This window comes from Gigantopelta aegis, chromosome 3 (assembly GCF_016097555.1).
Source record: "Gigantopelta aegis isolate Gae_Host chromosome 3, Gae_host_genome, whole genome shotgun sequence".
Lineage (NCBI taxonomy): Eukaryota > Metazoa > Mollusca > Gastropoda > Neomphalida > Peltospiridae > Gigantopelta > Gigantopelta aegis.
In genome coordinates, this window is record NC_054701.1 from 41,585,888 (window position 1) to 41,646,835 (window position 60,948).

The 60,948-nt window shown below is 39.7% G+C and overlaps 1 protein-coding gene across 1 annotated transcript; it reads right to left on the reverse strand.

Annotated features, from left to right (window-relative positions):
• Window positions 1–2,314: 2,314 nt before the first annotated feature.
• LOC121368650 (guanylate cyclase soluble subunit beta-2-like) lies at window positions 2,315–60,436 on the reverse strand. Its single transcript, XM_041493389.1, has 12 exons — window positions 60,213–60,436; window positions 30,934–31,007; window positions 29,167–29,267; window positions 27,154–27,373; window positions 16,498–16,574; window positions 12,525–12,983; window positions 11,716–11,890; window positions 10,385–10,530; window positions 8,993–9,141; window positions 8,244–8,390; window positions 5,176–5,330; window positions 2,315–3,089 (listed from the first exon to the last, which is right to left on the reverse strand). The coding sequence occupies exons 1-12, from the start codon at window positions 60,213–60,215 to the stop codon at window positions 2,837–2,839; spliced, it is 1,959 nt and encodes a 652-aa protein (XP_041349323.1). The 5' UTR covers window positions 60,216–60,436; the 3' UTR covers window positions 2,315–2,836.
• Window positions 60,437–60,948: the final 512 nt, after the last annotated feature.

Consider the following 60,948-nt stretch of genomic DNA (forward strand, 5'->3'; position numbering starts at 1 on the left):
GGCTGTTTTTATTAAATAATTATACATTTCATCAATGTGTGAGAAAATAAATTTTAAAAAGGTTATTTGCCGATAAGAATTTACAGTTTTGCTTTTAAAACATTAACAAAGCAGGGAAAACGTACGAGTCATGAGATAAAAAAGATAAAGATTAAAAACTGGAACAATGGAAAAGACATAATGGGCCAAATTTACAAAACCAGTTTGTCTTGCACGCATGTAACTACATACATTTACAATGCTTAAAGGAACAGACCCTAGTTTTTAAACACTACAGCATATTTTGGTTTATGATCACTGAAATAAAACTTTTATTATAGTTTATTCTTTATGTTATCCATTTCCGTAGAACCGAAGTGTTTCTGGTCATCCTGGTGTCTGTAGTACCAAAACATGCATTTTTCATATTTTAAAAAACGCACCTGCGTCTGAGAAGTAGCGGTTTATTCATTCGAGTTCTAGTCTATTTTTAAGGATATTTCCCGTTTTAACGTCACAGTCTCTTCTTTCACTCTGTTGTAACTTTATCCAAATGAGTTACAGGTTTGTAAATTAACTAAACTTAGTGTCCATTAGGGTCTGTCCCTTTAACAAAGAAGGGAAAACGCATGAGTCATGAGATAAAAAAAGAAAGAGATAAAAACTGGAACAATGGAAAAGACATAATGGGCCGAATTTACAAAACCGGTTTATGTCTTGCACGCGTTTAACTACATACATTTACAATGCTTAAAGGGACAGACCCCAGTTTTTAAACACTGTTAAAGCAGTTTATGATCACTGAAATCAAACATTACTTATATTTTATTGTTTAGATAATCCATTTCCGTTCAGCTGAAGTGTTTCTGGTCATCCTGGTGTTTCATAGTTTTAAAAACGCACGTGCGTCTGAGAAATAACAGTTATGGAGTCGAGGTTTAGTCTATTTTAAACGACATTTCACAGTTACAACGTCACAGACTCTTGTTTCACTCTCTTGTAACGTTATCCAAATGTGTTACAGGTTTGCAACTTAACCAAACTTAGTGTCCATTTTTACGGGTTAAAACTAGGGTCTACGCCTTTAAACACCTGCGTTTAATATAGACAGGCGACGTAAATTCGGTCCAATGTCTGTATTGTAAGTACCTTTGTGTATTTATTAGTTTGATTCGTATTCCGAGGCCGGCGCTGATGCCATAATTTGTCAGGTATATTTTAGAATAGCTGTTGATGGAAATAGCGGTTTTGTAACACTGCTGTTTTTTTATAGAATTTTGTTTGTCAAGTATATTGCACTTCTCCGATCGAAAATATGTGACGCAAGGTTTATAATTATATAATGTTTCAGTGCAACGATAGAAGGGAACACTTGCAGAAAATATATTTGACCATGGACTTTATTAAAAAAAAAAACCAATTAAATTAATAATGATTTAATACTACTGCTATAAAAACGCACCTGACAAAGCGGTCTTCCAAATATACAACAACACTAAAACATGAATCGAAGTTAAAATCAATGACAGGACATTGGTGTCACCATTATTTGGCTTCACACACAATGAGTTTAAGTTTTGTTTATTTTTATTAGTATTTGTTTTTTTTACCATCATTACACTTCATATCGAATCCAGGTACAATTGTTTAAATTACAATTAAAAAAAAAAAAAAAAAATGATCAAATAACTTGGTAGTCATTGAAATAAACAAATGATGACCCACATTGACCTTTCTGTATGTGTGTATGCAAGTGTGAGGAGATCATTGTTTTTATTTCATTTCATTTCAAATTGAGTAGCCCATGAAGTGGCGGCAGCGGGTTTCCTCCCTCAATATCTGTGTGGTCCTTAACCATATGTCCGACGCCATATAACCGTAAATAAAATATGTTGAGTGCGTCGTTAAATAAACCATTTCCTTCCTTCATTTCAACTTATTTTCGTGCTTATATCCAATGACGGTTCAAGCACGCTGTCCTAGGCACACACCTCGGCTATCTGGTCTGTCTGTCCAGTGGGTTAGTTGTTAGTGGTTAGTGAGAGAGAAGAGGGTGTAGTGGTCGTAGACCTACCCATTGAGTCATTAAAACTCGCTCTGGGTGGGAGCCGGTATCGGGTACTGCGAACCCTGTACCTTCCAGCCTTATGTCCGATGGCTTAACCACGACGCCACCGAGGCCGGTTGTTTTTATCATTTCTCATGCACGGGATAGCACGCCACATCACTGAAAACACCAGTCATGGAGGTTTGTCTGGAATGGGAAAACCCCGTGTTTTGTAGTGGATCTAAATTAAATTATAAATCAAAGTACAGACATGTGGACAAACAGAAATAGAAGTCAGTTAGGCTTTATTCAGTATTGTGACCCAAAACAAATACAGAAAGTAAGTACATTTTTGCATTTGTTTTCGAAACTTATATAAGGCATCAGTACTATTGTTACATTATACACGTTCATTTGTCCGTCCGTCTGTTCATACATTCAGTCATACGTACATGCATATCATATTCACACACAGACACACGTATAGTATATATATACATACATACATATTTATATATTTACATATAACCTATCATGGTGGCTGAGTGGTTACGGTGGTGATCTGGGAACTGCGGGCTATTAGATACCATAGGTTCGAGTCCCAGCAACTGCATGAGAGGCAATTTGTAAGGCCAAAAAGGATTTTTATCCTCTTTGCACGTGCGTTTATATCTCTGTATGTACAAGCTAGTCATACAGAAAGATATGCACACGCATGGAATACCTCATATATATTTTAGTCATACCTACTTCGTATTTAACATTTCCTTATTAATAAATGACACATATCCAGATCTAGAAAGAAAATCTTTAGCTAATGATACACGATTTGCTTTTCAACTGGTCAGATTTTAATTTGATGAGGATGGGCGTGTCTGTAACTGTGGCGAATTTGTCCTCGCAGCTTAAGTCGGTTATCACCGGCAGCGTCTGAAACTCGTCGTCCGGTTCCGTCACACGTCTGCCTTTTCCCGCCACGATGAAATAAGTCTTCATAATTCCCTTTCCTTTAACCATCACATTTCCACGTCTCTTCGCTTGGAATGGAGCCGTCTTGAGGTACCTTAATGACAACAGTATACAGTATAGTTTGTTTTGGTTAACGACACCACTAGAACACATTGATTGATTTATTAAATCATTAGCTATTGGATGTCAAACATTTGGTAATTTTGACTCGTAGTCTTCAGAGGAAACCATTTTTTTTACAGACAGGACAGCACATACCATAGCCTTTGTTAAACCAGTCGTGGGGCACTGGTTGGGATGGGAAAAACCCAGTCAGAGAATAGATCAACCAAAGGAAATATTGAACTCTTTCCAGCCTATTACATCAATTTATTTTTTCAAACAGTTAAAATACTTATTTCTTGCTTACATTATTAATTATGGCAAACTGAGTGAGTTTCTGATCATCCAGAAGGTTTTTTTAATAGTTCCAAGTGCATTTTATGCGAACAGAGAAGGTACGTACATCAGAAACTAAGGTATAAGATATTAAAAGCGATATCATAGTTATTAGGCAGTGTAAAATATTTTCTATTTCAATTCTTCTACTTCTTGTTTACATAATGTAATTTTTTGAAAATCCAATGCATATCCAATGCATATGTCGTCATACTGTTTGTTTTTTTAGTAGCTCAAAATTCATTTTATGCGACAAGTAAAGTAGGTACTTTGGGAACCGTGATCAATTAACTTTGACAGGTGTATTCTAATTCTAAAACAAACGTCTTAACTATACACTAATTGTAGAGCAAGGTCCAGGATAGACGTTTGATCTGGGTCTCAAGCTTGAAGGGACGTCATTAAATTAATATATTCATTTAACTGTTTTACAGCTAATGGTCGTGTTAAAGGGACATACCCTAGTTTTTAAACACTAAGGCATATGTTTGACTATTATAGCCGTTTTTGATAACTGAAATACTTTACTTATATTTTATGGTTTAGATTATCCATTTCCGTGCATTCGAAGTGTTTTTGGCCATCCTGGTGTTTTTAATAGCACAAAATGCATTTCTCATATTTTTAAAAAGGCACGTGCGTCTGAGAAGTAACAGTTATGGAGTCGAGTTTTTAGTCTATTTTTAGACATTTCACAATTTCCAAGTCACAGACTCATTTTCACTCACTTGTAACAAAGTAAAGTAAAGTTTGTTTTATTTAACGACGCCACTAGAGCACATTGATTTTTAATCTTATCATCGGCTATTGGACGTCAAACATATGGTCATTCTGACACTGTTTTTAGAGGAAACCCGCTGTCGCCACATAGGCTACTCTTCTTTACGACAGGCAGCAAGGGATCTTTTATTTGCGCTTCCCACAGGCAGGATAGCACAAACCATGGCCTTTGTTGAACCAGTTATGGATCACTGGTCGGTGCAAGTGGTTTTACACCTACCCATTGAGCCTTGCGGAGCACTCACTCAGGGTTTGGAGTCGGTATCTGGATTAAAAATCCCATGCCTCGACTGGGATCCGAACCCAGTACCTACCAGCCTGTAGACCGATGGCCTGCCACGACGCCACCGAGGCCGGTCACTTGTAACAGGTTTGTAGATTAACTAAACTTAGTGTGCTGAAACTAGGGTCTGTCCCTTTAATTTCTATTATAGGGTATTTTTAAACTAAAAGGGTACTTTTTCGATTTAGCCAACTGTCCTCCGTTAGTTACTGCCAGGATTGCGTGACTATATTTTGTGTGTGTGTGTGTGTGTGTGTGTGTGTGTGTGTGTGTGTGTGTGTGTGTGTGTACACACACACTTCATAGTTCAAATAATAGTTTATTACTGATCTGAATGTTATACATTTTATATATGTATTACTAGTATATATTCCTCCCATACCATTTAATTGTTCAACGGGCCCGAGTGTAATACATTCTTGTCTTGTCTTGTCTTATATCAGGCGCAGACCCGGGGGCTGGGATGCGAGGGCCCATAGGATCTGGACGCTATCGTCGAAGACACCCCCCACCCCCACTCATTCATCGCTTATAATATACAACCTCCATTTAAATAGTTGTATGTAGACCCTCCTGCAAAAAGCCTGGATCCGCGCTTGATAGCATTTTGTTAATTTGGCCATCTGACTGGTTCGAAATATGAAGGTACCGTATATACAAAGTTAAACGAGCCTCTTACTCCATGGTGAATGAGCTGATGTGTATGCGACAAGGCACGCCGTGACTCTCCATACGTGAGGCAGTGTTGACGGTGTCTCCGAACAGACAGAACCGCGGCATCTTCATCCCGACCACGCCAGCCACCACGGGACCACTGTGAACGCCAATACGAATCTGGAAAGTATTCATTAAAAAATGTAGTTTACTAGTTATAAATACAAAGATTTGGTAAATGTTTCTGACTTACCAAGGTCTGACTACACAGATCACTTCCGGGTGAGAGTTCATTCATCACGACGGTCCACTATAGTTCCTAATTGTGACATGTGCTGTGGTTCAAATATTCACTTCTAGGAACTGGGGAAAAATTAAAATAATATGTATGTTTAATGGTAAGCCTTATGGCTGTATTTTGCCTATGTTATTTTGTAATATTGTGCATTGACCTTTTGGGACATGGGTGTATAGCGCAAGAGACAGCCGGAGTGAATCGGTTAATGAACCACTTGTTCGGACCAGTACTACAGCCAGATGCGGTTATATAGCAAAAAATCTGAGACGGAAATATTCTCAATTTTGGAGTGAAAATAAATGCTTACATAATGTATGTTCGCAATGGTGTATGTTGTTAGTGCCAACGAGAACCCGTTCTATTGGCAATCTTCATTTGAAGTTGGGCAATTTAACATGGGTTTCAGTAGCAGATGACATCTGTGTAGTGAGACCCAAGTCCTCTTCTGACTTCGCGATGTCTAGCCATAGAGAATAATACACGGGTACCGGTTGGACACTACTTATCTTACAAGAAGTGTTTGCTAAATGTATTTAACCTTTTAGATACTTTTAGAAACTGCAAGTTATAAGATAAATCGTCTCCAACGGGCACGCACTTATAAAGTCATTAATAACTTAATGACGTCATAGACATAAATGCCATACAACATGACGTCATCCGTTTATGGTTACTAGAGACACTTAGGTCATGACCTCGGAACACGGACCATATTTTACACGGGTGTGTAAGAAAAATTAATAATGGACAATCGCTAATTAGTGGCCTTCATACAGAGTTCAAGTCACTGACTCTGACTCCGGGTTTTCTGGGTAAGTACTTTTTGTGTTTGGCATATAAAATACATTTTAAGATACAAGGTGTACAACAAATACTATGACAATGAGAAACACACCGAATTTACGAACAATTGATAATTTAAGAATATTGTTTTTTGCAAATAATCTATAATTTAAGAATGAAAAAAAATCTGCCATACTGAGTCTGTCAGTGCAGTTAAATAAAGTGATTTAGCCTACTTCCTAAGCAACATTTGGAGACATATAATGTGTCCTTTAAAAGCTGGCCAGACTGTATAGTAATTTACAAATTGCAAACGAGTCTCCCATGGGTTGCCCTATCACGATCTGAACAGATCAGGCCCTTTTAAGGGCCACTACTGGAAAAACAACCACAGCCACCAGTAGGCTGGGTTCCAGTAACGAGCTACTCTCGATATACTAAGTTCAAAATTATACGTAGCTCCACTTTATTTTTCGGCGGACCGTTAAAAAAAGCGCCCAAATTCCTTCATTAAAACTGCGCAATGTTTTTTTTTTGCTTAATACTACGGGACTTTCAAAATTCCATAGTCGGGCTGCCGGTGCTCTCTTGCGCCTGCCAGTGCGGGCGGTCCCCTCTCCCACTCACCCCAACCCCTTTCCTGTCCTGGACAGCTTGCTCTGAATGCGCACGTAAAACCCTCTTACCTGACCTGATAGGTAGTTACTTATAAGTCGATTCGCCATATTGTAAAGAACCGGCCTCGGTGGTTTCGTCGTTAAGCCATCGAACATAAAGCTGCAAGGTACTGTGTTCGCAGCCCGGTACCGGCTCCTACCGAGACCGAATTTTAACGACTCAATGGGTAGGTGTAAGACCACTACACCGACTTCTCTCTCTCTCAATAACAACTAACAAATAACCCACTGGCCTGGACAGACAGCCCAGATAGCTACGTGTGTGCTCTGAATAGCATGCTTGTAGGGCTTCTACGAATCCAAAATAGTGGACTCGAGAACTCGAGGGTCAAACTCGACCCGGTACCCGAGTACCCGACACTAGATGATACTGAGACTAAGGAATAAGATAAAATAGCATTATGCATCTTAATTCCAGCGCTGAAAATTAATGCCAAAACTGATTGATTACGTTAAAAAGAAAAAACTAGCACATGTAACTTGTATTGCTGGGGCCTAATTCACAAAGGTCTCTTAGGCTCTGCTAGACAACAAAGCATCCTCTTTGTAAATCTTTTTGCATTGCACTGTGAGATCGCAAACTTGCGAGGGTTTAGCGAATTTGGCCCCTGATTAGTTACTGCTGAACAGACTCGAGTCTTGCTAGACGGCCCGTGCCCGAATACTCCAGTACTCACGGAGGCCCTGCGTGCTTGAACCTTAATTGGATATATAAGCATGAAAATAAGTTGGAATGAATAATTGATGCGAAGTATCGAATGGAGAAAATAATTTTACCGTATCATATGGTAGGTCATACATATTGTACCGGTGTTCCGTTTAATTCGTACTGAGATTGACGTCATTTTATTGACGTGTTTCTCTATCCACACATGGTCCAGGCACGTAATTCCTATTGAAACGGCTGATCTGAGTTTGCTGCAACAGGCGCCGGAGCACGGGAGAGTAGGGGGTGGGGGGTGGCGAGAGAGAGAGAGAGAGAGAGAGAGAGAGAGAGAGAGAGAGAGAGAGCGAGCGATATATACATATATATATATATATATATATATATATATATATATATATATATAGAGAGAGAGAGAGAGAGAGAGAGAGAGAGAGAGAGAAAGAGAGAAAGAGAGTATTACCATAGTCAGCCCCCTCCCAATGTCTACATGCGTCCGCCGTACCTGTACAATTGTAACATATTTCTGACTAACAACCGATCATTCACGGTCTTGTTAAAACATCCTTTAGGCTCTCTCTCGTGTGGTGAACACTTTTGTTGTTCAGATTAACTTACTGTCAACATTACTGATTTAGCAAGGTATGACCAATGCCTAGCTTGCAACTAACCTGGATAGGTTTTCCAGAATCAGGCGACACCACTGAGGTCGCCTCCTGGATGAGATCAATGGCGAAACTGACCACCTGTTCGGCGTGTGACGTCGTCTTCTCCGGTACACCGCCCACCACCATGTATGCATCGCCGATAGTCTCAACCTACAAGCAACAGAATCGCTCTGAAATCACCAGAAACAGTTTGACAAACACATAATTAACCTTTTTACTCCTCTATCACGTTCGTCCATCGTCCGTTCGTCCATCCTTCAACTTTTCTTTGACGTCTGTTTTTTTTAATTTTGACTAGATAGTTCTGAAACTTAGTTTAAGGAGGGGTGGGGCGTAGCCCAGTGTTAAAGTGATCGCTTAATGCGCAGTCGGTCTAAGATCGATCCCCGTTAGTGGACTCATTGGGTTATTTCTCTTTCCAGCTAGTGCACCACGGCTGGTATATCAAAGGTCGTGGTATGTGCTATCCTGTCTGTGGGGTGGCGCATATAAAATATCCCTTGCTACTAAATTAAATGTAAAATGTAGGGGTTTCTTCTCTAAGATCATGTCAGAATTACGAAATATTTGATATGCAATAGCTGATGATTAATATATCAATGTGCTCTAATGGTGTTGTTAAAGAAAACAAACTTAAAGTTTAGGGGGGTCAGCCTCCACAAAATAATAGTGGGGTTTTAAACAGCCTTCACAAACTAATAGAGGGGTTTTTTTAAACACATACTACTACTATATAATACTGTATTATATACCTTATACACATCATGTTCGTTGGTTTTCTCGTCGAATTTCTGGTACAACTTGTTGAGCATGTTTACAATTTGTAGAGGGGAACAGGCAGCAGCCATGTTGGTGAATTGTACGATGTCGCTAAACATAATCGTCACAGCATCAAACTTTTCTGAAAACAATTTCAATGTTAACTGTTTTAGGTAGCAATACACAGTTAGCTCCCTTGGGTACCATGTTGCGAAACTATATACTAATAGTTCACTTGCTGATTTTGCATAGATCCATGATCGAAGGAAGGAAATGGTTTTTAACGACTAACTTAACACATTTTATTTACGGTTATATGGCGTCGGACATATGGTTAAAGATCACACCGATATTGAGAGAGGAAACCTGCTGTCGGCACTTCATGTACTACTCTTTTTTTTTTTTTTTTACAATTACATTTGACTTTTCGCAAGGAGGGAAAACTGTACTCATGCACCGGTTTTTACTAGCTCGAGTCACCTCTGTCCGCCCTCCCCTCTTTGTTTATATGTTGTAGGGGAGAGCTAGAGATAACTATGTAATACTTCGGCAATCGTCGACGACCAAATGGTAGCCAGCTACTGTGTCTATAATACACACAAGGCTTCCAGAATGTTTACAAAAGTCACTAGCCATGAGATAAGTGATTTTAAAAATATACTAGCCACAATTAAATATTCACTAGCCCTACTTTAAGTAAATATATTTTTACTAATAGTAATAATCTGATATGTCACCTACAGAGGGAGATAGAGCTTAAAAACCCTTAGATATTTTAATTTGATGATGATTATTATTATTATTAAAAGAAAACATTGGGAGGGGGGGGGGGGGGGGGGGGAAGAGGATATGCATATTTACTTTTTTTCTCTAGCCGTCGGACATGGCGATAGTTGTTATTTAGTAGCCCAACATTGAATATTACTAGCCAAGGGAGTGGGGCTACCATAATCTAGAAGACCTGACACATTTTGAGACAAAAGTAGGACACAACCAGTTTTGGTAATTTTCAAACAGCTGATTTCACGAAATACTGAATAGATAAATTTTTATATTCAAATGAGGATTTTTGAAACGTTATAAACGAAGTTTCCATGAATATGTATGTGATGTTAGCCAACTCTCGCATGGTTGTGGTTTGTATGGGTAAAAAAATCATACATATTTGGAACACATTTTGGAATTTTGGGCATATTATCATAGGGCGATTCAAATATTACGTAACGCCCGAGTTTGGGTGGGTGGGTGGGTAGGTGGGTGTATGTCCAAACGTTATATATAACGTTACAGGGAGTGGGTGCGTATAATGAACGTAACGTACTGTTTATTCTACATAAAAAAAAACCCATTCATTACTTTTGAATTATTTCGTTACGAATACTAACCGGCCTCCACTTGTTTTCCGTTCTTCAACTGGTTTGCTACTTTTGGCGGTAACAGCTGATACAAGAGTAAATCGGTTTTCTTCTTCTCTTTCTCGAGTTCTTCTGAGGTTTTCTTCAAAGCATTCGTTGTCTCCTCAAGTTGCTTACTGGAAATGAATTATTTTTTTAATACCACCACCATCACCACCGCCATAACGGCGACCACTCCCACCACCACCACCACCAACAACAATAACAACAACAGCAGAAGCAGCAACAACAAACAACAATTTAACAACTACAAAATATCAGGCTTTCATTATTTGAACCATGTAGTTCTACACTGTTTAAAGCTGACCGTTGACTATGGGCAGTTTTGTCACCCATGCAACGTAAATGTTGTGTTGTTCAATTCAAGGCCTGGCCGATTTCGCGACTGACTGACGCTCACTATAAACAAATCTTGAATAACATACTGAGGCCAGACGACCAAGATGACCAACTCTTAAACGACGCAGTGAATGCACCATCGAACTGACAAATGGTAAGTGGTGAGTTCGTATCCTATTTAAAATGCAATATATCTGAACATTGACAGGAACAACCAACCAACCAACCAGCCAACCAATCAATCAACCAATCAATCAACCAACCATTAACAACCAACCATCAACAACCACCCAGATAACCAACCAGACAACCAACCAACCAATCATAGAACCAACCAGCCTACTCATGGTACGAAATAGCAGCAAGTTTAATATCCTATTTATTACCCATAATCGATCTTAATTTATATCACTCACCTCATTTAGATGACTTTCCTGTAATAGGCTGTAGTGCGCCAATCGATGACCTCATCGTGTGACGTCGAAGTATTACACCGGCCTCGGTGGCATCGTGGTAGGCCATCAGTCTACGGGCTGGTAGGTACTGGGTTTGTATCCCAGTCGAGGCATGGGATTTTTAATCCAGATACCGACTCCAAACCCTGAGTGAGTGCTCCGCAAGGCTCAATGGGTAGGTGTAAACCACTTGCACCGACCAGTGATCCATAACTGGTTCAACAAAGGCCATGGTTTGTGCTATCCTACCTGTGGGAAGCGCAAATAAAAGATCCCTTGCTACTAATCGGAAGAGTAGCCCATGTAGTGGCGACAGCGGGTTTCCTCTCAAAATCTGTGTGGTCCTTAACCATATGTCTGACGCCATATAACCGTAAATAAAATGTGTTGAGTGCGTCGTTAAATAAAACATTTCTTTTTTTCGAAGTATTACGTTCTAGTGGGACGTATCACTGATATGTACTATGATATATTTAACCATATGGCCAAAAATAAGTAATTACTCACGCTACGTCTATTTCTGCTATTCGTTGTTGATTAAGAAGCACCAGTTCTCGTGTGACGTCATACAATGGGATGTCCGCGAGAAAGACGTTCATTTCCATGAGTTCGTCAAGGCTAGTAAGTCTGGGTGACCCGATGAAGATCATGTGACGTGTATCCTCCAACCACATCATTTGACCTGCAATATTAATGGAGGTTTTTTTTGTTTTGCTATATAGCTTAATATGCCACACTGAACCACAGGTGTTAGTCCTTCGTGGGTTTTTTTCTGGTCCTCAGAGCGCGGGCTATGTGTGCTCCCTTGCGCTTGCCGGTTTCAGTGTGGGAGACCCTTGTTTTTCCTTCCCAACTCTCCTTCTGTCTTGGGTGAAAGATCTGGCCCATGCCAGAACTTGCGCCCAAAACAGGCGTGCGCTACACCACCTTGCTCTGAACGTTAAATTGTTTCCAATCCAATCCAATGTTTAGATGTACCCTCCATCTTCGACACAGGATCTGAACCAAACCAGAACTTGTGCCCAAGACAGGCGTACGCTACAACAGCTTGGTCTGTGGTCTGAGCATGCACGTTAAATTATTTCCAATCCAATCCAATATGCGTCGGAGGGGCATTGCCACCACACCAACAAATTAATATACAAGTGGTTCCTCCCGTTGCTGGCAGTTAAATGTACTTGCACGCCGTCGATAAAATACTGATCAAAAGCACGATCTATATCAAAGATATACATTGTACGCCAGATTGAAAGCCAAATCTATCTAAATAACTAAAGGTAGGGGGCACCCAGTTTGTCATTGTGATTTTGCCTTACCTTTTAAAACTAGAGGTCTTTTCTCGCCAGCCCTATCCAGTTGTAAAAGAAACACGGCATTGATAAATGTTTTTATGTTTGCAATGGAGAACAACATTTGTGGGTGTATGACAGTGAAAACATCCTTCATTCGTACTCCTTCCTGAATTTCGACAGAGCTCATTTTCTCGACCATCAGTCCACACTGACGAATTATAAGGTCTTCGTTGAAAATGATATGATAGGGAAAGGCTGCACAGAACTGTTCGGCATCAATATGGAAATCGTTCTTTGGACTTCGCGACTTGGCAGCAGATTTCGTAGACACTTCACACATACTTCTATCGTTTCTTTGGATTATACATTTGAACACGGTATGTTCTTGAGTTTTCCCGCCTTCTATCCGCTGCTCAGATCTGTTTTCCACTTGAATGTCAATTGTCTGTTGATAAAGCTCTCGGCTAACTGCTTTGACCAAACCTGTAAATGTAAAGAAGAAGTTTGTTTTGTTTAACGACACCACTGGAGCACATTGATTAATGAAACATCGGCTATTGGATGTCAAACATTTAATAATTTTGACTCGTAGTCATCAGAGGAAATCTGCTGCATTTTTCCTAATGCAGCAAGGGATCTTTTATATGCACTTTCCCACAGACAGGAAAACACATACCACGGCATATGTCCAGTTGTGGTGCACTGGTTGGAACGAGAAAAAATCCAATCAGCCAAATGGATCTACCGAGATGGTTCGATCCTGCGACGCAAGCACCTCAAGCGAGCACTCAACCGACTGAGCTAAATCCTGCCGCGTAAATGTAAAGAAAGACTGAAGAAATACCTGGTTATTTTTGTTTTATAGAAAGAAAGAAAGAAATGTTTTATTTAACGACGCACTCAACACATTTTATTTACGGTTATATGGCGTCAGATATATGGTTAAGGACTACACAGATTTTGAGAGGAAACCCGCTATCGCCACTACATGGGCTGCTCTTTCCGATTATCAGCAAGGGATCTTTTATTTGCGCTTCCCACAGGCAGGATAGCACAAACCATGACCTTTGTTGAACCAGTTATGGATCACTGGTCGGTGCAAATGGTTTACACTTACCCACTGAGCCTTGCGGAGCACTCACTCAGGGTTTGGAGTCGGTATCTGGATTAAAAATCCCATGCCTCGACTGGGATCCGAACCCAGTACCTACCAGCCTGTAGACCGATGGCCTAACCACGACGCCACCGAGGCCGGTTTGTTTTATAGATCAGGATTCAAACCCAGAGCGTTTGTGTGTCGTTGTTTGCAAGAATTCAACAACAAAAAAATTGTTTAATGACACCACTAGAGCACATTGATAAATTAATCCTCGACTATTGGATGTCAAACATTTGATAATTCTGACTAGACAGTCACCAGAGGAAACCTGCTATTTTTTTTCCATTAGCAGCAAGATATCTTTTACATGCACTTTCCCCACAGACATGAGAGCACATACCACGGCCTTTGACCAGTTGTGGTGCACTGGTTGGAACGAGAGAAAACCCCAATCTGTTGAATGGATCCACCGAGGTGATTCGATCCTACTAGAATTCTATGACTTGTTGCTGATTGTATTTACTAGTGGTGTAACGATATACACTCGAATATTCGGTGCACCGAACAGCGACCTGTATCGTAGTTGTATTCGTATTCGCGGCTGCTTGAACCGAATACACGCGAATATTATAATGTAACTGCATGTCGTATGTTTAAGCATACGCTAGTCACGCTGTTTGAATTGAAATTCAACAGCAATTATTTTATATCAAACGCAGACACGTAGGCTTACAATATATACTATTAAGATCATCGTGACAATTCTTAGACTGGAGTCTGGACCACTGTTTCGCAAGTCTAAAATTCAACATACGTAGAGGATTTGTTGACAGTTTAGTTCAGACCGGCTGTTTCCGCTGCATTCGGACGGAAATGAGGTTAGCGTTCTCTAACTTTCTGTGGCGTTCCATTTAATAATGTCCGAACTAGTGGACATCGCTGATGTCCCTGCAAAATTTAAATCAATTGTATGGAAATATTTCGGTTTTCCCAAATATAAAAATGGCGAGACAACAATTGTAAAAGAGACAAGTACTGTATGCAGACAGTGTCAACACGTCATATGGTTTGTTGCCTACATGTATTTTTTTCCCTAAAATACGATAATGGCTCTGATGTTTGTGGAATTATTTTACTCTCCCAAATAAAATAATGATATATGGATCACACGATCAATTATGGTAACATATATTGTATATGTGTCCCCACAAAAGGAACCACTTTTCTGCCGAAAATCACGTGTACAATTCACAGATCTAATTTTAGTAATTGCTGGCTTTATTGGTTTATATTAAACTATTATAATTCAGGGCATCATCTTCGACAGCTAAGGTATACCATTCCATCTATTAATTGATTCCATTTTGAAATAAATCAAAGATAAATAAAAAATGGATGATTAGCTGGCGAAGATACAGAAAGTCAAATTATACGCTGCTGGAATTTAACTCGGAAGAGACATTCACGAAACGAAATCGATAGAGGTTTTCCGAGGTACATTCTAGTCTTTTTGAAGAAAAACATTGTAATTGATTAAAGAATAGACTCTTTTGCTTGACATTATCAAGATTATTTGTGGTTGTTCACTGTTCAGTTTATTTTGTATTTTGATGTTTTAAGCACAGAGAACTGCACATTATTTTGAATATATATATATATATATATATTTTTTTTTAATTTTGGAAAAGATAAACTGTGTACATGCAACTGAATAAGCAAATGCATCATAACACCATGTTTTAATTATTATTTGTGAATTTCTGACTTGTCAGCACGTTTTTGCCTATATGCATTGTATTCATGAATAAATAGTTGTATTCGTCACCTTATATTCGTGATACGTATCGTATTCGCTACCCTATGTATTCGTTACACCTCTAGTATTTACGTACCATACATTCGCAACGTATATATTAAGTCATCATTCCAGTGGGATTCAATTCTTACGAAATGAATCGAAAATAATTGATTACAAATAGTGTTGACAAAACGTAATGTAATGCTTGCTGTCTTCAGACGAAATTACATTTATAAACGAAACAAAATGGCTACTGTTTATCTTCGCGACTGAAAGTAGTACGTATTTCCTGGGTTAAAATATTTGATAAAAACTTAATATTTTTGACTAATGGTTAAAGGGCTGTTGTTAGCACCTAAAAGTTAACAATTCTAAATAAAAATAATTATTGAACAACACTGTTTAAAGGTAGGTACGGCAATTTGACTGTGATTATTGCGTGTAGAAGCAGTTAGTAGACTGATGTTGATAAGGGAAACATGATTTTTGCAATAGTGTAACTTGTTACCATTGAAGACTTCTTTATGGTAATTCCAGCCATGTAAATGTAGTGCCTTTAGTGTAAAATTAGTGTACTCCGGCCAGGATTGGAATTTTTGTTTGTTTATATGTGTGTGTGTGTGTGTATATATATATATATATAAACCCAATCAATTGAATGGATCCACCGAGGTGATTCGATCCTACTAGAATTCTATGACTTGTATATGTATATGTATATGTGTATGTGTTAGTGTATATGTATATGTGTTTATATATATACTAACCTAACACTATAGGAGTAATATGGCGATATATATATATATAAACTATAAGTCCTAAATGATAATCAATGTAAAGTTGTGTTTAAGATAGGGATATCGCCACTCTGGGTACTAACCCAACACTATAGGAGTAATATGGCGATATATATATAAACTATAAGTCCTAAATGATAATCAATGTAAAGTTGTGTTTAAGATAGGGATATCGCCACACTGGGTACTAACCTAACACTATAGGAGTAATATGGCGATATATATATATAAACTATAAGTCCTAAATGATAATCAATGAACAGTTGTGTTTAAGATAGGGATATCGCCACTCTGGGTACTAACCTAACACTATAGGATACAGTCCTGGTCGTATTGTGTAGTAGTGCAGTAGTAAATCCCCGTCATCAGTATCTTCACACCTGAAAACAAAATATATATATATATATATATTTTTTACATTATAAGGAACCAGTGCGAATAACATACGAATCATATTTTTATACATACCACGATGATTGTGCCCATTTATTAATGAATGAATTAATGAATGAATGAATGTTTAACGACACCCCAACACGAAAAATACATCGGCTATTGGGTGTCAAACTATGGTAAATGCCATTTATTAAATACACGTACTTAGTATTAATATCAATCGCAATTTCAGTCTCAGTTTCTCTCTCTTTAACGCACCTCCTCCGCGTGCATTTGTATACATAATACACCGTAATACATCAAACTTTAACATATGTTTTCGACTAAAGGTTATTTATAGCCTTTACACTTGTAGCTCACTTACGCGCCACAGACAAATGATTGTCAGGTTAACTACGTTACAGTGCAATCGATTTCGATAGTGTTGGTTTTGCATTGGATGTATGGCATTGGTAACCTAAGGCCTAATTCACTAAACTCTCGCAACTTTGCGATCTCGCAGTGTAATGCTAAAAGACTTGTAAAGAGGATGCTTTGCTGTCTAGCAGAGCCTAAGAGACCTTTGTGAATTAGGCCCCTGGTCATCACCTAGGAGCAACCAGTCGTATGTCTTGAAATTGTTAAACACACGTACACGTATAAAGAAGTACTAGTATGTGTTATTAAAAATAACGAATGATGTTCTCACCAACGGGTGTACTACTCAAAAGAATTTAAGGGTCAAAAATTTATAACCAAATAAGTTTCAGAGTGTATTAGATTGATGATGTAAACTACACCAATTTTTTTATTTATTGTTCCATATTTACAAAAACCCACAAATAAACGTCACTGTATACAAGAAAGTCACATGACATGCTGTCAAAGTTGAAGGTTGTCAAACATGGATTTTACACATTAGAACATTCGTTTAATAGTGTGTGAATCCACCCCTGGCGCGAATACACTCGACACATCGTTGCCTCATGCTGTTGATCAGACGTCTGAAGAACTCTTGGGGAATGGCCTGCCACTCTGCCATAAGAAGTTGACCCAGATCATGAAGGTTGGCCGGAGGGGCATGGTTATCCCGAACTCTCCTGCCTAATTCGTCCCAGGCGTGCTCTATTGGGGCCAAGTCAGGCGAATATGCTGGCGATACCTTGTTGTCTGAGAAAGTCCGTTACCACCCTGGCGCGGTGGGGTCTGGCATTGTCATCCTGCAGAACTGCCCCGCCGCCAATCTGCTGAAGGCCTGGGAGAACCAAACGGCCGGATAATCTCATTCAGATAGCGGATTCCATTCAGATTGCCATCCACCACAAACGAGGGGGGTCCTGTGGTGGATAGAGATGCCGCCCCACACCATGACGCTGCCACCACCGAACCGGTGACGTTGTCTAACGTTAACGTCAGCGAAGCGCTCCCCAGGACGTCTGTAGACACGAACCCGACTGTCGTTGAACTGGAGACTAAACCTGGACTCATCAGTGAACATCACTCGACCCCACTGAACACGTTGCCACCGCAGATGAAGCGTGCACCAGTGACGTCTGGCCGTTCTGTGACGTGGTAGGAGTGGTGGTCGAACAGCCTGGCGACGGCAGCGTAGATTATTGGCTCTCAGACGATTGCGTATGGTTTGATCAGACACTCGAGTTCCAGTCGCAGTCCGCAGATTGTCACGTAATCGGCGTGCAGTGGTTGTGCGTTGACGTAGAGCCATATTGGTGATGTAGCGGTCCTCTCTATTTGTAGTGCTTCGGGGTCTTCACGAACGTGGACGATTTCGAACAGAATTCGATGCTTGGTACCGTTGCCACAGTCGGCCAACGACACTCTGACTGACACCAAGTCTCAGAGCAACATTTCTTTGCGTATTCTATCCTGAAGCCAAGCAATAGCCCTTCCTCGATCTTCGATAGTCAGTTGAAGTCGTACCATTGTCGAATTTGGAGTGTGCATCGTACACGAACGCAAGCTCCAATTATACGGAAATTCAGCATTGGGAACATGGAATACACGTGCAAAGCGTGCAAATGAAGCGCTTTGTGAAAAAGCAAGTTATGGGCACTTGGCAGACCTTTCGCTTTCGCCCTAATTTACGTGCAAATGTAAGCATGTTTTCGCCATTACAACTAGTCGACAGTGCCAATGACAGTGGATTTTAATTCATTTATGGGTTGCTTAGACCCACTTTCGTCAAAATGGAACAATACCATGCGTGACATTATGGTCTAGCTAATATAATTGATATTCAGAAAATAATGTCGAAAATATCGTCTGACCCTTAAATTCTTTTGAGTAGTATATATACTTAACTCCAAAAGAAACGCGAACATTTTAAAATATTAAAAAACCCACATTTGAATAAACTATGTACAAATCGATTAAGTTGACCAATAGCCATCTTGTCAGCGTATCCAATTCCACATAACGCATGAAAAAAACGAGTACAGTGTGACGTCACGCACGTGCTGAAATTGACGACCAAAATCGATCTGGAATGCAAAACGGGTGGATCATGAAAGATGCGAATTGCACGTGAAACACTACCAGGCCTGGGTATAAAAGAAACGCCGGACAGCAATGTTCAACTCATTTTACGAGTAGCGATACAACGATGCCACGACTTAACGCTGATTCCAGACATAGAGCTTTGGGGAATTTGGAAGCCGGAATGGATGCCAGGCAGGTTGCACGTGCTTTCGGTGTCCATGTCTCGACAATCTACCGTCTCATAGACCGATTTCTACAGAACAACAACGTCGTCGACCGTCCACGTAGCGGCCGTCCCAGAGTGACGTCACAGCGCCAGGACCGTTACATCGTCCGAACTCACATGCGTGATCGGTTCGTACCAGCCACCACAACAGCCCGGCAGACAGTGGGAACCCACAACCGCCCCGATTCCTACACCACGGTACGACGTCGTCTGATCGCCATCCATCTGAACTGTCGTCGACCGTACATTGGACAACGTCTCACACAGCGACACCGCCTTGCACGACACAACTGGGCTGTTCTGCATCGACAGTGGCGGAACCGACAGTGGCAGAACATCGTCTTCTCCGACGAAAGCCGCTACTGCTTAGATAGGGCCGACGGTCGTATGAGGGTGTGGAGGCGTCGAGGTGAGCGCTTCACAGCGCGTGTGTTATGGAGAGGGACCGTTGGGGAGGGCCTTCCGTCATGCTGTGGGGTGCCATATCCTGGGGACGTCGTGTACAACCTGTCATCTTCGACAACAACGGCCGAGGACGCGGCAGGGGCGTCACAGCACAGCGCTACATCGACGAAGTGCTCACGCCTGTGGTGGTGCCTTTTTTCGCGGGTCACCGTCAGATGGTTTACCAGCACGACAACGCCAGGCCACACACGGCACGGGCCACCCAGGCATTCCTGGCACAGCACAACATCATCACAATGGACTGGCCAGCTTTAAGCCCGGATCTGAACCCCATCGAGCACTTGTGGGACGAGGTTCAGCGCATGATGAACCAACGCCCTGCTCCCGTGGTGACACAGCAGCAGCTCCGCCAGGCCGTCGTGGACACCTACAACAACGTGCCCAGGGCCTTCATCAGGAACCTCTTCCTCTCCATGGGTAGGTGTGCGGCGGTCATGGCCAGCAATGGCGGACACACCCGCTATTAGTGGACATGTTTGAGTGGCATGTGACGCCATTGAAGAAGCGCCATGGCCTTGACATTTCAAATGACAATGCGACCTCGATTTTTAACATGTCAATAACATGAAATCTCATCTTTACGAATTGTTTAAGTTTTTCATAGAAACGATTATTTTAAGAACTTTGGGACGTATTTCAATGAGTGCACTCAAAACCTCCAATCTACGTATTCGCGTTTCTTTTGGAGTTTATATATATATATATATATATTTATATATATATATATATATATATATATATATATATATATACCCATGTATACACCCACACACACACACACATATATATATATATATATATATATATATATATATATATATGTATATGAAAGGCCCTGATATGTGCTGCCCTGTTTGTAGGAAGTTTTATTAAACATACATCTTACTGCTAGTGAGAAAATGTAGCGGGTTTCCTCCGAAGAGTACGTGTCAGAATTATACAATTGTTCGAGCCTATGATTAATTAATCAATATGCGTTAGTAGTGTCACTGTCATTAAAGAAAACAAAAATTACCGTGTCAACAGATTGAATTCTTAATAGACTGAAATCGTTATTTAATTAGTTGTACTGATGCATACTGAACTTTTATAAATCATCGTTGTGCAAAGTGCCATTAAGTAAAATGAGGTTAACTACAGAACGTAGTCAATACTAAACGATAACACACCCACGTACTAATGTGAATAAAATTGTCATTTGAGAAAGTCCCAACAAGTCCATAATGGAACGATTGACATGGCAAACGACCCGTAATCCTTACACGAATAGACAGATTGAGACAATGGCAAGGAATTTGTTGTGCACTGTTTAAAGGAAAATTCTGAAAGCAATCACGGTTAAATATTGAGTTGGACACGTTGTGGATTAGTTTGTCTCGTGCGACTGTTTCGCATTGATTTTTAAAGTGAAATGGTTTAACAGCATTATGTGCGTTAATTGACTGACCACTGGTATGATGAACTACCTCTGTGGTTTGGTGGTTAATTGAAGTAAAGTTTATTATTGTTTAACGACACAACTAGAGTACATTGATTAATTAGCCATCGGCCTTTTGATGTGAAGCATTTGATCACTGAGACACATAGTCTGAAGAGGAAATCCTTTGCTCTTTAGAGGAAACACGCTATTGGCAGCAAAATATATTTTTGAATGCATTTTCCCCAAGACATGGCAGACAGGAAGGAATCTTTTATTTAAAGAAAGAAAGAAATGTTTTATTTAACGACGCACTCAACACATTTTTTTTAAGGTTATATGGCGTCAGACATATGGTTAAGGACCACACAGATTTTGAGAGGAAACCCGCTGTCGCCACTACATGGGCTACTTTTTCCGATTAGCAGCAAGGGATCTTTTATTTGCGCTTCCCACAGGCAGGATAGCACAAACCATGGCCTTTGTTGAACCAGTTATGGATCACTGGTCGGTGCAAGTGGTTTACACCTACCCATTGAGCCTTGCGGAGCACTCACTCGGGGTTTGGAGTCGGTGTCTGGATTAAAAATCCCATGCCTCGACTGGAATCAGAACCCAGTACCTACCAGCCTGTAGACCGATGGCCTAACCACTACGCCGCCGAGGCCGGTGTTTTATTTAAAGATACACACACATTAAGGTTGTAATGGCGTTGGAAATATGGTTAAGAACCACACAGATACTGAGAGAGAAAACCCGCTGCCACCACACATTGGACTACTCTTTTTCATTAGCAGCAATTGATATTTTATATGCACCATTCCACATACATGACAGCACATACCACGGCCTTTGTTACACCAGTTGTAGAGCACTGGCTAAAACGAAAAATAGTCAAAATGGGCCCATCGATGGGGATCGATCCTAGATTGATTGCGCATCAAGTGAGCGTTTTACTACTGAGCTATGGAGGGAAAACTCACACTATTCATGGATCCACATCCATAATCGTATAACCACATTACACAGACTTCTCTCTCACTAGGGGGCGGGGCGTAGCCCAGTGGTACAACGCTCGCTCGATACGCAGTCGACGTGGGATCGATCCCCGTCGGTGGGCCCATTAGGCTATTTCTCGTTCCAGCCAGTGCACCACGACTGGTGTATCAAAGGACGTGGTATGTACTACCCAAAAAATCCCTTTCTGCTAATCGATAGTGGCGATAGCGGGTTTTCTCTCTCAATATATGTGTGGTCCTTAATCATGTCTGACGCCATATAACCGCATCGTCAAATAAAACCTCTCTCTCACTCTCTCTCTCACTCTCACTCTCACTCTCACTAACCACTAACAAATATGCTGAATGACAAAACCGTTTTTCATAATAAAAACCCAGTATCTCTGGACAATGCAAAATCAATGTTTGCTAGTGGTGTCGTTCAACAAAACAAACTTTTTTCTTCAAACAAATTTACAAAAATCGTGAATGGTTTCGTGAATCATTATCAGATGTCTCGTTTTCAGGAGGACTACCACTACTCAGGAGAGCCTTTACAGTACGTTACACTCTTCATGTGCCACACAAGGGAGGACTGCCACTACCAGGAGAGCCCATACAGGACGTTACACCCTTCATGTGCCGCACAAGGGAGGACTGCCACTACACAGGAGAGCCTTTACAGGGCGTTACACCCTTCATGTGCCGCACAAGGGAGGACTGCCACTACCAGGAGAGCCCATACAGGACATTACACCCTTCATGTGCCGCACAAGGGATGACTGCCACTACCAGGAGAGCCGTTACAGGACGTTACACCCTTCTTGTGCCGACTGAGGGAGGACTGTCACTAAGGAGTTTTTACAGGATGTTACACCCTTCTTGTTACACCTGAAGGAGGACTGCTACTACCCAGGAAAGCCTTCACAGGACGTTACACCCTTCATGTGCCGCACGAGGAAGGACTGCCACCACCAGGAGAGCCTTTATAGGACGTTACATCCACCAGGAGAGCCTTTATAGGACGTTACATCCACCAGGAGAGCCTTTATAGGACGTTACACCCTTCATGTGCCACACGAGGAAGGACTGCCACCACCAGGAGAGCCTTTATAGGACGTTACACCCTTCATGTGCCACACGGGGAAGGACTGCCACCACCAGGAGAGCCTTTATAGGACGTTACACCAACCAGGAGAGCCTTTATAGGACGTTACACCCTTCATGTGCCACACGAGGAAGGACTGCCACCACCAGGACAGCCTTTATAGGACGTTACACCCTTCATGTGCCACACGGGGAAGGACTGCCACCACCAGGAGAGCCTTTATAGGACGTTACATCCACCAGGAGAGCCTTTATAGGACGTTACATCCACCAGGAGAGCCTTTATAGGACGTCACACCCTTCATGTGCCACACGAGGAAGGACTGCCACCACCAGGAGAGCCTTTATAGGACGTTACACCCTTCATGTGCCACACGGGGAAGGACTGCCACCACCAGGAGAGCCTTTATAGGACGTTACATCCACCAGGAGAGCCTTTATAGGACGTTACATCCACCAGGAGAGCCTTTATAGGACGTTACACCCTTCATGTGCCACACGAGGAAGGACTGCCACCACCAGGAGAGCCTTTATAGGACGTTACACCCTTCATGTGCCACACGGGGAAGGACTGCCACCACCAGGAGAGCCTTTATAGGACGTTACACCAACCAGGAGAGCCTTTATAGGACGTTACACCCTTCATGTGCCACACGAGGAAGGACTGCCACCACCAGGAGAGCCTTTATAGGACGTTACACCCTTCATGTGCCACACGGGGAAGGACTGCCACCACCAGGAGAGCCTTTATAGGACGTTACATCCACCAGGAGAGCCTGTATAGGACGTTACACCCTTCATGTGCCACACGAGGAAGGACTGCCACCACCAGGACAGCCTTTATAGGACGTTACACCCTTCATGTGCCACACGGGGAAGGACTGCCACCACCAGGAGAGCCTTTATAGGACGTTACATCCACCAGGAGAGCCTTTATAGGACGTTACATCCACCAGGAGAGCCTTTATAGGACGTTACACCCTTCATGTGCCACACGAGGAAGGACTGCCACCACCAGGAGAGCCTTTATAGGACGTTACACCCTTCATGTGCCACACGGGGAAGGACTGCCACCACCAGGAGAGCCTTTATAGGACGTTACACCAACCAGGAGAGCCTTTATAGGACGTTACACCCTTCATGTGCCACACGAGGAAGGACTGCCACCACCAGGAGAGCCTTTATAGGACGTTACACCCTTCATGTGCCACACGGGGAAGGACTGCCACCACCAGGAGAGCCTTTATAGGACGTTACATGCACCAGGAGAGCCTTTATAGGACGTTACATCCACCAGGAGAGCCTTTATAGGACGTTACACCCTTCATGTGCCACACGAGGAAGGACTGCCACCACCAGGAGAGCCTTTATAGGACGTTACACCCTTCATGTGCCACACGGGGAAGGACTGCCACCACCAGGAGAGCCTTTATAGGACGTTACACCAACCAGGAGAGCCTTTATAGGACGTTACACCCTTCATGTGCCACACGAGGAAGGACTGCCACCACCAGGACAGCCTTTATAGGACGTTACACCCTTCATGTGCCACACGGGGAAGGACTGCCACCACCAGGAGAGCCTTTATAGGACGTTACATCCACCAGGAGAGCCTTTATAGGACGTTACATCCACCAGGAGAGCCTTTATAGGACGTTACACCCTTCATGTGCCACACGAGGAAGGACTGCCACCACCAGGAGAGCCTTTATAGGACGTTACACCCTTCATGTGCCACACGGGGAAGGACTGCCACCACCAGGAGACCCTTTATAGGACGTTACACCAACCAGGAGAGCCTTTATAGGACGTTACACCCTTCATGTGCCGCACGAGGAAGGACTGCCACCACCAGGACAGCCTTTATAGGACGTTACATCCACCAGGAGAGCCTTTATAGGACGTTACACCCTTCATGTGCCGCACGAGGAAGGACTGCCACCACCAGGACAGCCTTTATAGGACGTTACATCCACCAGGAGAGCCTTTATAGGACGTTACACCCTTCATGTGCCACACGGGGAAGGACTGCCACCACCAGGACAGCCTTTATAGGACGTTACACCCTTCATGTGCCACACGGGGAAGGACTGCCACCACCAGGACAGCCTTTATAGGACGTTACATCCACCAGGAGAGCCTTTATAGGACGTTACACCCTTCATGAGCCACACGGGGAAGGACTGCCACCACCAGGAGAGCCTTTATAGGACGTTACACCCTTCTTGTGCCGCCTGAGGGAAGACTGCCACTACACAGGAGAGCCTTACAGGACGTTACACCCTTCATGTGCCGCACGGGGAAGGACTGCCACCACCAGGAGAGCCTTTATAGGACGTTACACCCTTCTTGTGCCGCCTGAGGGAAGACTGCCACTACACAGGAGAGCCTTACAGGACGTTACACCCTTCTTGTGCCGACTGAAGGAGGACTACCACTTCCAAAGCTGGTTTAATAAAATACAACATGCTCAAAAACAGACCCTCTTTCAAAAATGCGCCCAATTTCCTTCATTCAAACTGCACACCTTTTACCTTTGGCATTAATCCTACGAGACATTCCAAATTCCATAGCACCAAAACCAAGCCCCCACCTGTTACCGACTCCGGTCGGGCTGCTGGTGCTCTCTTGCACTTGTCAGTGCAGGCGCTCCCTTCTACCACCAACCCAACCTTCTCCTGTCCTGGACAGAGGAATAGGACGAGGCTGGAACCTGCGCCCAGGACAGGCGTGCGCTACAACATCTTGCTCTTTATATGCACGTAAAACCCTCTGACCTGACCTAACCTGATAAAACACGGCTTAATGGAATAAAGTTTTTAAATTTTGTTTTGTTTAACGACACCACTAGAGCACATTGATTTATTAATCATCGGCTATTAGATGTCAAACATATGGTCATGGAATAAAGATGCAGGTGTTCGCGGGGTTTGAGCATGCATTAACCCATTTCCCAAGTACTTGGTGGATGCCGGTTTTAGCAAGGAGGCCTCGTTACTACTTCTGGTTCCAGTTAACTTTCTAGACCAAATATCAAAATAACCAAATAGCCATAATCGACGGATCGTGTATCAAAACCATGATATACATGTATAAATAAATGATTTAGCTGCTTCACACCTATATTATTATACGATCAAGGCTGCAATAGCACTTATTAATTCAAAATAGCGAATCGTATGTGTATGTGTATGTGTGAGGGGGAGGGGGGGGGGGCGAATTGCACATTACCAACATAGTCTCTCACTTATTTAATACCAATATTTTAGATGATGTTAAGAAAGAGTACTTACCTGAAAGAGGGAATCACTATATTTTTGTAGCTGAGAGCGAGCAGGGAGTGTAGGGAGTCGAGAAAATAATACTAATCTGCGCCTAACTTGCTTCACAGAAATGCTCACCATTTCTCTTTGGCTATAACCCTACGGGACATTCCAAATTCCACCCTCCGCCTGTTACCGACCCCGGTCGGACTGCTGGTGCTCCCTTGCACCTGCCCGTGCAGGCGGTCCCCCCCCCCCCTCCAACCCGCCCCATTCCTTTCCTGTCCTGGACGGAGTAGCCGGCCGAGGTCGGTACCTGTGCCCAGGACAGGCGTGCACTACAACAGCTTGCTCTGAATGTGCACGTTAAACACTCTGACCTGATCTGACCTGACTTACCTGAAAGAGGGAGCCACTATATTTTTGTAGCTGAGAGCGAGCAGGGAGTGTAGGGAGTCGAGGTTCAGAGTTACTAGATAAATTAGAAAACGAGTACACACCTGAACGAGGCAGTCACTGTATTTTGTGTAGCTGAGGATAAGAAAGAGTACTTACCCAAAAGAGGGAGCCACTATATTTGTTTAGCTGAGGATAAGAAAGAGTACTTACCTGAAAGAGGGAGCCACTATATTTTTGTAGCTGAGAGCGAGCAGGGAGTGTAGGGAGTCGAGGTTCTGTATAAAACTGCGAATATCTCCCCCCAGCGTCTTGAGCATCTTGTCGTAGCCGTGTTTGAGACAGTAGGTGAGGAAGTAGTCCCCGAACACCTCGAGAACCGTCTCCATGCTAAGAGCTGCAAAGTAAACCGATATTAAAATACTGGTGTACAAAAATTAATGGTGTTTTTTAAATAAACATTTGCTCGTCTGTAGACAATATTGAGAAGTGATATTGTGGGAAATTTGCAGGTGGGAGTTAGAAATTCCATACACTATTATATATTTGTTTTCGTACGTACGAAATTATTGGAAGGTAGAATCCGGTTTGGGCTACCACAAACATGAGGACAGTAACAAAGACCTTGTGTATACAGGTGGCGGAATTTACCTCAGTCGGTTGAATATTCACTTCAGGTGCTTGCATTGCAGGATCGATCCACCTCGGTGGATCCATTCAACTGATTGGATTTTTTTCTCGTTCCAACCAGTGCACCACAACTGGTCAAAAGGCGTGGTATGTGCTTTCAAGTCTGTGGGAAAGTTCATATAAAATATCCCTTGCTGCATTAGTAAAAATGTAGCGGGTTTTCTCTGATGACTACAAGTCAGAATTACAAAATGTTTGACATAAAATAACCGATGATTAGTTAATCAATGAGTTCTCGTGGTGTCGTTAAACAAAACAATTTTGTTTGTTTGTTTATACAAATATTGATAATCTAAACACGAAAATATATTGAACACGTAATGTTAGTCAAAACGGTTCTATTGTTCGAAGGGGCGAGACGTAGCCCAGTGGTAAAGCGCTCGCTTGATGCGCGGTCGGTTTGGGATCAATCTCCGTCAGTGGGCCCATGCGGCTATTTCTCGCTCCAGCCAGTGCACCACGACTGGTACATCAAAGGCCGTGATATGTGCTATCCTGTCTATGAGATGGTGCATATAAAATATCCCTTGCTGCTAATCGAAAATAGTAGCCCATGAAGCGGCGACAGCGGGTTTCCTCCCTCAATATCTGTGTGGTCCTTAACCATATGTCTGACGCCATATAACCGTAAATAATGTGTTGAGTGCGTCGTTAAATAAAACATTTCCTTGCTTCCTTCTTTCGGTAGGAGCAAACACAGGAGAGTGATTGTAACATAGGCCAGCTGCTGCCAGTTGTTTACTTATTTCTCATCAATTGTCCACTCTTATCAGCATCTAAAGCAATCATTTCCACATATCAAAAACCTAATGATTGTTGTAGTAATAACATCATTAATAATTACATTTGGATTCAAAGAGAATGGATTAAATGATGGTGTAAATATTAAACATATGACACAGAAATATAACATAACTATAATGGAGTTTGTTTTTGGACAATATTCGGTTTGATAAAATATTTACCGAAAAGCTTTTTCTTCAGATAACAATGAGAAACGGAAAGAAAACAAGTACAAAATGCAAGAACAAAAACAGTCAACATGATCGTGGGGCTCGAGAGACGTGAGCGAATACAAACAAGACACACACACACAGACAGAGAGAGAGAGAGAGAGAGAGAGAGAGAGAGAGAGAGAGAGAGAGAGAGAGAGAGAGAGAGAGAGAGAGAGAGAGAGAGAGAGAGAGAGAGAGAGAGAGAGAGAGAGAGAGAGAGAGAGAGAGAGAGAGAGAGAGAGAGAGAGAGAGAGAGACAGACAGACAGACAGACAGACAGAGAGAGAGACGGATATATATATATATATATATATATATATATATATATATATATAGAGAGAGAGAGAGAGAGAGAGAGAGAGAGAGAGAGAGAGAGAGAGAGAGAGAGAGAGAGAGAGAGAGAGAGACAAGAGAGAGAGACAAAGAGAGAGAGAGAGAGAGAGAGAGAGAGAGAGAGAGAGAGAGAGAGAGAGAGAGAGTTAGAGTTAATCAGTTGACAGAATTACAATATTTCGTATCAATGAATGCACGTAACACTTACCTAAAACTTTGCTTACAGCGCCAATAAGCTGAAAGGTTAGAGCATCTTCATAATGTTTAAACACCAGGAAATCCTGACTTTTGTCTAAATGAGACTCATTCCTGACAAAAAGAAGACAAGTTCGCCAAAACCAAACAACCGTCTTATAGTATAGTAAAAAACCCCAATCATAAATATATCCACGAAAGAGTCCAATTATATTGTATACAAGTTTGTGACATGACTATAAAACGAATGTGACTATGTACAAGTATATCGCTTTAAACACCGGTTTGAAAATCAAATTACGTCGAAAACAATGAATAGGGAACGTTTCCGGCAATACTGCGCTAAAGTATCAGTGAATAAAATATATATTATGATAATGTGTTACTGGTACTAACGTTTGCTTACAAATAAATATATAGAGGATATTTCATGTTTTTTGTCAAATATGATTTATATCTTAGTGAGTGAATTTTGCAATCATATTTCATGAGTCGCGCTTGCGCGACGAGTGTGATATGATTGCAAATTTCACGAGATGAGATATAAATCACATTTGACAAAAAACCATGAAATTTTCTATTTATTATATAACTTTTGGCAATTTTCCTTTATTTCTAAATTCCAGCAGCAAAATAGTTCCGGCTTTCTTACAGTGAAGATAACACTTTCTACAGTGACGATAACACATTTTAGAGTGAAATAGCGAAATGTTCACTCTAAAATGTGTTATCGTCACCGAGTGACTGATAACACTTTATCATCACTGAGTGACTGATAACACTTTTATTTCACTGATATTTCACAAAATGTTATATAATAAAGCATTGTCAAACACGTATAGCTCGGTAATGCTGTGTTAACATGCCTATACATCATTGTCTGAAGTGCATTACGGAATATGCATCACCGTATAACATGTATATAATATTATTAATAACGGTGATGATACGTTAGACAATATACCGAAGTATCAATTCTTATGATGTATTCTGAACTTAGGATGCTTACGATATGGAAATGAAAATTGGGTGCCTCGTCCAAAAAACAGCTATAGTCCTACTGACTATGGAATTATTAAAAAAAACATGGGGATTGTAATTTTGCTATTTCAGTCCCATTACTATATTGATATTTTCCACCTTCAGTGAAAAGTTTAGACTCATAGGTCAAATATTCAAGATTCAAAATTTTAAGTAAACAAAAAATTGTCAAAAATGCGACACCAGACAGGAGGGCAATACGTGCACATTTTCACTGAAGGTAACAAATATCCACATAGTAATGGGTGTGAAATATCAAAGTTACAGTCCCCATACGTTATTTGGGGCGAGACGTAGCCCAGTGGTAAAGCACTCGCTTGATGCGCGGTCGGTTTGGGATCGACCCCCGTCACTGGGCCCATTGGGCTATTTCTCGCTCCAGCCAGTGCACCACGACTGGTACATCAAAGGCCGTGGTATGTGCTATCCTGACTATGGTATGGTGCATATAAAAGATTCCTTGCTGCTAATCAAAAAGAGTAGAAGTGGCGACAGCGGGTTTCCTCCCTCAATATCTGTGTGGACCTTAACCATATGTCCGACGCCATATAACCGTAAATAAAATGTGTTGAGTGCATCGTTAAATAAAACATTTCCTTCCTTCCTTCCATACGTTATTTATTTTATTTTATTTCTGTTTTATACAATTCCATATTCAGTAGAATTATCTGTTTTTGTTGGGCCACACAATACATAACAACTAAAACACATAATTTAAATAAAACTTGAATATACTTACAGTACTTTCTCCCAAGTCTCTTCTCCAAACTTTACCTGAATCAACTCACGAACCACACAGTGAATCTGACCATACTGAAAATAAAATGACAAATATTTAAAGTAAAGAGAACATTGGTGATTCTTGCATATAGCTTTAGAAGAAACACGCTACATTTGATTTTTTCAATAGCAAATACCATGTCCAGTAATGAGCGCTGTTTAGAGCTGCAAATAAAGTTTATTAAAGTTTATTTTGTTTAACGATACCACTAGAGAACATTGATTTATTAATCATCGGCTACTGGATGTCATACATTTGGTAATTTTGACATATAGTCTTAGATAGGAAACCCGCTACATTTTTTCCATTAGCAGCAATGGATCTTTTATATGCACCATCCCACAGACAGGATAGCACATACCACGGCATTTGATATACCAGTCGTGGTGCACTGGCTGGAACGAGAAATAGCCCAATGGGCCCACCAACGGGATCGATCCCAAACCGACCGCGCATCAAGCAAGCGCTTTACCACTGGGCTACATACAGCCCCGGATCTGCAAGTAAGTAAATATATGAATATATCAGTCAAGATAAAATGAAATAGACATTTTGAGATTGTGAACAAATAACTGTTTACCATTATATGTATGTGACACATCTCGTGCGGATTATCAAACATGTTGTCATGGAAATATCCAATAGAATTACATCCACGAAAATCACATTCACGAAAGTAAAATCACAGAAATCACATTCCCGAAAGTAGCATCACAAAAGTCACTTTCACAAATGAATGAATGAATTAATAAATGAATGTTTAACGACACCCCAGCACGGATAAATACATCGGCTATTGGGTGTCAAACTATGATAAATTAAAAAAATTAAATCACTGTCACAAAAATCGTGTTTGCTTTTTAATGTGGTGTCAACATAGACTTGTATGTCCAACACATACAACCAACACAAAATATATTTAGCTGAATCGCTGAAATCACATTCCTGAAAACATCCACGAAAATCACGTTCTTGGTCACCTCTTGCGTCCTTTCGATAAACACCGGTGCGTGCAGCGCTCCCATTCATCACACAACGAGTTTAGCATACCCACCGCTGTCGTACAATAGCTGATTAAAACCATCGTTATTGAAAAACGATGATCATGTTAAACGACAGGAGATCACACTCTGTGTGGTCGACAAGAGACGGTAAATGTATCTATGTTTGGACTTGTTTTACTACTGCTTAATGGCATTTTGTTGTAACAATGGCCTTGTTTGATTCGAATATGTTGATTTTAAAATATTGGTAATGGAGTATTTGTGTTTGTATCCGTGGAAGAAGTAAATACATTGTACATGTTTAACCAACACCTAAACAAGTTTTCAAAAAGGAAGTTTTGTCCATATTATTTAGTTTTTTCCCCCGTGTTTGGTTCTTGCGGAAAGTATCGCTGACAACCAAAAATGACTATAGCCAATGTGATTTGTCAGAAATACGTTTTTACGTTAGAAAAGTCTACACAATTAAAAACAAAGCAATTTTATTTATTTATGCATTTACGTTCTATATATGTAGTTTTGCATTCAATCTAATTAAAATTAGTTCCACTATTACATGTGGATCTAACAGCAGCCCGTTAGAGCTCATGTCCAGTTGACCTTTCATTCGACCAATCAAAACCTTACTTGCAAATCATCCCAGTGATTTGAAAAGAATTTAAAAACATTCGGGATTATGCCGGGGTAAACGAAATGATTCGGGTGAATTACGAAGTATGCCGGAAACTAATTACAATATAACATTTTATATAAAATTCGTTTCAAGACGAAAAAAAACCCGTGATGGTATAGCCATAAAATCTGTTTATACTAGTATACAATCCAGAGTTTATTACTGCACTTTTCACCGTGTTTTTTCATTGTTGAAATAGACCAACAAGTTCACCTTTTGCATGAATAGTCTCGCCCGATATTTTTAGAATTTGTATGCTCCCGAATAACGCTATAAAAGGCGAAGTGTAATTGGTCGATATTAAAATTGTTATTTATAGATGAAATGTCACCTGGAGATGGGAGTCCACGCAATGCTGTTAGATCTACTGGTAGACCCAGTAGAGCTAATTTTAATCAGATTGTTTTGCATTATTCCAATTAATTATATGCTGCTCCCTCTACCCACACCCACTCATACAATCAAACGCACAAAACACCCATAAGCAAAACACCTTGTCCAAAACACAAACCTCCAACCTACAACCCCCCCAACCCCCCAAAACAAACAAAAAACAAACAACAAAAAATCCCAACCCAACACACACAAGAAACCGACCCACAAACAACAACAACAACATTACCCCCCAAACCCCCCCCCCCACCAAAACCCTCCCAACAACAACCCCAAACCCCACCCCAAAACAAAATCGTTAACATTACAAATAAAAGAAAAAACGTATTTTCGCAAAGAATAGAAATAGCCAATTGTACTTGTCAGCCCTCAGCATCGAGCTTGAGAGTGCAATTTAGAATTAGTTTTGTTTTTGTGACGGAACATGCTCTTAATTTCTTTTCGCCTGTGGCGATATTAATTGTTTTAGAGGGCCGTGTGCAGTCCCAATACACACCCAGACCAGATGCGGAGGCCATGTGGCCAGTAGTTACGTAATACCTCCGCGAGTTCTGTTTTACGACCGGGGATTTTTAGCGATTGGCGACAGCTAGTCTGACCATCTAAGAAAAATATGCCGTCTTGGTCTCTGTGGAAATATCACTTGTAGGTATTCGGTACCGCCTTGCATCCCCAGGCGATATTCGGGTTTATAATAAATAGCTAGGACTTTAGATATATCGAGGAGAAACATATTGGACGGCTCCGGGGGAACGTTAGTTCGACTGGACTCGGTAAATATTATTTCTGCTCTGTTGTATAACCTTGATGTGATTGATGTGACCTTAAATATTTTAATACTGTATTATACCAATATTATTTAGACAGTGTTTCCGGTAAACTGACGAAGTAAATTGTAGGCTTCACTGTCTAAAATTATTAAAGCTTAGCCAGTCATCCTAGAGGACCTAGGTAAACTGTAGGTTATTGTCTTTATTGTGATAGGTACCAGTATTAATTCTGTATTACAAGGTTACTGAATGAGTAGTTAAGGGTTAATTAAAAATTAACCAGTTAGGAATAGAGTTGTAATTCCTTTATTAATTAAGTTCCCCGGGAAGCGTTTCTCAATTATCACACGTGTGTGTGTGTTGTATCACGATGAAGTGATTAGAATATTGTGTAAACTAGACACCTAGTGATTAACTAATTAAGTGATTAGTTCTGGGTTGTTATTATTATTGTTGTTGTTAGATAATTAACTGCGGCAATTATATTTGTCAGCTTAAGGTTAATACAGATTCCAAGTGTATTGTGTTTTGTTGTGTTTTCTAGTGAACTAAACGTGCTATAGTATATATACTTTATATAAGATCGTATCTCTGACATACCTAGAGCCGAGCCACTCGGGTATAAACTGCCCGATACAGAGAGATCTAATAGATATACAGTTAGGAGAGATATTTGGATAATCGTGTTTTATTCAGTTACGGGTATTATAGGATCCCCGTGACAGTTTTGAAAAATATCAATTGATTGCATAGCAACCGATGACATCGCAATGTTTATCTTGTCACAATAGGCTATTCTCGTGCGAGGAACTCGCATCGTGTGGTGTCGCCTTCAGGAACATGTAGAAGTAGTAGTGGTGGTAGTGGTAGTAGTAGTGGTAGTAGTGGTAGTAGTAGTAGTAGTAGTAGTAGTAGCAGAAGTAGTGGTGGTAGTAGTAGTAGTAGTTGTTGTAGTAGTAGTAGTAGTAGAAGTGGTAGTTAGTAGTAGTAGTAGTAGTAGAAGTGGTAGTGGTGGTGGTGGTGGTGGTAGTGGTAGTAGTGATGGTAGTAGTGGTAGTAGTGGTAGTAGTAGTAGTAGTAGCAGTAGCTGCAGTAGTAGTAGTCGTCGTCGTAGTAGTAGTAGTAGTAGTAGTGGTTGTAGCAGCAGTAGTAGTAGTAGTAGCAGCAGTAGTAATAGCAGTAGAGAGACACACTGAGAGAAGATAATTACATAAAATACAAGTAAAAGCAATGATGTTTAAGTTATTTCAAAACGTTTTCAATTTATAATGAAGTCCTGGACAGATTGGAATGTGCTGGTATTGTCTTGGGGCCTAATTCACAAAGCTCTCTTAGGCTGCTAGACAACAAAGCATCCTCTTTGCAAGTATTTTATAATTGCACTGCGAGATCGCAAAGTTGCGAAACTTTAGTGAATTAGGCCCCAGGTTACAAAGATTCGGATCACCAAATAATAAAGTGTTACAGATGTGAAATTAAATATATTAATCAAATGGATATTAGGAACCACATCGTATAATGACAACAGCGCCAAAAAAGTGTCCAATGTCCTCAACAATATGTACAAGATGGACGTGTACACTTATGTCCATTTAAATCATAAGTACCCAGACCAAATCGACTGTAGTATTTGTTGCCTTGTGTCACATTCATAAAAGGGGCGAGACGTAGTTCAGTGGTAAAGTGCTCGCTTGGTGAGCGGTCGGTTTGGGATCGATCCCCGTCGGTTGGCCCTTTGGGCTATTTCTCGCTCCAGCCAATGCACCGCGACTGGTACATCAAAGGCCGTGGTATGCGCTATCCTGTCTATGGGATGGTGCATATAAAAGATCCCTTGCTGCTAATCGAAAACAGTAGCCCGTGAAGTAGCGACAGCGGGTTTCCTTCCTCAATATCTGTGTGGTCCTTAACCATATGTCTGACGCCATATAACCGTAAATAAAAGTGTTGAGTGCGTCATTAAATAAAACATTTCCTTCCTTCATAAAAATAAAATATTATAGTGGGGTCCATTTTTTAATCTGAAATTTTAAACTATGTAATGATGAAGCATTCTTAATGTTGGTATTATTCCATAGCTGAACCGCTGAAGGAAAGAAATAATTTGAAAAGAGTTTGAATAGTTTCAAGAGACTGAGCTGGCTGAAGGGTGCAATTATCCCAAACGATATCGGAGTAACCAAACATTGGTAGAATAAATGATCTAAATACAGATAAATTGGCAAAAGATGCGTAACAAATGAAACATTTGGTGCCAAATTCACAAAACCTTAAATCGTAAGCCTTATATTAAACGCAGGTGTTAAGTATTGTAAATACATGCAGTACCATGCGTGTAAGATGGAAACAACTTTGTAAATTAGGACCTTCTGGTTTTCAGTCAATTATGGTTAATATAATATGTCATTTCGTGATGACGCAATTTCGTATTATATAATTTTCTCAATTTAGTGAGATATGATAGAGACTTAGCGTGATAAAAGTGATCATATCTGACAGAAAACTGTTCTTGATTTGTCACTCGCTAAACCTTTTTGACGATAATTGAACATTATTTCACTCGGGACATAGGTTTAAAGATAGAGATGTCTCGTGCATCATCCACTCTCTATATATTTTTTTATCAATATTTTGTAATATAATAGCTGTCATGTTAATATACTGAAACGCAAAAGAAAAGTTAAAATTTGTTTTGCTTAACGACACCACTGGAGCACATTGATTAATTAATCATCGGCTGTTGAATGTAAAACATTTGGTAATAATGACATATAGTCTTAAAGTGGAAACCCGCAACATTTTAGAATTTTCCATTAGTAGCAAGGTCTCTTTTATATGCGCCATCCCACAAATAGGATAGCGCATATCACTGCCTTTGATATACCATTCGTGGTGCAAAACGTAAAACCCCAACGCAATAACCTATTCAGGGGTATGAAATAGTTCAATCTAATTAAAATTAGCTCCACTATTACATTGGAGCTCATGTCCAGTTGACCTTTCATTCGACCAATCAAAACCTTACTTGCAAAATCATGCCAGTGATTTGAAAAGAATTTGAAAACATTCGGGATTATGCTGAGGGTATACGAAATGATTCGGGTGAATTACGAAGTATGCCGGAAACTAATTTCAATATAAACTTTTATATAAAATTCGTTTCAAGACGGAAAAAACCCGTGATGTTATAACCATAAAATCTGTTTATACTAGTATACAATCCAGACTTTATTACTGCACTCTTCCACCTGTTTTTTCAATGTTGAAATAGACCAACAAGTTCGCCTATTGCATAAATAGTCTCTCCCGATATTTTTAGAATTTGCATGCTCCCGAATAAGACTATAAAAGGCGAAATGTAATGCGATATTTAAATTGTTATTTATAGATGAAATGTCACCTGGACATGGGAGTCCACGCAATGCTGTTAGATCTACTGGCAGACCCAGAAGAGCTAATTTTAATCAGATTGAAAATAGTTAATAATCATTGTTAAATTTTGTTCGTTGGATGATATTAAAATGATTACTGTCATCAGTTGTATCAGTTTATCACGCTCTGTTGACCACGATAAAGACTATAGTCATGCGTCACTTCCGATTCCAGTAATGCATGGATTGGCTGTGCGTACATACACGTGGGCGATTGGTAAGGTACAGATAGGTGTTTTTTAATTATTGATAACTGGGTAGGAAAACGTTTGCTTTGTTTAACGACACCACTCACATTGATTTATTAATAATCGGCTATTGGATGTCAAACATTTGGTGATTTTGACCCGTAGCCTTAGAGGAAACACGATACATGTTTCCATTATATATAGTATATGGACTTTCCCACAGACAGGACAGCATATATCACGACCTTTGATATACAAGTTGTGGAACATTGGTGCAAACGACCCCCACCCCTCTCCAAAACCAGAAAATCGACTTCATTCAGGTGGTAACTGTTCAACGCATGCACCAAATACATGCTTTATATCTGCGCTTTGTTAACGTAACCGGCCACAGATCACAGTTATCTTCCCATTTGGTTGTCCGGAAATTTGTCCGCGCATGTAGTCTGCTGTTTGACTGGTTATTTCATGGTAGACAGCTTTGAAATGGCAACTATTTGACTGAAGTTGACAGGGGAGAGCATGTAGTTTGTAAACATGTGTAACTTGTTGACATTTGAAGACTCGTTTGTGGTAATTCCGGCCCATGCAAAAGTAGTGCTTTTTGTGTAAGATGGGTGTACTCCGGCCTGGTTTAGTGGGTGTGTTTGTTTAAACCAATATCCTGGGAGAAAGAGCTGGACAACAGGGGTTGTCCTTTTCGTGGTATGTTTCCTCCAGGCAGGCAAAGGTACATACAAAAATCCATGGGCCTGCTAATATTAATAAAAATGTTATAGCCACTTACGCTATATAGAAACATATCGTCGGCGAAATGACAAAAGGTCGTAACTACGCTTTTGGCGAGAAATCACTTTTTGGAATTTCCAGAGTTAGAATGTTCATATTCTGCTTTTGTCAAAAGATCGTAACTATCGGCCTACTAGAAAGTGGTTGACTGTCACATGACAAATAGTCGTATTTACAAAGAGGGAAGCTAGAGTGTGGACATGACGCTCAGCATTGTTTTATGTTCACACATTACATGGATTACATGTAAATAAAACCAGTTAATTACACCTGATTGTATGTGTATTTAATCCATGTATAGATCTTGCCTCATTCCTTCAACCGGTGTTAAATTCTATATCAAAATGTCGTAACTGACATTTTCAACGACATTTCAGGTGTAAAATGTCGTAAGTACATTTATAGACCTGACACCCACTATTAAGTAGTTATCGCTATTAACTGTTAATATGTTCGCATAACAATGACTATAACAAAATAACGTATTTTTCGAAAGATATTAAGTTTTTTTGCTCTCCTGTAAAATTTTGAAAAGTGTAGTTACGAGGTTTTGTCATTTCGCCGACGATATAGCGTAATTAATTGTGGTCTGTGGCCAACCAAGCTGTTTAATGGCTTCTTGCTGGGAATTATCAAATATTTCATACCCGCAAATAGATTGTTGCGTTTCTTTTGCGGTTCACTATACAACTGCAGTTATGGAAGAAATATTAAATAGTCCTACCATTATAAATCTGTATTCTACGTATTTCTGTAATGCCTGTGAACTGCATGTTTATAGGTAATAAAGTATATTACGTATAACCAACAAAATGTTTCCACGTTCTACAAAGTTAAGTAGGCGTTGAAACATTAAACTCCACAACTAATTTCTTAACATTGCGTGGTCTAGCATTGACCGCCCACCATATCGGAATACAGAAATACACAGCGTGAATATAACATAATTAATTAATATCGTCGACAATGCCTTATAATAATAATAATAATAGATAATAATAATAACAGATTTTTATTTCAGATCAGAGATCCATAGAACATATATAAACATCACATACAAAACTGATTACATAATATACAGCAGCTTGTGCCAGCGATTTACACATACAGATTTGACGTACACCAATCTAATTAAAATTAGCTCCACTATTACATGTGGATCTAACACCAGCCACTTGGAGCTCATGTCCACCAATCAAAACCTTACTTGCAGAATCCTGCCAGTAATTTAAAACTAACAACACTGCGTATTCCCAATGTCCAGGTAACATTTCGTCTGTAAATAATAATTTAAATATTGACCAATCACACTTCGCCTTTTATAACGTTATTTGGGAGCATACAAATTCTAAAAATATCGGGCGAGTCTATTTTAGTGGCCGCAGTACAGCGAACCATACCAATACGGGTTATCAGTCTTCAATTTTGCATTAAAAATTATTTATTTATTTATAAAGAAAAACTAAAAAAACTAAATCAGTCTTCAGTTTTACATTACAAATTATTTATTTTATAAAATAAAACATGTTTTAAGGCATTCATAATTCACACGAAACATGTATACCCTCAGATAATTCGGAATGTTTTCAAATTATTTTTAAATCACTGGCAGGATTCTGCAAGTAAGGTTTTGATTGGTGGACATGAGCTCCAACTGGCTGGTGTTAGATCCACATGTAATAGTGGAGCTAATTTTAATTAGATTGGACGTACACAGTTGTACACCGCAGGTGGGCAAGTAGGTCGTTTGAAGTTGTTTCGATTCTGCTCTTCAGCGAATATGCTGTTGAGCGAAGTAAAGCGCCAAAGCTTTTTACTCGATGACTGACAAACATCTTGCTGGCACTGTATGGTCGTCGTTGTCCGATCATCCATCGGTATGCATTATTATAACATATGTTAAGATCCTTCATGGTATCCTGTGTAAATTTCACCCATAATGCACCCGCGTACAAATTACTACAATAACTCACAAATAATTGTGTTTTAACAGATTCTGAACATTTTGCAAATCGCCGCAACATGTTTGCACGTACACAAAGGGCTCTATACTGTCGTTTAATGTCTTTATCGTCTTTCATGGTTTTGCATATAATAACCTAGATATTTATAGTTGTCAACAAATTTCAGTACATCACCACACAAATATATCGAAGGCACATTGATCAACTTCAGAGTTTCTGGCTCAATACACATACAAACAGTTTTCATTGTATTATATATAATATCATAATCCTTATGTCGTGGCTTAGCTATAATTCGCAGGTGACAAGAAAATCATTATTGTTACGCGGTCATAGCTTAGGTCATTGAGAACAAATCGAACTCGTTAAGATTCTCTATAACAATATGCTTACTCTGACACGGGAAGACAAATCAGGGGCGTGTTCAGTACGCCGAGCGCTCTCCAACTAATTGACTGATACTATCGTCTACTATCGCATCTCATTCATCTTAAGGTAGGGGCAAAAAGCATCCTAGAACATGCGTCAGTCATGTGGCTGTGCTCAATACTGGAAAACCTTTGTTTTGTTTAACGACACTACTAGAGACACCACATCGGCCATTGGATATAAAATATTTGATAATTTTGACATATAGTCTTAGAGAGGAAACCAGATACATAATATTTGCATTAGTACAAGGGATCGTTTTATATGCACCGTTCCAAGACATGATAGTACATACCACGGCTTTTGATACTTTGATATACCGGTCGTGGTGCACTGGCTAGAACGAGAAATAGCTCAATTGGCCCAACGTCGGGTAATTGACTGGTACTATCGACGCCCATCATTTCACACTGATCTTACGCTGGGAAATGATCCAACTCAGTTTACTTCCTAATGTATAATAGTAATGTTTTCGTACGTACGAAATTAGTGGGAATCAAAATCCAGTTTGGGCTTGATCTACCACAAACACGTAAACGACCAATGGCATATCTTATATATTAATGTTAGTTAAAAAAGGATGGAAGGAAATGTTTTATTTAACGACGCAGTCAACACATTTTATTTACGGTTATATGGCGTCAGATATATGTTTAAGAACCACACAGATATTGAGAGAGGAAACCCGCTGTCGCCACTTCATGGGCTACTCTTTTTCGATTAGCAGCGAGTGATCTTTTATATGCACCATCCTACAGACAGGATAGTTTAAAAGGTTTACAACAAATTCATGGTAGTTTCTTTAAGCTATTGCATATTGCATTTACATCTTATCTTAATATTTCCATTTATCATGCAACCATGCTTCCTATTGACCTGATAACTCCTACCTGATAATTCGAAGTGTTATCATTTCACTAGGAAATGAGTTGTGCGCAAGACTTTTTAGGTAGATCGTTTTCTCATTTTACAAACATCCATTTACAGCAATAATTGTTGAACTGCATAAATAAATATAACATTTACACTTCCAGTAACGTCAAATTGCCTCTTATTTTCAAATCTCCATTATTCGCTCCCATTCGGAACTAGCCAGCGTTTTAAATTAAACATTTTGAAACAAAAAAGCAAGTAGCTTCCTGCAAAGAGTGTTTACATTGGAACAGCGTCTGACGTCACAGTCACTAGCAGCCAGTGATGTAGATCTTCTTCAGGTCACACATAAACTTGAGTTTATTTTCACAGAAAAAGCCTAGGTACAAAAATTGTAATGTTGTGACACAACAGACTTTGAAATATAATCAAAGTATTTTATTTACAATTTGGAAACATAACTTTTAGGCTTTCTGGCACCTGCTATTGTCCGACTTCCGGTAGTAGTTTCTACACGATACAACTAATACTCTTTATACCGCTTTTGACTGAAACATATTACAAAAATATAACTTGAAAGTGGTTGCATGATAAAAATAATATCAGGTTACTACATTTTGATATCGTGGTTCTTTGGCGAGGTTTAGATAACGGTGTAACAGGCGAGCTTCAGCGAACCTGTTACACCGTTATCGAACCGAGCCAAATAACCACGATATCAAAACGTAGTAACATGATATTCTATATATATATATATATATACACACACACACACACACACATGTACTTATCTTCTCTGACACCCAATAGCTGATGTGTACTTATGTGCTGGGGTGTCGTTAAATATTCATTCATTCATTCATTCATTCATTCATATCTCATCTGGACGGGACGTAATCGAGTGATACGTTCCAGCCAGTACACCACAACTGGTATATCAATGACCATGGTATGTGCTATCCTGTCTGTGGGTTGGTGCATATAAAATATCCCTTGCTACTAATGGAAACAATGTAGCGGGCTTCCTCTCTAAGACTATATGTCACAATTACCAAATGTTTGACATCCAATAGCCGTTGATTAATAAATCAGTGTGCTCTAGTAATGTCGTTAAACAAAACAAACTTTAACCCAGTGATAAAGCATTCGTCTGATGCGAGATAGATCTTGGATCGATCCCTTTTGGATGGCCTATTGGGCTATTTCTCGTTGATAATATTATTATTATTATTATTATACTACCCTGTCTGTAGCATGGTGCATATAAAAGATCGCTTGTTACTGACTGAAAAGAGTAGTCCAAGGCGTGGCGGAAGCGAATTTTGTCTTTCATTGTCTGTATAGTCCTTAAGCATATGTCACCGGCCTCGGTAGCGTCGTGGTTAGGCCATCGGTCTACAGGTTGGTAGGTACTGGGTTCGGATCCCAGTCGAGGCATGGGATTTTTAATCCAGATACCGACTCCTAACCCTGAATAAGTGCTCCGCAAGGCTCAATGGGTAGGTGTAAACCACTTGCACCGACCAGTGATCCATAACTGGTTCAACAAAGGCCATGATTTGTGCTATCCTGCCTGTGGGAAGCGCAAATAAAAGATCCCTTGCTGCCTGTCGTAAAAGAGTAGCCTATGTAGCGACAGCGGGTTTCCTCTAAAAAACAGTGTCAGAATGACCATATGTTTGACGTCCAATAGCCGATGATAAGATAAAAAAATCAATGTGCTCTAGTGGCGTCGTTAAATAAAACAAACTTTACTTTTAAGCATATGTCCGACGTCATATAACCATAAATAAAAATGCGTTGAGTTCTTCATACTGCTAGTCTCAGACAGTCAATTGTTGCCACAAAGTTGGCCAACTCGCCGGTAACTCCCGACTTACAACGTGTGCGCTCAGATGAACATTTAATGGGTTATACAACGAGAACTGAGTTGTAAGAGCGCTCAGATCTGGCAACTGGACAGTCGTAGAAGTCGTGAGAGCAGAACATTGGCCGACTTTGTGCTAGCAGTTGGCAGTCTTAACCTAGCAACAAATAACATATTTCCCTTTCTTCCTTCACCTTTCAACTCTACAGAATGGGTGCAATAAAAATGATCGACCTTGCAGCCCTAGATTTGTGCATCACCACTGAACTAAATACCGCCATGATATGGGCACACACACACCATGTCCGTTAGTGATGTTAATAAAAAGAAAAGAAATCAATATATCATTGGTATATTAAAGACGACCGGAAGTAAGCTGTAATAATGTGTTTAATGAACTCCACTAATGAATTTCCATGGCGACCTATTATTACAATTACACACAAGTAACCTTCTCACGGCCATAGCATCTCCAATACTAGTATTTCGCTTCGCTTGTTAATCGATGTGACGCATGACAAAGTTTACATATTGGCTAATTACGAATGGGTAAACAATATTTTGTTTGTGCATGAACGTTTGCGATCGATCTTGCAAACCGCTGCACCTCACACGAGCGCCTCTTCCACCGAGCTACATCCAATCTCTTGAGTAATCAAGATGTATGCTACAGATCGTTAAGGCAAATAATGTCGTACGACCATACCTTAATTTCGCTTAATAAGCAGAGAACAACATGTTGTGTGTTTTAGTCTTTTAAAGAGATATAGGATTTTTCGATTTCTTTTATTTAGAAAGATAAACTGTTGCTGGCTTATTACAGTTTATCTTTACCGGTGTGTTATTATTTTAATCCTGAAAAAGGTTACAAATGTGTTCAGAGCGAATGATTACTGATAATGTGTGATAAGCCATTGGTCTTCGTTCTTGCTGCGGAATGTAAATTACTATGATCATACCGCAGAAATTACAGACTTAGATTACAATGCAAATCGTACAGAATTACACATTACAATGTTCATAATGCAAAACGTGATAAAAAAGGAATATAATTTTGTTTAACAATAGCACAACACATTGTAAACCATGACTATCTGGTGTCTAACAAAACTAGTTTCGGTAGCTCAAGTCGGGTGTTCCAGGGAGGGGGTGAAATGTCTAATTGTATAAGAGGTGGTAGCACTAGAAGAGAATTAGGCAGTATGTATTGTTCAGTAGAGAATTGGGACGATTTCCACTAGCTATTATAAGAAAGCTGAAAATATTTTAAAATATTGGATAAACCTTGGTAGTATGAGTATGGAGATATTTGGCTAACGAATATTAAGCAGGAATTAGATACGCTTGGGCTAAGTTATATGTGGAAATCGAACCATACCCATAATTAAAGAAAGAATATTTGATGTATTTAAACATTGGTCCTACAGTTTAATAACAGCGTCGCCTAAAGGATCACTATATAAACACTTACTAAAGGAATATCAATTACAAACATATCTAACGAAGCCAATTGATTCACGTAATATAAAAGAAATAACGGAAATGAGAATTTGCGCACACAGGCTAAATATTGAAGGTACAAACATCGAGAGAACACAAAGAGTATGTACATTATGCAATATTAATGAGGATGAGTTTCATTTTATTCTTCAGCGTCCACGATACGAAACTTTAAGAAATAGATTTATTAAGAAATACTACTCCAAGAACCCCAGTGCTTTTAAACTAATACAGCTATTGTCAACCACAAACAATGAGATAAATAACCTTGGCAAATACTTACTACAGGCGAACAAAATGAGGGATATGCTATTACTACAAACGACTTAATATATCTATATTTGTGTGACCCATATTGCTGATTGTTTATGTATAGATATAGATGGATTGTTTTGATCGGTATATGTGTATGCATTTATGTAAGTCATTCTCCACCATTGTTCCGCACTATTGTACATAATATTGTATTTCATTGTTATAATGCTGATAAGTTGCAAAACTTAACGCAATAAACAACTTGAACTTGAACTTGAACAATTCTTAAAGAAAGGAAAGAAAGTAATATTTCTTTTGACAAAGCACTCAACACATTTTTAGTACCGCTTTAATTGGCGTCATATTATTAAAGATGCATTCACACAGGTGCAGTAACTATATTAACCTATTTTTACATGTATTAGTGATAAATAAAGCTAAAGTTTGTTTTGTTTAACGACACCACTAGAGTACATTGATTTATTAATCACTGACTATTGGATGTCAAACATTTGGTCATTCTGACAGTCTTAGAGAGGAAACCTGATACATTTTTCCATTGGTAGCAAGGGGTCTTTTACATGCACCTGTCGGTTATCCTTATTGGATTTTTCAATACTATTAAAATAATAAATTAAATTATTAGGATGTAATTGCTTGTGGACATGTAATTCAAGGTGTAATCTTTACATTTCGCAAAAAAACCCCACTCACTTTGATGTACCCCTTTGAACATAGGCCTACTACTTTCAAAGAAAATGTTTAAAAACGGAATCGAGGGTTGCAAACATCAGCAGAGTTTTGTTTAAAGCATTAAATGCATACTTGAATATTTTAAAATTGTCTTTAATCAATATCACTTTCAAAATTAATTTTCTTGATGTGTTAATAGGCCCGAAATATATTAGGAATATGCTAATATTTTTCTTGATTTAAAAACACAACGTGCGTACTTTAAAAAAAAATCTTTTTTGAGAACTGATATTAGTAATAAATATTCCTCTTTTTTTTTTCCCAACAGATGATGTATTTATCTTGCTGATATGCCATTAAATATTTATCCAATCATTCCTATTTTTCGCTCTAGCCAGTGCACCACGACTGGTACACCAAAGGCCGTGGTATGTGCTATCCTCTCTATGGGAAGGTGCATATAAAAGTTTCCTTGCTAATCGAAAAGAGTAGCCCATTGCGTGGCCCATCAAAGGCCGTTGTATGTGCTATCCTGTCTATGGGATGGCGCATATAAACGTTCCCTTGCTAATCGAAAAGAGTAGCCCATTGCGTGGCGGCAGTGGATTTCATCTCTCAATATCTGTGTGGTCCTTAACCATATGTCCGACGTCATATAAACGTAAATAAAATGTGTTGAGTGCGTCGTTAAATAAAACATTTCCTTCCTTCATTCATTCCTGTTTTTCGGTTTTCCATAATTATGTACATGACATCAATATCCTTGACGTTGGACGTGTACGTGTCTGTGTTGGTATGGATGTGCGTGATCCTTTGGAATACAAGTAGACCTCATTTCTCTATGGTTATTGAAAACAATTAATATGTATATATCCTTTGCATGTATGACACATTGTGTCTGAGATAAAAAAAACCTCCAACCCCAACAATACACCCCCCCCCCCCCCCCCACCAACAAAACTCAACAAAGAAACAAAAATAAAAATAGAATAGAATAGAATAGAATAGAATAGATGTTTAACGACACCCAAACACGAAAAATACATCGGCTTTTGGGTGTAAAACTATGGTAAATGCACAAATAAAAAAGAACAATAAATAAATAAATAAATAAATAATAACAAAAATAAGAAAACCGGCTCGTCTGAGGTACAACCAGGTCGAAAGGAAAGGAAAGGAAATGTTTTGTTTAACGACGCACTCAACACATTTTATTTACGGTTATATGGCGTCAGACATATGGTTAAGTAACCAGGTCGAATGATTGATCGCCCATCAATGGACCCGGCCCGTTTTTGCCAACCCCAAACCAGGGCACCACAACTTGTACATCAAAGACCGTGGTGTGTCCTGCCCTGGCCAAGTTAGGCACCGAATAGTCGTAGTTTAAAATATGCCAAGGTTTCATTAAACATCAAAGTAAACAAAAATTACAGGATTACGGATTTCAATGTTCATATCGCAAACATGACATTATACAGCGCTAATATTGACAAAGTAACATATTATAATGTTCGTATTGCAAACACCACATACTAGTTAGCATTATAATGTTTAAAAGACAGACCGCACTTACTCTTTCTACAAGACATGTTTCAGTTAGATTTGTTTTAAAGGGACATTCCTGAGCTTGCTGCATTGTAAGATGATTCCGACTAATAAAATATTTCTACGATTAAACTTACACATTGAATATATTTTCTTGTTTAGAATATCAGTGTCTGTACTTCAATGTGTTTCTGGTCGTCTTAATATTTGTAAGCGTCCCAAATTGGATTCTTTTTTCAAACAATTTCGTACGTACGAAAAAATATTTTAGGAAATAAAATGAAATTTAACCTAGTAAAAATATTAAAACGACGAGAAACACGTTTAATATACAGCAACTAATATTTTATGCAGAAAACTATATTTAATATGTAATTACAATCGTTAAAAAGTTAAATAGTCGATAAAACCTTAAAAATTGCAGCAAACTCAGGAATGTCCCTTTAATATGGAAGCCATTGATCAGCTTTATTAACAACTGACTTTACAGGTCATTGACGATTACGACATTTACCTAGATACGTAACTCTGTTTTACAGATATAAGTAACGGTAATAATTGTATATCCAACCATTCAGCTGCTTAACAACTACGAATATATGCTTATATAATAAACACCTTATTAGATTACATCGATCTAGGTAAGTATTTTATTAAACGTAATTATCTGTCGCGAAATATACCGGCCTCGGTGGTGTCGTGGTTAGGCCATCGGTCTACAGGCTGGTAGGTACTGGGTTCGGATCCCAATCGAGGCATGGGATTTTTAATCCAGATACCGACTCCAAACCCTGAGTGAGTGCTCCGCAAGGCTCAATGGGTAGGTGTAAACCACTTGCACCGACCAGTGATCCATAACTGGTTCAACAAAGGCCATGGTTTATGCTATCCTTCCTGTGGGAAGCGCAAATAAAAGATCCCTTGCTGTTAATCGGAAAGAGTAGCCCATGAAGTGGCGACAGCGGGTTTCCTCTGAAAATCTGTGTGGTCCTTAACCATATGTCTGACGCCATATAACCGTAAAATAAAATGTGTTGTTTGCGTCGTTAAATAAAAATTTCTTTCTTTTCTTTCGCTTAAAGACGGTCTATATCAAGTAGTCCAATAAGTAGTAAAGCGGTCGCCTCATACGCATATCGTTTATCCAAGCAAAAAAATCTTTAATAGCACAAGCTAATAAAGGTATGACCTTACTCAAAATGAGAATTAGAAATCTTAATTTACCAATAGACTGCCAATTACACTTGTTTGATAGTACCATTGTCCCTATTCTGTTATATTCCTCGGAAATTTGGGGTTTTGGTAACAATCAAAATATAGAAAGAATACAGCTAAATTTTCTAAGAGACTTATTAAGGCTAAGAAGAAGTACCCCACTGCCCATGATTGATTGAAAATTAGGCGTATTTCCATTAGATATTAAGATACACATTAGAATGCTAAGTTTTTGGGCCTCGCTGATCACAGGAAAGGCCTCTAAAATATCATATATACTGTACAAAACAATGATTAGTGAAAGCACAAAAAATGGGTTAAAATTTAAATGGTTAAGTAATATAAACGATATATTAAATAAATTAGGACTGGGAAATTATTGGTTAAACCAGACAGTTTCAAGTAAGAACTCATTTATTAAGTTAGTTACTCAACGTTTAAAAGATCATTTCAGACAAACCTGGAACGAAAATATTAATACTTATCCCAAATGTATTACTTATAGAATATTTAAATCGGCACATGTTTGTGAAAATTACCTTCTATACTTACCTGAAAAAATACGCATTATTTACAGTCGATTCAGAACCAGCAATCACTATCTTCCAATTGAAAGTGGCAGATGGCAAAATATTGAAAGAAAAAATAGAATTTGCCCTCTTTGCAAAATCACAATAGGTGATGAATTTCATTACCTATTTCAATGTCCACACTTTACTAACGAAAGATCAACCTACTTAAATAAATATTACTTCAACAGACCAAACACTTTTAAATTACACAAGCTCTTTAACACAAAACAATTATCTATTATAAAGAAACTATGTACGTTTCTTAATGTCATTAATAGTGTATTAAAAGACACGCCTTTGTCATAGATTTATTCAACTAATATGTTTTAGCGTTTGAGTATATGTATATAGATAGATAGATAGATAGATAGATATAGATAGATATAATTATATGTATGTATGTTTTAATCAGCAGCCGCCATTGTATTGTATTGTGTATATATATATGTTTGTAAACACCTCAATGTAACACCGTTTGGTGTTCTGAGTGAATAAAGTTCTGTTCTGTTCTGTGGGAAGCGCAAATAAAAGATCCCTTGCTGCTAATTGGAAAGAGTAGCCCATGTAGTGGCAACAGCGGGTTTCCTCTCAAAATCTGTGTGGTTCTTAACCATATGTCTGACGCCATATAACCGTAAGTAAAATGTGTTGAGTGCGTCGTTAAATAAAACCTTTCTTTCTTTCTGTTGCGAAATAATACTGATCACGCGTAAGTCTTCATACCAAGGAAGGACGCACTGAACACATTTTATTTACGGTTATATGGTGTCAGACATGTGGTTAAGGACCACACAGATATATAGAGAGGAAACCCGCTGTCGCCACTTCATGGGCTACTCTTTCTCGATTAGCAGCAAGGGATCTTTTATATGCACCATCCCACAGACAGGATATATACATACTACGGCCTTTGTTACACCAGTCGTGGAGCACTGGCTGGAAAGAGAAATAGCCCAATGGGGCCACCGACGGGGATCGATCCTAAACCGACCGCGCATCAAGCGAGCGTTTACCACTGGGCTACGTCCCTCCCTCATACCACTTACAGTCGGGGTCCCGCCTTGCTATATTATAATAACAATATTTACTGATTAAAAATATACAAAGACAAAGACGTATAACAATTTGGTACTGTGATATTGTAGTTTAAACGTAAGTTACATTAATTGATGCACATCAGGCACGGCGAAATCAGGTAGACATTGGGGTGTGGGGGGGGGGGTGGTTGTAACTGAGATCGAAGGCGCAAAGCAAAGTTTCTAGGGGGATTCGGGGGTATGCTCCCACATAAATAAAACTGAGATCGAAGGCGCAAAGCAAAGATTCCAATAATATTTTTTTATTCAGACTTATTGGGGGGTGAGGTCGGGGACGTATGCACCGCCGTGCCTGCCATTTCATAAATGTTTTATGCTGAAAATTCTAGAAAATCCAGCAACTTTCACGAGTTCATTTTCTTTTAAAGCACATTATCACGTAGTTAACGTTTTTTTTCCCAGACACAACTACAGTTTGAATAAGCTTGAGTGTTACTGGTATCAGCGATTATCATCTACCTTCATACAATATACAAATCCGTCGCCAAGTGTTAATATTTTGAAACATATACCAGTGAAATGGCACAAAGGTTCTCAGTATCAAAATTAAGACCCAAGTTAACATATTTGAGAAATACTCTTCTTTTTTGAAAAATAAAAAATATTTGATGTTGATTTTTATATTAGAAGCCTCGGAATGCAATAATAAAGTCTTGCCAAAATAAATGTTTAATATTTTTAAAACACATTTGGGAAATATAATTACCAAATATGTTACGGTTTCCATTTTGGATCTTTTAGTTTTTAGTTTTCGTAGCCAGGTAATTTTACGAACAGGTCCTGCACGAATTCATACACAGAGAAGAAAGTTAGGGTGATAATGAATCACCTTGCCTATACATGTATATGATACAGAAATATTTCCATTAACTATGAAACTTGATTCTATATTTTTTTATAAAACACCGCAATCCAAAAGAACCAAAATTCAACGATTCATATATGTTCGAAATGCAAAAATGTCTTGGATTGATTCTATTCCATGTTTTTAACTTGTGCATAGTTTTTCATCTCTTTGATGAAGCTCTTGCACATTTGTTGTTTAATCGATTTTGGCAGATTTCACAGCTGTGGTGGCACTACTCATTACAAGTGCCATCGGTCGGGCGGATGGTTCACCTAACACCTGGCATCATACTGTCCGATTCATGAGTGCAAATATAATGTGTTTTTAGATTCTCCTGGCGTTTGTAGTTTAGTAACATTTATTCGAATGTGCTCTGTCCTGTAGATTTTATTTAGTCCTCCTATAGACGAAACACTAGAACGAGATTCAAGTGCAGAGTCGATTCTGTCTTGTGCAGAGATACGATCTTAATCACGGATAACGGTTTTGTCGTTCAGAGTTTGTGTATATACAACAATGAAATGGAAGTCGAATGCTTTTCCAAAGTTTATTCCTGAGATATTTTGCAAAAATAACGACTTGTCTCCCAATTTGTTCTTCATTAATAAAAAATGAAGTTCTTCTTTAATTCGGCACTACTTAGTAATTACTTTATGTCGGTTTTTGTATGACACTCTAAATATGCCATTATTGTTAACTGCATTTGTTACCTTTTTGCCAAAAATCTGCAATAGCTTTCATTTAATGCGTCATTCAACGTGTGAGCAGTATTGGAATTTAAGTATAACAGCCTCACCAATTTAAATATGAGATGCCTATTTTCCTAGCTATAATGTTGTTATGTTGGCAACTCGATTTTAACAAAAATAAAAAGGCACTACTCCTTCGGTTCACTGGACAAGTATTGTTAATGCATTTGCAGCCAAATCTGACGCGTCATTGATACCCCATTGTCTCTGTTTTTTGAGCTCTATGTATATTAGCAACAAACAAAAATACACCTTCATGCAAAAACGGTCATTATACCCGTTAAACTATGCATGTACACACATGGACTTTCTCTCCGTGAATGTAAATATCCAAATGGATAGTTCAGGCAGTTATGCTGATTTTATTAAGATTGCATTCCCTCCCACACCCTCAAAGTAACACTTTTTTGGTGTTATATGTCAGTCATCTTGAAATTCAAATTGGCCGTCATTTTAATATAGTTTGTATATATGTTTCAATTCCCACTTAACATAGATTTGTTTTGTATATTAAAACTTTTTTTTGTCAGTGAATTCACAGGTAATTGTTTCATTCATCTGATTTTAAAAGGCCGTCATTTTAAATAAATAAATGAATGAATGAATGAATGAATGAATGAATGAATGAATAAATAAATAAATAAATAATTTGTTTTTATTCATGGACAATCAACATGGCCAACTCAAAATACTAGTAGTAGATTTGCTACGGCAAATTCCATAGCCACTCGAAGGCAGGAAGGAAATCGTTTACTATATAGTATAGTTCTTTATTGACCTTGAGTTTTACAGCTCCTCTGTACACACAAAGTACAGGAAAAACAGGCCCTACTCTATCCGTGAAAGGAAAATGGTTTAAAACACTTCTTTCCTTAATTTGGCTGTTTTAAATAAATATTTTGCCAAAATGACACAGTTGTTTGACATTTTCCGTATTATATAACTGCAACAACTTGAAATATGATTTGTTTCTGTCAATAATGCTTAATGTGTAATTTTCTTAAATCATGGTACATAGGACAATTTAAAATGAAATAAAACTCATCTTCCACATCATTTAAAGTTAAAGAGTGGAAACATACTACATATTATGCCACTGAATATGACAATATCTACCAGTTTCAGTTGGTCCAGTACAGGAGACGCGTCGTCCACAGTTCTCCCAATGTGATGACTGCTCCAAGTTCCAGAAACCATCATGTTCATAGTCTATTAAAACAGCTCATCGATTCACAAGCATAGTCTAAGTCTTATCCAATTACCGCTTACCAGACACTTTGTTTCCCAACTGATGTTAATTCCCAAGCAATACCCTTGAGATTAGGTTTATTTTATGAAGAATTTAGTTTGTTCTTGGGTTATAATGGATGCCTAATGGGTGGATCAGGTTTTCAGTAAGTGCTTACTATTACAAATGAGCCACATGTGAGTCACATCACAACCTATTTCATGTTTTGACGTTTACAAAAGATTTTGGCAACAAACAGGTCTGGGATGATGAAGTATTTGATTAAACCTTTTACCGTGTAAAGTAACTCATACAGTATGTATCTTTCAGTTCTTTTATAGATAAAAGTGAGTTAAATCATCGATAATAATTTGACGGAATCTGTTGAAAACTCTTTTACAAATTAATAAGCGTAGGACAGTCATGTCAGGCAAGGTTGCTGAAAATGAGAATGTATTACAGAAATCGGAAAATCAACTGTAGCTGATATTCATACACACCATGCCTTGGATGGGGTAGCCTATTTGCATATGGAAAAGAAGGAAATGTTTTATTTAACGACGCACTCAACACATTATATTTTACGGTCATATGGCGTCGGACATATAGTTAAGGACCTCACAGATATTGAGAGAGGAAACCCGCTGTTGCCACTTCATGGTCTAATCTTTTCTATTAGCAGCAAGGGATCTTTTATATGCACCATCCCATAGACATCAAGCATCAAGTGAACGCTATACCACTGGGCTACGTCCCGCCCCATTGTGAAAGGATGAAACGCCTTCAGAAAAGACAAAAAGCCTTTGCGGCATCTGGTGCATATGAAGCAAGGATTTGATCCATCTTAGTTGAATACAAATACATTGTACTACTAGAGGAAGGATAACGACTTCCTTTTATACAAATCCAATGAACATTTTCTTGCTGGGTGAAGAGCTTAGCAAAACGGATGTACTTCCAACGAACATAGGTTCATTTTCATACCTAGTCAAGAGCTTAGGAAAAGACATACACTTTCAACGAACATAGGTTCATTTTCTTATAGAGTCAATAGCTTAGGAAAAGACATACTCTTTCAACGAACATAGGTTCATTTTCTTACATAGTCAAGAACTTAGGAAAAGACATACTCTTTCAACGAACATAGGTTCATCTTCTTATAGAGTCAATAGCTTAGAACAAGAGATGCATTTCAGCACGGACACCCCCGCCCCCCCCCCCCCCCCCAACCTCAGTAATCACAAACCACAGGCCCCATAACAGCTGCTTCATGGTATGAAGTGGAAATGCCAATTGGATTGTTCTTATCACGGTTAACGATGCAGTTGCAGGAAAGATGGCCTAGACGATTTCACCCAGTCGATATGATCCTGCGTAAAGTAGTGGGCTTGCTTTGAAATTTACCACCAATACCCAATTTATGAAGCATTATACTCAGACTATGTTCTTAACCTGTAATGCTGATTAAAGATTTAATGCATTAATTTACTTTTTATGACGTTCTTACGCAATCTGAATATATGAATGGTTATAGCATTTCACGACATTTATCGATTGACGTGACAAAAAACCCACAAAAAAAACAAACAAACATTGCAGGCCTTATATTCAACCAGTAGTTAAGTACATGTATACTGTTTCGTAATCGTTTTAAGACGTAGCCACGCAAAATAAGTTGAACAGGTTATGCAATCTTATATCTGTTGTTTACTTTGGTATTATGTATATTAATATCTTAAAACAGACAGTCATGCCATTCATTGCTCAGATAATTCATATATGTGTTTTGTATTATGATAATATTACTTCAGTTGTGAAGCCATGTGATGACTCGGCTTGTATTTTGTTAAAAAATGTTTGGTGTCAGAATGCATTTCGTATAGTTAATTTTTTGTTTAGTTAAGAACGAGTGTGTCCGTGTGTGTGTATGTGTGTGATGTTTTTTCTTTTTTTTGTCTTCCAGTGAATGAATGAATGAATGAATGAATGAATGTTTAACGACACCCCAGCACGAAAAATACATCGGCTATTGGGTGTCAAACTATGGTAATGCAAATAAATAAAGTGATGATCAACATCAATATAAAAATTCAAGACTTAAACAAAAACAGTGTAAAGAACTGTGCAAAAACACAAATATCACAGAATTTTACGGATACTGAATTCTACTCAAAACTTCAATTTTGTGCTGTATTGGCCATTCTCAAAGAGAATGTTACACCCCTGCACCACGGTGAGGTTACAGCACACGCAGGGGTCTTCCAGTGAGATTACAGGTTACACATTATACAATTGTTTTTCTTTCTGTATCTTTAATATGCATACATATTAAACCTCTTGATGAAAAACTATTGAAATACTGATTGAACATTTCTATCTGTTAACTGAATTGTAATATTTACTGTAACTCTGTCACTTCATCACTGTGTTTGGGACAAATAACAAATGTAAACATGAGTCATACGAATAAAAAACAAGTAATTAAGCAAACAGTACTTAAAGGCAAAACAGAATAGACTAGAACTTTATTACGCCCAGGCCGTCACACACACACACACACACACACACACACACACACACACACTGCGCGCACGCACACATACACACGCACTGCGCGCAAGCACACACACACACACACACACACACACACTGCGCGCACGCACACATACACACGCACTGCGCGCAAGCACACACACACACACACACAACACAACACACACAAAAAACAACACAAGACACACACACATTAAGGGGTGAACATATGATTTGTAGGCTCTACGTATATCATCGGTTAACTGAACATTAAAAAAAAAAAAAAATGTCTTGTTGGCCGATCGGTTATAGGCTCGAATCCCAGCAATGACATGAGAGACAATTTGTGAGGCCAAAAAGGATTTTAATCCCTTTGCCAGTGCGTTAATATCTATGTATGTACTTGTCAAACTCGACAAACATAAAATATATAGATATTCATAAATTTATACATATACATCTATATACACTCTTCAAAAAAAGAAACGCAAAAGGGTACAAATGGGTTATAACTCCGATTTTATGTTTCCTACCGGTTCATGCTTTGTGAATATAAGGTCATTGCATGTCCCAAACACATTCCCACGGTTACATTCGATAAAACGCAGCTACTGTAAAATAAAGTTTCAAAATGTGAATATTCGCAAAAACGCAGCCACGTGCAAACCATGTCACCACTGCACGTGCGTTGTCTGCACGTGCAACATGAACACCGACAGTATAAAAGTGCAGGGTGTTCGCTTGCCTGGCCTCTGTATTTGGCCGACAGTTGACAATCCAGGACATGCCACGTCTCAGTGAACCGCAGAGAAACAATGCCATCGGCCGACTAGACGCAGGCGAATCCAGAACGGCCGTTGCCAGGGCATTCCATGTGTCCCCAAGCACCATCTCCAGACTGTGGGACCGTTACCAGCAACATGGATCAACACGTGACCTCCCTAGATCCGGTCGACCACGGGTCACTACCCCCGGGCAGGACCGCTACATCCGGGTACGCCACCTTCGGGAACGATTGACTACTGCCACCTCCACAGCCGCAGCAATACCAGGTTTGCGCAGGATATCCGACCAGACCGTACGGAACCGCCTACGTGAGGTAGGAATTCGTGCCAGACGTCCAGTTCGAGGTGTCATCTTAACACCACAACACCGTCGACTCCGACTGCAGTGGTGCCAGATTCATCGACAATGGCCTCAACTGCGATGGAGACAGGTGTGGTTCAGTGACGAGTCCCGATTTCTGCTCCGACGTCATGATGGAAGATGTCGCGTGTATAGGCGTCGTGGTGAACGTTATGCGGCAAACTGCGTGCAGGAAGTGGGACAGATTCGGCGGGGGTAGTGTCATGGTGTGGGCAGCCATCTCACACACTGGCAGAACTGACCTGGTCCACGTGCAGGGCAACCTGAATGCACAGGGCTACATTGACCATATCCTCCGGCCACACATCGTTCCAGTTATGGCCAACGCCAACGCAGTGTTCCAACATGACAACGCCAGGCCTCACACAGCACGTCTCACAACGGCTTTCCTACAGAACAACAACATTAATGTCCTTCCTTGGCCATCGATATCACCGGATTTGAACCCAATTGAGCATCTATGGGACGAGTTGGATCGACGCCTCCGACAGCGACAACCACAGCCCCAGACCCTGCCCGAGCTGGCAGCAGCCTTGCAGGCCGAGTGGGCCACCATCCCCCGGGACGTCATCCGTACTCTGGTTGCTTCAATGGGCAGGCGGTGCCAGGCAGTTGTCAACACACGCGGAGGCCACACCCGGTATTAACTCCAGATGACCTTGACCTTGGTGGTGTGTCCTATCACTTACTCACAATGGACTAGAGTGAATTGTGAACAATCCTGCAACATTTGGTAATTATCGGACTCACCATTCAATAATTAAATCAATTCTCCAAATGTTACGACAATGTGGTTTTGCGTTTCTTCTTTTGAAGAGTATATATACATATATACATATACATATATACATATATACATATTAGGGCCCTCCGAATCTCAATTTTCCGGTCGAATCGAATATTCGAAAATGTTCGAATCTCGAATACCTTGGAGAATAATCAAGTGTATTAGATGTAGTTCACGAAGGAATATTCAGCTCGGTGAAGGAAATTAGAAAGACAATATAAATATACACTGCATTGGGTGTACGTACGATGATTAACATGATTACACAAGGTTGAAGTTTAAATAATAAAGCGCCCTAAATAGAAAACCAGTACTAATGTGTACATAGGTTGAACAGTTGAACTAACGCGAGATATGCCGACCTCTTGACATGAAGGTTATGCACACTCGTTACCTACAGGACTATTGCTGAATGAAATTTATATATATATATATATATATATATATATATATATATATATATATATATATATATATATATAAATTGTTATATAAAAAAGGTTCATTTAAATAGTCTGTTCATAAAGTAATATTCATCTCGTACTTAAAAAAAAGAAAAAAAAACATCATTCAATTAGCCTTGTAGCAGTGTAGTACTGTAGCAAACGAGTCTACATTTGGGCTAATGAGCAACTAATCAGCAAACTAAAAAATACGTATGATAAGAGTATTAGTTGGTTAATATACTCTTCAAAAGAAGAAACGCAAAACCACATTGTCGTAACATTTGGAGAATTGATTTAATTATTGAATGGTGAGTCCGATAATTACCAAATGTTGCAGGATTGTTCACAATTCACTCTAGTCCATTGTGAGTAAGTGATAGGACACACCACCAAGGTCAAGGTCATCTGGAGTCAATACCGGGTGTGGCCTCCGCGTGTGTTGACAACTGCCTGGCACCGCCTGCCCATTGAAGCAACCAGAGTACGGATGACGTCCCGGGGGATGTTGGCCCACTCGGCCTGCAAGGCTGCTGCCAGCTCGGGCAGGGTCTGGGGCTGTGGTTGTCGCTGTCGGGGGCGTCGGTCCAACTCGTCCCATAGATGCTCAATTGGGTTCAAATCCGGTGATATCGATGGCCAAGGAAGGACATTAATGTTGTTGTTCTGTAGGAAAGCCGTTGTGAGACGTGCTGTGTGAGGCCTGGCGTTGTCATGTTGGAACACTGCGTTGGCGTTGGCCATAACTGGAACGATGTGTGGCCGGAGGATCTGGTCAATGTAGCCCTGTGCATTCAGGTTGCCTTGCACGTGGACCAGGTCAGTTCTGCCAGTGAGTGATATGGCTGCCCACACCATGACACTACCCCCGCCGAATCTGTCCACTTCCTGCACGCAGTTTGCCGCATAATGTTCACCACGACGCCTATACACGCGACATCTTCCATCATGACGTCGGAGCAGAAATCGGGACTCGTCACTGAACCACACCTGTCTCCAATCGCAGTTGAGGCCATTGTCGATGAATCTGGCACCACTGCAGTCGGAGTCGACGGTGTTGTGGTGTTAAGATGACACCTCGAACTGGACGTCTGGCACGAATTCCTACCTCACGTAGGCGATTCCGTACGGTCTGGTCGGATATCCTGCGCAAACCTGGTATTACTGCGGCTGTGGAGGTGGCAGTAGTCAATCGTTCCTGAAGGTGGCGTACCCGGATGTAGCGGTCCTGCCCGGGGGTAGTGACCCGTGGTCGACCGGATCTAGGGAGGTCACGTGTTGATCCATGTTGCTGGTAACGGTCCCACAGTCTGGAGATGGTGCTTGGGGACACATAGAATGCCCTGGCAACGGCCGTTCTGGATTCGCCTGCGTCTAGTCGGCCGATGGCATTGTTTCTCTGCGGTTCACTGAGACGTGGCATGTCCTGGATTGTCAACTGTCGGCCAGATACAGAGGCCAGTCAATCGAACACCCTGCACTTTTATACTGTCGGTGTTCATGTTGCACGTGCAGACAACGCACGTGCAGTGGTGACATGGTTTGCACGTGGCTGCGTTTTTGCGAATATTCACATTTTGGAACTTTATTGTACAGTAGCTGCGTTTTATCGAATGTAACCGTGGGAATGTGTTTGGGACATGCAATGACCTTATATTCACAAAGCATGAACCGGTAGGAAACATAAAATCGGAGTTATAACCCATTTGTACCCTTTTGCGTTTCTTTTTTTGAAGAGTATAGGTTACTTATACGAATTTCATATTAAAATGTGAGTGTTTTTCCTGCTTTGTCTTCCACGTTGTTTATTGTTTATTAATGTTAACGGTTGGCCAAATAGTTTGTCCCTCTTTTTCCAGTTGTCCGTACACTGCAATATTCGAAATTCCGAATACACAAAAATCGAATCGAATCGAATCGAAGCTTCGCGAAGATTTCGAATCGAATCGAGTATACGAAGCTTCGCAGGGGCCTAATACATATATACACATATATACATATACATATATACACATACACATACACATACATATAGATATACACATACATATACATATATACGTACATATACATATACATGTATATACACACGCACATGGCTTAAACCGATCAATAGACTAGTTACAAAGAACAAGACAAATGTTAATGTATACAGAATAGCTGACCTCTATCTTCCATAAACTTATTTACTTTGAGTATTCTAACTATAGATTACATTAACGCATGCACGTCTAATATACTCACCATTTAAGCAAGCAGATTTTAAAAGTGTTGCTATCGAAACGGTAAACAGCCGATCAGTGGAACAGAATTGCATAGAACTTGAGAAAACCGGTTAATAAAATCTCTAAAACTATATTCTTCTACATCGATTTAAGTTTCAAAATATGTATTAACTTCCTGCGAAGCACGTCAATCGTCCATTGTGAGACGAGTAGTTGTTATCATCGTGCAGTGAGAACTTCAATCGAATGGACAACAAGTCTCGTTCGTCTATCAACGTGGAAGCTGCGACACGGACATCGACCAGTTAGAATCCGCGGTAATTTGACATAGTGGAGGATCAGGTTTCTTCACAAACAGTGGGTTTTCGTGTTGTGGAAGGAAGTCTGACGCGGGTTCTGGCGGGGGAATGGCCATTCGAACAGGGGTTGAGATAATGGAATAGACGAATGAATGAATGAATTAATCGATGAATGTTTTACGACACCCCAGCACGAAAAATACATCGGGTATTGGGTGTCAAACTGAGGCACAAATGTGTAAATGAAGTTAGAGATAATGGAAGTCAGAAAGAACTGGAATTGAAAAAAATGGGATTCGGTTAGGGGATTGGATATCTCAGACACAGTGCTGTAGTAAATCATATATATATATATATATATATATATATATATATATATATATATATATATATATATGTATGTATTTTTTTTCCACAGATGGTGGTTTTTAGTGTTGAAAGAACAAGTCAGAAAGC

Excerpts from the sequence above, each read along its gene's own strand:
- LOC121368650 (XM_041493389.1), bottom strand. Across the intron at positions 12,984-16,497 it reads ACTGTATCCTATAGTGTTAG|GTTTGGTCAAAGCAGTTAGC; the intron begins GTTAGTACCCAG and ends TTACATTTACAG. Across the intron at positions 11,891-12,524 it reads AAGACCTCTAGTTTTAAAAG|GTCAAATGATGTGGTTGGAG; the intron begins GTAAGGCAAAAT and ends TTAATATTGCAG.